Source organism: Hordeum vulgare, chromosome 3H, assembly GCF_904849725.1.
Source record: "Hordeum vulgare subsp. vulgare chromosome 3H, MorexV3_pseudomolecules_assembly, whole genome shotgun sequence".
Lineage (NCBI taxonomy): Eukaryota > Viridiplantae > Streptophyta > Magnoliopsida > Poales > Poaceae > Hordeum > Hordeum vulgare.
The window spans coordinates 339,098,870-339,170,958 of NC_058520.1; positions in this window are offsets into that span (position 1 = coordinate 339,098,870).

Sequence of the window (72,089 nt, forward strand, 5' to 3'; positions counted from 1 at the left end):
TCATGATCCACGTGAGAGAAAAATTTAGACAAGACGCCAGAATAATTGACAGACGAACGAAGAGACAACAATTGAGAAGAATTGAGGATGAAAGCTGAAAGCTGAGAACGAAGAATCTTCTGAAATGATGTCCTTCGGAGGATCGAGAAATGAACACAACACAGAAATGCACTGGATCGCAAGAAAGGTATTACTCAAGATTGGAACAATTAAGATGATGTCACCAAGCTGAAATGATGAATCTCCAAGAGAATAAACCAAGATTAAGAGAAACACTCCTTCGAATCTTCAATGGAGAAAAAGACGAGAAGAACCTCACCAAGAATAACTGAGACACTCCGGAATAATGAAGAATGCATGGTTGAGCCATGTATAGAATTAACTCAAATTGATCTTGAAGAAGGAATATGACTGATGAAATTGATAATTATGTCATAGTTGAAAAGAATTAAAGATCTCCGGAAAGATTAGAAGAGTTAAAAGATCCTGGGAAAAACCTGTGGGTTATGGGCCCACTCGAAGAAACCACCGTTGAAAAGATTGCTAGAAAGAGAGATATTGCACCGGTATAAAGAAAAACTTGATGAGGTTGAGCACCTCGAAATAATGAAAGATCTGAAAACAAGAAACTTCTGAGATAACTTCAGCGCTCCAGATAAAAAAGAGAGGAATGAATAACAAGAAGACTGATACGAATTTTCAAAATAGGAAAGAATTTAAAGGATGAAAATGATATGAGGAACAGGGACAACTAAATTGAATTCACCAGAAAAGATAACAAGATTGAACAAAGATGAACACGAAGCTCCTGAGAACCTTCACAATGAATCACCGGCTACAAAAAGGAGAAGAGATAGTGGAAGCATCACTGAATATAAAGGCTCTAGGATGATGACAGAAACATTGAAGAAAAGGTCGGGAGGGCGGCAAAAACAAAGACAACTTGGGACAGATGAGATGAACTCTGGAAAAGAAATGAGACAATGATCTTGCAAATTTGGAGATGATTGAATTCACTTGGAGAGAAACACACTGGTTGAAAAGAATTGATAAGACAATTGATTAAACCAAAGGATTAGCACTCTCATATGAATATGAGAACACTACTTAGAAAAGATTTGAAATCACCACTTGACATCGAAGCAACACAAATTACCATATTCAACAAAACAAAGGATGCGGCTTGCAATTAGCCAGAACAAACTCATGAGAAAGATTTCGTCCGATATTTTCGTGGACAGGATCACACGGGCTCGAACCTTACAGTAGCCATCAAGTCCAAGGCAGTGCACCCGACATACGAAGCGCCCCCGAGTCGTAGCAAGCTACAAGGACTCTTTAAGACACAACGAGAACCGCTGTAAGTCGACCGTCAACAAATGAATCCACTAGATGTCGAACCCCAACCTAACATCATGCAATTGTTGGAAGATTGTCCTATAAGCAAGTACTTGAATTCCCAACTAAGAATTCCCGAAATTTCTGGTCATGCAATCTAGTACACGGATACAAGGAGTAATAATCACACAACTCCTATACTAACCCGTCACCTGTATCACATCCGTCAACACACGACCAGAATCTCGTACCTTCATCTACTACAGACCCTCGTGATCACAACGATACAAAGTATGGCAGTACTCCCGAACAATCTGCACCAGTACTAGGGACATCGGGGTTATCTCGCCACTACTAGTATTGAAGCAATTACGAACATCCTTCGTCCTAAGATACTAAGAAATCTGAATGATAACGATGTGCTCGAGAATCCCCTAGAGCTCAACTCCCCGGAATAAATCAAGTCAGACAGGAGGCACCAAAGACAGAACTCTGTCACATCGGCATCATATAGATTCCAAAAATATCCGCGTGATCCTAAAAAAATTTGAGCGAGAAGAGGAATAGCATAAATTATTACGTCAAGATTCCTCACCAGAGCATAGAAGAGGAGAAAATAGAATCCTACTCTCCGGTATATAACTAGACTCAAAGCAGTTTTTCACTAGACTCGACTCGGCCAAGTTCGATCAATCAAAGGGGGCTCCTAGGTCGGTACTGCTCTGATACCAACTTGTCACGCCCAACATGCGACCCTATCCTCAATTTGGCACGAAGGCCTCGTCAGGGACAGAAGTGCATCTCGCCGTGTCGCAAGAATGGATATCGTTACAAGTACATGTACTAAAAAGAAGAGATATATAAATAGAATTGACTTACACTCGCCACAAGCTACATCAGAGTCACAGCAGTACAATACATAATCATCATGAATAAGAGCAGGGTTCGACTACGGACGAAAACAAACGAGAAAAGAAGAACGACGTCCATCCTTGCTATCCCATGCTGCTGGCCTGGAACCCATCCTAGATCGATGAAGAAGAAGAAGAAGAAGAAGAAGAAACTCCAAATGAACAATCAACGCCCTCGCATCGAGTAACCTTTACCTATACCTGCAACTGGTGTTGTAGTAATCTGTGAGCCACATGGGACTCAACAATCTCACTTCCACAGGTATCAAGACTAGCAAAGCTTAATTGGTGAGGCAAGGTTAAGTGGTGAGGTTGCAGCAGCGGCTAAGCACATATTTGGTGGCTAAACTTACGAGTACAAGAAATAATAGGGGGAAGATCTATGCATAGCGGACGTGAACTACTGATAATCAAATGAATGATCATGAACACCTACCTACGCCAGACATAACCCCACCGTGTCCTCGATCGGAGAAGGAACTCACGAAAGAGACAGTCACGGTTATGCACACAGTTGGCATATTTTAATTAAGTTAACTTCAAGTTATCTATAACCAGTGTTAAACAAAGTTTCAAAGTTGCCACATAACCGCAGGAACGGCTTTCCGAAAAGATTTAACCCTGAAGGGGTGCTCCAACTAGTCCATCTCAAATTACCACAAGCCGCATAGAAATCCTTTATCACGAAGCTCGCAATCTCGTCGGACTCCTTAGTGGAAAACCTCGAGTCTGAGATTACCCAGAGCATCATCGGAATCCCGATGCACAAGATATCACGTCAAAGGTAAAACTAATCCAGCAAGGCCGCCCGACGTGTCGACGATCCCGATAGGAGCCACGTATCTCGTTCTCAGGACACGACGGATGAGCTAGACGTCGGGATCGCTAAACCTCTGGGTGACCACAGGGGCGCCGGACATTGCTCAGGTGGGACCAACACTCATGAGGAGCACTGGCCCGGGGGTTGATTAAAGTATCCTCGGGGTCCGGAAAGTCCCTATGCAATTTTATTAGGTTATTAAGAAAATGTAGTACCAAAGTTGGGCCTTTCCAGACCAGCTTTAATCTCAAATGAATTATCAAGGGGGTCCCCATAACAACCCGATCGTGTTAGGAGCGCCCAATTATGGAACATAACACCGGTAGCCGAAACTAAGGGGGAAAAGGTGGAACAAAGCACCAGGCTAGAAAGGCCAAGCCTTCCACCTTTTACCAAGTATATAGGTGCATTAAATTAAATAGCATTTAATATGGTGATATAACAAGGACCCCATGCTTTCACATCGAAGCAACTACACCTGGAACTAGCAACGCTAACACAGGGTTAAGCAAGCAGTAACATAGCCAATCAGTGGTTTGCTAGGTTCAAGAGGTTGAAGGTTTTCATGGCATAGTTGAGAGGCTGATATTTAACATGTGGTATGCAACGAGACATAATCGGTAGAAGCGATAAAACTAGCATGGCAATGATAGTAATGGTATCTGGGGAAATGGTCATCTTGCCTGAGATCCCGCTTAGAAGAAGAATGACTCCATGAAGCAGACTAACATACGTAGTCGAACGGGTCCTCAGAATCCGACACGCTTGCGGAACTCTATCAAACGAAGCAAACCGAAAACACAAATCAACAAACGATATAAACCACATGATGCACAACACATATGATGCATGAGCAGCTGAACACATGCAAGACACGGCATGACAATTCACACAAACAGACACTACACATTAAGTGAAGTTCAATATGCAACGAGTTGCATATTGACGAAACTCCACGTTAATTATTTAGTTCTATCCCGATTAGATACACGACAATATTAAATGTGGTTAACATGGCAAGAGGTGAAGCGCAATTAAACTACCTATCTAGGCATTTTAAATGAGGTCGGAAATGACATATAGCACCTCCGAAACGACCTCACATGTTAATTTACAATTCTGTCCAGATCTGAACTAACACCTTTATTTAGTTGTTAAACAGAAAAACAAATAGGTTCACGTGATTCTACGCGTCTTTAAGAGCAATTTACACATAGAGAACATCTCCAACGGAGCTACGGTTCAAAAGATACAAACACCGCAAGATATGATGGCATGAATGCAATATGTGTGCAATGACGGTCACAAGCACTTCAAAACATACAACCAGCCAGAGAATATGAAAATACATGAGATTCTAAGCAAGTTTCATATAGGACACGAACAAATCAGAGCTACGGTTCAACAACTACGACCAAAACAAGAAAGTACTACGATCTGCAAAAATCAGCCACATAGCATTTTCTACACCCCACAACTACGAGCTACAAAATCCCAATATGATCAAGCAAGGCATGATACGATAGAGGGAAAGAATAACTACAACAAACAACTAACAACAACAAGCATGGCATCATGGATCACTAGGAAAGAAGTCACAAAAATGGCTTCTCACTCACAGTGTCAGACTTAGTGAAAATAACACTTCATGAAAGTGCAGTTTTCGATCTGAAGGCATGTTGACAGCAGCAAAACCATAAGCTATAGGACTCCAAATGGCATGAAAATTTGCAGCATGCTAGATAAGCACAAATTCTACAACTAACTCCATTGCACCAACCTCAAAAGAGTTACAAATCACAAGATAGAAGCAAAACAAATCAGCAACAAAATATAACAGATCTCAGACTTAGAATTATTTCAGCATCCCTAAAACATCACTATCCCTAGCGAGTAAAGATCAACCAAAGCACAGCTAACCATGGATTTCTATTGCAACTAAAAATACCAGGGGCTAGACTAAACATCAAAGAACAACTCCCTAGTTGACAGCTCCTTCAAACGAAGCACGGAATAATACCTAAGAAAAAGACAAGAGGGCAACATGGCAAAATATCGCGCAAACTAACTTCCTCAAAAGCTAAAACTAAATACACAGAAAAATCCCCGAAAATATATAAAATATGTGGGGTTGCAACACAAAAATATTGGCACACGTAAATGCGAGATAATAACCTATACATGGAAAAATAAACTAGCGGCAATCCCTGCACGCAAAAATACCAACGTCTACTCTAAAATACATGGAAAAGTGGTTCCTAAAACATGAACATTTCTACTACAGAGTTCGGGCAATCCGGACACGCACGAGAAAATAATACGGGACGAAATCTATTGGAACATCAAGCGTTTTTAGGCATTCGGCACGCTAAATCACGTCAAAGAATTATGCAAGTTGCAATAAGGTAATCTACGCGCAAAACTACACGAAACCATATACTACACGCCTCGTTGTGACACACGAATAAAAAGATACGACCGTTCTAATATACGGTTATTTTCTGGAATTTATATTATTCCAAAAAAATCCCTAAAAGGAAAAAACATCTACCGGGACTAAACTATGGGCGCTGGATATCTAAATCATGCTCGAGCGACAAATAGAGGGGAATCTGGTCCTCACTTTGGGACACTTGGGCCTGGCTTGGGGAGGCTAGGAGGAGGCCGACCCACAGGGGCGAGCTGGGCCTGCGGGGAGGCGCGACGAGGCACTCGAGCTAGGCCAGCTCGGGGCCCAGCCGAGCGGTAGGGAGGCTGGCCCAGGTGGCGACCTGGTGGTGGACCGAGGACGAGGCCGGTCAACACGAGAAAAAGGAACGAGGGTTCCTCGTCCTCCCGATGCCTGACGAGGAGAGGACCTGGCTGTTGGGGATGTAACTTGCGGATGACACGCCCTAGTTGGGCCGGGTTATCCATTGGGCGACTCATCTAAGTGTTTAGTTGGGCCTCATTTTGGTCGAATCAAGGTCGCATGACGAGTATGGCTCTTGACGGGTCTCCCAGCTTTGGAAGATGGCGATTTAGAGATCGCAATGGTCACGAGTTGTAAGAAGGAAGGAATCCTTGCAAACCCTAGGGAGTCGACCTGTATATAAAGGCGAGGTCCTAGGGGACAAAGGACGGGTTAGAAATCATCGAGTGCTAGGTTTAGGCGAGTTACGCCTTCCTTGTAATCGAATCCATATCAATACACACCAAAGCAGGACGTAGGCTATTACCTCCTCAGAGCGGCCGAACCTGGGTAAATCGCCGTGTCTCTCCCGCTTAACCCCTTTGAGTCGCCACCAAGGTGCGATGGCTCCAGTACTAAGTCCTTTCACGAGGACATCTGCCGTGAAAAAAGCACGACAGTTGGCGCCCACCGTGGGGCCTACGCACGGTGGTGTTGAGTTCTTGGAAGTTCCTCGACGGTGCTCATGACTCGGAGCCGCCGCGGGATAACCTAGATCGACAACCAGCGATGGGGACCTGAAGCGAATTCGATTGAATCTGGCTACAGGGTCCCCTTCGGCAAGATCAACATCTTCATCGGCATGACCGGATCATCCGTTCTTGAGCCAGACATCTCCACCGACATCGTCGAGCCGGCCAGGTACGTCTGCCCAGTCATAACATAGAATTTAACTCGCCCGGTCTTTGTGGGGTTCACGCAGGGATCGGAGGAACCAGAACACTTGGCGACTCAGGAAGTTACCCTGGTCAACTCTGACGACGAGTCATCCATGGGCGACTCAGATTCCATCCGGTCTCTCCATGGGGACGGTCTCGGGGGCTTGTCGCTGGCCATGGATCCGGAAGTCCTTGACCGAACCCGCCGCCAGATCGCCATCTACATGGCTGGGGCAACTCAACCCGCACAAAACCCTACCGGAGGCGATGGGACCGTCGGGACATCCAGAAGTGCATCCGCAGTCCTGGTGGATTTAGCGGCGGAAATCACGAGACTAATGGCGACTCCCCTCACACCAGAGAACCAAGAGGAGATAAACGCAGAGTTAGCAAAGCTCAGAGAGGCGGTGGCAAAGGCCCACCAGGATGCTGAGATGGAGTCCGCCAAGATCGAGACTTGACAAGCCCAAATTGCGGTCGAAAGGATGCGATTAAACACTGACAACTGGCGGCTCGAAAGACAGCAGCGCGCGTCCGACGCCGTCCATCAGCGGAGACACCAGGGTCGCCTGCCCCATGACCTCAACCCGACCCGTCTGTTCCACACTCCACGAACCCCCGGGATGGGAGCCGCCCCGGCAGGAGGACCGGGCCACCCACCTAACCCGCCGGTTCAGCCGATTGAGGGTCAAATTCCTCGTTTCCGGACCCCTCAAGGCCACTTCTCCAACCCGGTGGATAACGTGCTTGCCGCAACTCGCCACCTGGAGTCCCTTCCGATTCACGGCAACACCCCAGCTGAGATTGAAGCGAGGAACGCCATTGAGATGTTGAAAACAGCGGTGGTTCAAAACGCCCAGTTCTCGCATAGCCTCGAGAGGTTGCACTCCACCCCTCAGGCAAGTTATATCAGGAGCAGGCCAGAGGATCAGCCTGCCGTAAACAGTGGGCCGCGACACTTCCCTTAGGACAACCCGCCCGAGCGGAACCCGCCGGCCCGAGATCTCCCGAATATCCAAGACGCTCCGGCCCCCCTCGTAGGGGGCGGAGGGTGAGTTGGGGTACCATGCTTATCCCCGGCCCTTCGGAGCGAAAGGATGCCCAAGGACTTTAAGGGACCAAGGAAAGTGGCTAATTATACACCAGACCTCGAACCAACGTCATGGATCGAGGGTTACGAGATTGCCATGCACATGCTCGACGTGAACGAGGCGGTTTGCGCCCTATACTTCACGATGATGCTCGAGGGGTCAGCACTTGCCTGGTTGAAAAACTTGCCTCCCAATTCCATCCAGTCCTGGGCCGAGTTAAAAGAGCGTTTCATCAAAAACTTCCGGGGAACCTGCAAACGTCCAATGACGAATGTCGATCTACAACACTGTGTTCAGCGCCCGAACGAATCGGCCCACCATTGGTCGCGACGGGTGGCAGAAATTATTCATTCGTCAGATGGTATTACGGCGGCTCAAGCTGTGCTCATCCTCGAGCACAATTGTCATTACGAGCCCTTAGTACAGAAGTTGGGGCGACTCAAACGGAAGGTCCAAGACATGGGCGAACTAATGGACACCCTCACTAGGTATGCCGAGGCCGATGATACTAAGGATCCCGGCGAGGATGGCAAGGTTAACTCACCCAAAAAGGGCGAGTCGTCCAAAAATCATACCCGTTTCCATGGGCGCAACCGTCACAATCAGGGGACCAATGGCAAGCGTAGACCGCAGGAGGAGCCCTCAGACTTGGTCGCCAACACCAATGCTAATGATGGCAAAAAGAAGAACCGAGGCTTCAGTGGGAAAAGGCCGCGTAACTATGAAGAGTTACTCAAGGGCCCTTGCCCGCACCGCGCCACGGCTGACGTTCCGGCGAGTCATTCTTAGGAAAACTGTTTCGCGATGCGAGAATTTCGGGCGGAGGCAATCAAGAAGAGCCAAAACAAAGATCCAAACCGGCGCCAGGACCAACTCGCCGCGTCCAACCAAAGACAGAACCCCTTCGGCGGCTTTCCCGAACAGGGGGCTCAGGGAGGCCCGCAACCAGGCGGCGGCCAGTACCCGGTGCACCACCAGCGGCGGTACAACCTGCCGGGAGTTTTCCAGCAGCCGCCCCCACAGGGGGCTCCACAGGACCAGGATGACAATGGGGGCTTCCGCAGCAATCCCAAACAGCTAAGTAATGGGCAGTACCATGTTTTCACCACTAATGCTTGCAGGCGTGATAAAAAGGTAAGTCACCGGGCGTACAGTATAACTGAGACGGCGATTCCCAGATATCTCCACTTGTCTGAGCAGACCATAACATGGAGCAGGGAGGATCACCCGCCAAGAATAGATAACCCGGGCGACCTGGCATTGGTCGTGGCTCCCCAAGTGGGGGGTTACACCCTATCAAAGGTATTAATGGATGGTGGCAGCAGCATCAATATCCTATACTTCGACACCTTCCAGAGGATGAATCTTTAGGAGAAAGACTTGATGCCTTCGACCACGGTTTTCCACGGAATTGTCCCGGGCCAGTCGGCTTATCCCATAGGGCGGGTCAGGCTCTCAGTAGCGTTTGGAACTGCGCAGAATTACAGGTCGGAGTCTCTAATCTTCGAGGTGGTCAAGCTGAAAAGCCCATACCATGCGCTGTTCGGGCGACCGGCTTACGCCCGCTTCATGGCCCGCCCGTGCTATGTCTACCTCAAGCTCAAAATGCCTGGTCCTAAAGGACCCATCACGGTTGATGGAGATAGAAGGATCGCAAAGGAATGTGAAGAAGGGGACGCGACTTATGCGGAAGTCGCCTCTGCGGCGGAAGAGCTCAAGCACCATCGGGCCAATGTTGACCCGGCTGACATGTCACCACTCAAGAAGCCGACTACAGATTCTGAGTCGCCCCTCAAGTTCAAGCCGACGGATGACACTAAGACAATAGATTTTGTGCCTGGCGATTCATCCAAGCAGTTCACCAATGGGACGGGTCTGGACCCCAAATAGGAAAGCGCGCTCATTGAATTCATCCGTGAGAATCGGGACATCTTCGCATGGAAACCTTCTGACATGCCTGGTGTACCGAGAGAATTCGCTGAGCACCATCTTAACGTTGACCCAAAATGCAAACCTGTCCAGCAGTACCTTCGCAGATTCAACGAGGAACGACGCAAGGCGATTGGAGAAGAAGTAGCCCGCCTTTTAGCCGTCGGGTTCATCGTGGAAGTTTTTCACCCCAAGTGGCTGGCTAACCCGGTGTTGGTACTCAAGAAGAATGGCACTTTTCGAATGTGCATTGACTATACAGACCTCAACAAATCATTGACTCGGTGGCGGGATGCGAACGGTTGTGTTTTCTGGACGCCTATTCAGGATATCACCAGATCAAGATGGCCATGGAAGATCAGGAGAAGACGGCCTTCATAACCCCCTTCGGGGCCTTTTGCTACGTGTCCATGCCTTTCGGACTCAAAAGCGTGGGGGCGACTTATCAACGCTGTATCCAGAATTTTCTTCGTAACCAAATTGGTCGCAACGTCCATGCCTATGTCGACGATATTGTGATCAAGACCTTAAGGAGACACTATTGGAAGACCTTAAGGAGACTTTTGATAATTTATGGGTATATCAGATGAAGTTAAATCCTACCAAGTGCGTTTTTGGTGTACCTGCAGGAAAATTGCTGGGTTTCTTGGTATCGGAGCACGGCATCGAGGCTAACCCGGACAAGATCGAAGCGGTTGCCTCTCTCGGAAAGCCGGCGAATGTTAATCAAGTTCAACGGCTGGCAGGTCGCATTGCGGCTTTAAGTCGTTTTGTGAGTCGCCTAGGGGAAAAGGCGATTCCTCTTTACCAATTATTAAGGAAGTCCGATCGATTCGTGTGGACAAATGAGGCAGACCAGGCGCTTGAGGCCCTGAAACGCCAATTGGTTAACCCGCCGGTCCTGGCAGCCCCGACTGAAAAGGAGCCTATGCTTCTGTATATCGAGGCGAATTCCAAGGCAGTAAGTGTGGCCGTGGTCGTTGAAAGAAAGGAAGAAGGGAAGGAATACCCAGTGCAACACCCAGTATATTTTATCAGCGAGGTGTTAACTCTTTCCAAACAGCGATACCCGCATTGGCAAAAACTAGTCTATGGGGTGTTTATGGCGAGTCGAAAACTTAAGCATTACTTCCAGGAGCACCCGATCACAGTGGTTAGTTCTGCTCCCCTTGGTGACATTATCCAGAATCGGGAGGCAACAGGGCGAATCGCCAAATGGGCGATAGAGCTTGGGTCTCATCACATACAATATACTCCCCGCACAGCTATCAAATCCCAGGCACTAGTCGATTTCGTTAACGACTGGACCGAGCTACAGGCTCCGGAAGACCGGCCTGACCTTACCTACTGGTCTATTTACTTTGATGGATCTAGGCAGCTGGATGGCTCGGGGGCTGGTGTGGTGTTAGTATCCCCTCAAGGAGATAAGTTCTGTTACGTTCTCCGACTCATGTTTCCCTGCACTAATAATGCGGCGGAATATGAAGCTTTGCTTCATGGCTTGCGACTCGCAAAAGAGATGAGCCTAACACGAGTCAGGTGTTTTGGCGACTCCGATTTGGTGGCGCAACAAGTTTCGGGTACCTCGGACTCTCGGGATCCCATGATGGCGGCTTACAGACGAGCTGTGTCTGACGTGGCGGGTTATTTTCATGGCTATAAGGTGGACCATATTGACCGGCGCCTCAACGAGGCAGCTGATGCCCTCTCGCGACTCGGCTCACAGAGAAAACTGGTTCCCCCTAATGTTTTTCTGGATATCTTGCATAAACCATCCGTGGTTTTACCCTCAGAGGAGGAATTGGCGATACCAGATCCCGAGTCTCAGCTCGTGGCAGCTCTCCATGTCATTCCGGATTGGGTTCTCCCTTATCTGGCTTATCTCACTCGCGCGAGTTACCCACCGACGAAGTTTTGGCTCGCCAGATCGTTCGGCGCAGCTAATCCATGGTCATCATTAATGGCGAGTTGTATAAACGGAGCGCTTCTTGGGTTTTTCAGCGATGTGTCTCCCCCGAAGAAGGATGCGCGATCCTAAATTACATTCATTCCGGAGACTGTGGACATCACGTCGGGTCACGTTCTTTGGTATCAAAGGCTTTTCGTCATGGTTTCTTTTGGCTGATGGGTCATGCAGATGGAGAAGACATAGTTCGTCGGTGCGAAGGGTGCCAACGTTATGGGAGGCTGGCTCATGTGCCGGCTCAAGAATTGAGAATGATTCCCATTACTTGGCCTTTTGCAGTCTGGGGGCTGGACATGGTTGGTCCCTTTAAAATGTCCTCCAACAAGAAGACCCACCTATTGGTGGCGGTTGATAAATTCACCAAGTGGGTTGAGGCGGAACCTGTTGGAGCTTGCGATGCGGAGACAGCGGTCAAATTTTTGAAGAAGCTGATTTTCCGGTTTGGATATCTACACAGTATTATTACTGATAATGGTACTAACTTGTCCCAAGGGGCGATGCAGGATTTTTGTCGTCGAGAACATATCCGACTTGATATTTCTGCGGTCGCTCACCCGCAATCTAACGGGCAAGCATAATAGGCGAATCAGGAGGTCTTGCGAGGGATCAAGCCCCGACTCATGGTTCCCCTGGAAAGGACTCCAGGGTGTTGGGTTGAAGAGTTACCTTCGGTACTGTGGAGTATTCGGACCACCCCGAACTGGTCCACGGGATTCACCCCTTTCTTTTTGGTTTATGGAGCAGAGGTTGTTCTTCCTACGGACATAAGGCCTGACTCCCATAGAGTCGCCGCATATGTGGAGCAAGATAATGAGCTGGCACGTCAAGATTCTTTGGATGCCTTGGAGGAGGCGCGTGACCTGGCTGCGGCCCGTTCGGCTATCTACCAGCAAGATCTGCGGCGTTATCATAGTCGCCGGCTTAAGAGTCGGACCTTTCAGGAAGGCGACTTAGTGCTTCGTCTAATACAAGATCGAGCAGCCATGCACAAGTTGTCACCCCCTTGGGAAGGGCCGTTCGTCGTCAGCAAGAACCTCCGCAATGGCTCTTACTATTTGGTGGATCTTCGGCCTAATCGACCGACCACGGAGGCTGAGTCAACTCGCCCCTGGAATATTGCCCATTTGCGGCCTTACTACACTTAAGCTCTTAAGCTTTACACTTTGTAAGTTTTTCAGTTTCATTATGAAGTAATAAAATATTCCCCGACTTGGGGGCTTCTATATTAAAATGCAAATTGTGTCATCCTGTTGCGGCCGTATGAGTCGACAGAATCTGCATTTAGGGTGGGTGCACGAGCTTTCTGACTCGCCTCCCCCTGTCGCGACCTTATGAGCCGACGAAACCTGCAATTAGGGTGGGTGCACGAGCTTTCTGACTCGCCTCCCCCTGTCGCGACCTTATGAGCCGACGAAACCTGCATTTATGGTGGGTGCACGAGCTTTTTGACTCGCCTCCCCCTATCGCGACCTTATGAGCCGACGAAACCTGCATTTAGGGTGGGTGCACGAGCTTTCTGACTCGCCTCCCCCTATCGCGACCTTATGAGCCGACGAAACCTGCATTTAGGGTGGGTGCACGAGCTTTCTGACTCGCCTCCCCCTGTCGCGACCTTATGAGCCGACGAAACCTGCATTTAGCGTGGGTGCACGAGCTTTCTGACTCGCCTCCCCCTGTCGCGACCTTATGAGCCGACGAAACCTCATTTAGGGTGGGTGCACGAGCTTTCTGACTCGCCTCCCCCTATCGCGACCATATGAGCCGACGAAACCTGCATTTAGGGTGGGTGCACGAGCTTTCTGACTCGCCTCCCCCTGTCGCGACTTTATGAGCCGACGAAACCTGCATTTAGGGTGGGTGCACGAGCTTTCTGACTCGCCTCCCCCTGTCGCGACCTTATGAGCCGACGAAACCTGCATTTAGGGTGGGTGCACGAGCTTTCTGACTCGCCTCGCCCTGTCGCGACCTTATGAGCCGATGAAACCTGCATTTAGGGTGGGTGCACGAGCTTTCTGACTCGCCTCCCCCTGTCGCGACCTTATGAGCCGACGAAACCTCATTTAGGGTGGGTGCACGAGCTTTCTGACTCGCCTCCCCCTATCGCGACCATATGAGCCGACGAAACCTGCATTTAGGGTGGGTGCACGAGCTTTCTGACTCGCCTCCCCCTGTCGCGACCATATGAGCCGACGAAACCTGCATTTAGGGTGGGTGCACGAGCTTTCTGACTCGCCTCCCCCTGTCGCGACCTTATGAGCCGACGAAACTTGCATTTAGGGTGGGGTCACGAGCTATTTGACTCGCCTCCCCCCTGTTCTGACCTTATGAGCCGACGAAATTACTACTGCTATTTTTCGTTGTGGCATAGCCCTGAAGGTTTTAAGCCTTTTCTTTCTGATGCTTGTTGAAAATATCTATAGTTTGTTTCTTTTCACATATGCTATTCTCAAGGCTTAAGACAGGAGGGTGATAAGAATTGTTTCATCCATGGCGAATTAAGCGCTATAAAAGACTCTTATAAAAGGCGGGCCAAATATTTCAAATCGCCTTAAGGGTGATATAAAGGTTCTTGCAAGAGGTATCATCAAAAACAGTACTGACTTATGGAAAAGGGACCTATTACATGGCTCTCAGGCCAAACTCAATAAAATTTACTTTGCTGACGCCTCGGGATCATCCTGATGTGAGCTCTGGCCGACTTCGATTTGCAAGTCGCCCAATACCCAATTGCACTTTGCCAAAGCAGCAAAGTCATCTTCATCAGTCAGAATTGATGCCAGGTCTGCTTCCAAGTCGAAAGGATTCTTGGGACGCCGAGGAGTTAGACTGGTCGTCACGAAGGTTGGCGGGCTGACCTTCTTGTTTCTGCTATCATAAGCCGCCTGGTATTTTGTTAAGTCAAGGCTTGCGGCAAGTTGAGTCGCAGCGAGCCGAGAGTCCTTGACGACTCGCTGATAGTCCTCTTCAACAAATTCGGACCCATCGTCCTTGAGCTGAGGAAAGCCTGCGGCTACTTCTACGTTGATTTCTGGGGCGTATGCCAAACAACGACTCAGGGCAGTCAAAATACCTCTCCGGGCGGCTGACCGAGTTAACTCACCAATCTGAGGGGGAAGTGTGGATAAGCAGCCAAGCACCTTCTTGATGGAAGTGATAGGTTCTTTGGCACCCATCACAGCTTTAACTGTCAAGACACTGCCTGTGTATAATTGCTCTGTCAGCGTGTAAATCGCCTTCAACATCAACACACAGTCTTCTTCAAGGTTGGCGGCTCTTGGACCTGAATCATGATGATTAGCGACTTATCATAAGTAAAACAAAAAAAGAGAGGAGGAGATCAAAGGTTTAAGTAAAGGTTACCAAAGACGGCTTGCGTCATGTTGGAGATATGACGCTTTAAGCCGGACAATTCCTATTGTACAGTGGCCAGCCTAGCTTCAGCTTTCTCTGCCCTCTTCAAGGCGGCATTTTGGTCAGCCTGAGCTTCTTTCAACTCGGCCTTGAGTTTAACCAGTTCGGTCAAGGCCAATTGACATTTTTCCTCCGACTTAGCTCGGGCGTCTTGTTGTCCAGCTAAGTTTTTCCTTAAATCGCCCAGCACCGATTCGGTCTGAGCAAGGTGTTCCTATTGAAAGTTTAAAATAAGGGCAAGTCTCAGAATTACTGCAAAGCAATATCCCTGACACTTGGGGGCTAATGTATAATTTTTTCAGGTGAAATTATACAAAAATCGAGACCTGGCTCATCTTTTTACTGATGACCGGCCCTTGGGGGTTAATGGGAATAATATAAGTATAACAAAATTTACCTCATGTTTGTTGTTTAACATCTTCAGCAGGTTTTTCTCCATCTCATAGCTCGCCTCCAGACGACTTGCAAAGCCAGAGCAGAGTTCCTTAAACTCCAAATTTGCATAGTCGGAAAGTTTCGCCTTGGAGAGCCCAGACTCGGGAATGGCCTGAGGGGAGGATGATACATGTTTGGACAAAACTGTCGCCGCCGGCTTAGAAAAGTCAGAGCCATTAATAACTACAGCATCTGGGTCTTCTGTTATCATCAATGGGTTCGGCGACTTAGAGGCATCCATTGTTTCCTTCGGCGACTCAGGAAGATCCACTTGAATCGCAGGCTCAGTCTGATCCGGATTGTCTTGAGTCGGAGTTGATTCTTTCGTGGGTTCTGAAGTTGCATCAGGAGTTTATCCACTGGTTTTTCTCTTCTTGGCTTGTGCCCTAACAAAAGGGAATAAGCACGTTGAGGAATTGAAAAGATCGTTATTCTCAAAAGGCGAGGCAAGGTTATCAAAAGACTTACCCCGGAACTCGAATCATTGGTGGAAGTGTTGACATCACTGAGTCGCCAGAAGTGGGAGGAGAGTTCTGCAAGAATTATACGTCAATAATACAGGCGGGTTACAAATGTGATCCAAAGAAGCATGAATAATGGTAACTCATAAAAGTACCTCGCTTGGCTTTCTTTTGTTCGTTGCTGGTAAGCCAGATACCAGATCGCGAGAGTGACTTCGTGTTTTCTGGTTTGAGGCGTGTTGTGCTTTCTTCAGTAGAAAGTTTGGGTCCAAATAAGCATTTGGATGTGAGAAGGGAACTTCCCCACAAATTCGCCTGGCCAGCTTTAGTGGAGAAGGAGATGAATCGGAGGAAACAGAAATTACCTCAACAGAGTCCTCTTGGCTTTCGTTATCTTCATTCTATTTCAAGGGAAGGAAGAGATATAAATACAAAGGCTAACAGTAATAGGTGGCGAGTGAAAAGAGAACGATTTTTTACCTTCGAAAGTGCATCGCCAACTTGCGATTCGTCAACTTCGGATGGTTCGGTTGCAGCAGATTTGCCCTTACCCTTGGTTTTCTTTGAGGGCGGTTTGACATTTTTCACGGCTTGCTTTTTGGGCCGCCTGGACCAGAACTTATCGCCTTTCTGAAATGGCATATATTACAAAACCACAATACAAATGAAGCATAAAGAATAAAGACCAAAGGCGGGTTAGGTTTGTTTACCTTGGGCGCCGGGTTAATTTTGCAGAAAGGCTTAAGGCCGATTTGGCCGCATTTTCCCGCAGGCTCGCCAGTCAGCTTTTTGATAATGGTCACAATATCCTTTTCCGTTAAAGCTGTGCGGAAATAGCATTGAGGATGATCCAGGGTGCCATCAAAATCACACATCAGACCATCCCGGCGGCTCAGAGGGAGGATACGCCATTCAACCCAACAGCGGATTAGGTCGACCCCGGTAAGACCGTTGTTCGTCAAAGATCTTAATTCAGATAGTATTGGGATGAATTCCGATTCTTCCTCCTCGGTAAGCTTGTATGGAAGCTTGAAGTTGGTCGAAAGGCGAGTTGGCCTATAACCCAGAAGCTTGTTCTCACCAGCAGGAGACGTCTCTTGACAGTAAAACCAAGACTCGCCCCAGCCTTTGGGATGGCTAGGCATGGTGAGTGAGGGAAATGGCTGGACATTGACACCACCAAGTTCCAAGCTGGGGCCGTTATGGAATTTTGTTTGGCGATTCATATGGAAGAAGTGCCAGAATAAGGGGACAGAAGGCTCGAACCGAAGATAAGCCTCACAGAGAACTTGGAATTGGCACAAATTACTTATGGAATTGGGTCCCAGATCCTGGAGACGGACGTTCATGAAAGTTAAGGCGTCCCTAAGAAACTTTGATCCGGGCGGCTTAAAACCTCGCTCCAGGTGTTCAACAAAGACAATTATCTCCCCTTCTTTGGGGTTAGGGAGATCTTCTCCGAACCCGGTGCGCCAGCCAATAACGTCCTGAGGATCCAAACTGCCCGTTTTCACATAATCGGCTAAAATGGAGTCGTCGACCTTGGTAGGAAGCCAGTCACTCTTGAAGACGGCACCCATGCTACAAATAAGTAAAGTATAATATTACATGCCTTCGACACCTACTGTATGGGATGAAATCGGTTCATTCAAACCCGCCAAGTACTTTGATTAAGGAAGGGTTTTGACCCGCTAGATCTAAGGGCCGAGTTGGGTCACTATGGCGACTTATGGAAGTGGGGCTATTCCCAAGGGTTACGTTCTAAAGATGGTAAAGGCGTTTCATTTGAAGTACCAGGAGATGAAGACTATAAACAACTTTTTGCAAACAGTAAAACAAGGAATGGATCTACCGGACAGACGCGAAAACCTAGAGAAAATGACTGGTTGCGACAGTTTATTATCAGATGATGCCCATCGTTTGGTGAAAACATTATTTTCAAAGATTCACGAGTACAGCGGATCAGTAAAAGTATTCGGAACATTAGCTATCCTATCGACACTCGTGCTAATCGATTCAGAGCAGATAACGTTTGTGCACAAGGAGCTTCTAGAACACGGCAATGGCGGAAGTTCAAGCGGAAAGTAAAACTACTCCTAAAGATAGGTGAAAGCCTAACCTGATATTATCGGGTGAGAAGAGCCGACGGTGATGGGGTTTGCCGGAAAAGCACGGGTGTCTCGTCGAGTGAAGAGGTTTCCGGCGGCGGCGAAGTTCGTGGTGAATGGCGAGGTGTCCGACGGCGATGCAGTCGACGATGACGATGGCGGATGTGTAGGTTGCAGCACGAGAATGGATGACGGAGAAAACCCACAGGCGGTGCCGAAGCTCCTCGCATGAAGGCCGAAAACACGGTCGGCGGTGGATCCCTCGGGGCGATGCGTTTCTCTCGCTGCGCTGGTGGGGAGGAAGGTGACAGGACTGGTAGAAACGCGAGTTCTGTCCCCCCCGGCCTATTTATCAAGGCAAGTGCTGGAATCGAGGCGCCATGAGCGGGAACCGCCGGGGGATAAAAGATTCGCTATAAATGTGCGCCGAAAATTTCGGGATAACAATGTGCTAAAGATCCGTTGGAGTTGTGGCGGTATTCCCGAAAAAAAAGAGGAATAAGAAAGGGCCAGTTAGTAATGATCTGGCGACTTAAGGGATTGTCAGCACCCAAAGGCGATGGCGGGTGTGCAGTTTTTTTTGACAGATGAAGAAAAATAGGGGATGAATCGCCTTCAATGGAGCAGAGGTATTGGCGTGAAGAAGAGAGGTTCAAGTCAATTTTGGGGCCTAATGTTGGGGATGTAACTTGCGGATGACCCGCCCTAGTTGGGCCGGGTTATCCATTGGGCGACAGATCTAAGTGTTTAGTTGGGCCTCATTTTGGTCGAATCAAGGTCGCATGAAGAGTATGGCTCTTGGCGGGTCTCCCAGCTTTGGAAGATGGCGATTTAGAGATCGCAATGGTCACGAGTTGTAAGAAGGAAGGAATCCTTGCAAACCCTAGGGAGTCGACCTGTATATAAAGGCGAGGTCCTGGGGGACAGAGGACGGGTTAGAAATCATCGAGTGCTAGGTTTAGGCGAGTTACACCTTCCTTGTAATCGAATCCATATCAATACACACCAAAGCAGGACGTAGGCTATTACCTCCTCAGAGGGGCCGAACCAGGGTAAATCGCCGTGTCTCTCCCGCTTAACCCCTTTGAGTCGCCACCAAGGTGCCATGGCTCCAGTACTAAGTCCTTTCACGAGGACATCCGCCGTGAAAAAACCACGACACTGGCGGCGGGAGCAGTTCGGTCGGCATGCTGCAGGCGAGGCGGGGGAGCCGCGGTGACGGCATCCAGCGAGGAAGTTGGATCCGGCGCGGGGGCTGCGGGCGGCCGGCGACGAGGCCTCGGCAGCACGGCAAGAAGGCGAGGAAGCTGCGGGATCTGACGCGCGGGGCTGCAGCGTTGGGGTTGCCCGAGCTGACGGTGGGGGTAACTTCGACGAGGGGCTGGCCAGCTGAGGTGCTCCAACGGCGAGCAAGGCAGGGAGCAGAGAGCTCCGGCCGGCGACGGGGAAGGCATGAGGCTGCTCGGATCGAGAGCAGGGAGGAGCCAGCGCGGCGGGGCGATATAGGCAGAACGGGGCGGCGGCGGCTCGGGCCCGGACGGGCTCCAGATGGGCCTGGGCGGGCCCTGCGTGGGAGGAGAGACGAGAGAGCCTGGAGATAGCGGCTGCTGGGGTAGGTGGGGCGCGGATCCCGAGGTAGGGCTATGTTTTGCCTAAAATGGAAGGGAGAGCCTCTATTTATAGGAAGGGGCTTGGTTAGAGGGCATCTAGGGTTTTTTTGACCCTCCGATCGCGATCGTGCGGTCTGATCGGAGAGGCGGGTTAGGGTTAGCTGTGTAGAGTGGTGTTGGCTAAGATGAGAGGGAAGTGGTGCGGCGTGGCAACGATTTTTAAAACACCGATAACCCTCCGACGGTAGACCGAATACGGTGCCGTTAGGGTCGACCGTTCGGGTAGCAGACGGACTCCGATCGCGACGAAATTTGACAGGCGGCCTACCTATAACTAATTACGACCGCATGCCAAGTTTCACCCCGATCAGAGAAAGTTTTAAACACACTTTTGAAAACAAGATTTAAACGATGCCGCGGGCGTGTGCGAGTGCGGACGGGCTCAGAACGGACAACGACGAGAGCTGGCAACTAACAATGGATGCAAGTTGAAAACTGGCGGCAACAGAACGCCGTTGCAATGCTGATGATGCAAATGATGCGATGATGATGTGACCAATAAAAAAATAACCACACAACACAAACGAAATAGAAGGGGAATCTTCTGGAACGTAGGCATCGGGCTGTCACACAATGCTCCAACAAGAAACCCGATGCTCCACGCCCCAATGAGCCAAATCCAGGCCAAGGAGCACCAGGCAGGAATCAGGCTCCCCGCAATCAGCGGTATCACAGCAAGGGGCGGATTAACCATATTTCCACAGAAGAGGCACAAGAAGACCCGGACTGCATTCTGGGTACGTTCCTCGTCATCTCTACCCCAGCAACAATATTGTTTGATTGTGGTGCTTCGCATTCTTTTGTTACGCAAAAGTTTGCGGAAAAGTGTGGTTTAGAACCTACCTTGCTTCGTGGGCATATGGCAATTCAAACCCCGGGAGCAGTTTTGAGGGCCAACCTAGGATGTAGGAAGGTCGGGATAGTTATCAATGGGACGAGCTTCTCAGCGGATCTCATTGTGCTTAAGTCGCAAAGCCTAGAAGTAATTCTCGGTATGGACTGGTTGGCCAAGCATCAAAGCATCTTGGACTGTGCCAACAGGGGCATTACCATGACAAGTGACCAAGGAGTCAAAGTCAAGTATGTCTCTGAGCCAGTACCCGCTCGAGTACCACGGGTTAACGGCCTGTCAGAGGAAGGACTCGATCGAGTACCAATAGTCTGTGAATACCCGGACGTCTTTCCTGATGAGCTACCAGGGATGCCTTCCGACCGAGACATCGAGTTCATCATTGAACTCATGCCTGGATCAAGGCCTATCTATAAGAAGCCTTACAGGATGGGATCCAAAGAGCTAGCGGAGTTGAAGAAGCAATTGGATGAGCAACTCAGGAAAGGGTTTATTCGTCCGAGTGCATCACCTTGGGGATCACCTGTTCTCTTTGTGTCCAAGAAGGATGGGACAATCAGACTTTGCCTCGATTACCGTTCTCTCAATGAGGTCACGATCAAGAACAACTACCCAATCCCCAAGATTGAAGACTTGTTCGATCAGCTAAATGGAGCTAAGGTATTCTCCAAGATCGACCTCCGATCTGGATATTACCAACTAAAGATCCGACCCAAGGACATACCGAAGACAACATTTCTGATCCGGTACGGTTTGTATGAATGAAGTGTCATGTCTTTTAGGTTGACTAATGCCCCAGCTTACTTCATGTATCTCATGAATAAGGTCTTCATGGAATACCTGGACAAGTTTGTCGTCGTGTTCATTGATGACATATTAATCTTTTCCAAGTCTGAAGAAGAAGAAGAGCAACACTTGAGGTTAGTATTGGAGAACCTTCGGGGGCACCAACTGTATGCCAAGTTCAGCAAATGCCAGTTTTGGCTGAACGAAGTTGGATTCTTGGGTCATACCATGACAGCAAGTGGATTGGCAGTTGATCCCTCTAATATTACCACGGTAACCAACTGGGAATCGCCAATTGACGTGAAGGAAGTCAGGAGCTTCCTCGGACTCGCGGGATATTACTGCAAGCTCGTAGAAGGATTCTCCCGCATCATGCGACCTATGACTCAGCTCTTGAAGAAAGGAAAGAAGTTCGAATGGACGCCGGAATGTGAAGCAAGCTTCCAAGAGTTGAAGAAGAGACTAACCACCGCCACGGTATTGGCCACTCCAGATATCAGCAAGGAGTTTGTGATATATTGTGATGCGTCAAGGACCGGACTAGGTGGGGTTCTAATGTAGGATGGCAGAGTCGTGGCATACTTGTCACGGCAACTGCACCCGCATGAGGAGAACTATGCCACCCATGATCTCGAATTGGCAGCTGTAGTGCATGCTGTGAAGAAATGGCGACATTACCTTCTCGGGAAGCGATGTGAAATATGCACTGACCACAAGAGTCTGAAGTATATCTTCACCCAAAGGGAATTGACCATGAGGCAACGAAGATGGTTAGAGTAAATCAAAGACTACGACCTCAGCATTCAATATCACCCCGGTAAGGCTAATGTAGTTGCTGATGCCTTAAGCCGGAAGAGCAGCACCTTGAACGTCATGCTTAAGAAAAGGCAGCCCGCCTTATATGAAGAATTGGAGAACTTCGGGTTGGAACTAGTGGAATCTGGATTCCTAGATAACCTCGAAGTCTAACCAACACTGGTAGACGACATCAAGGAGGCCCAGAAGGGTCATAAGAGCATTGAAGGTATCAAGAAGAAGATTCAAGAAGGCAAGGCCCCAGGATTCTTGGAGGATGAACAAGGAGTGGTGTGGTTTGGGAAGCGTTTATGCGTACCCAACAAGGCTGAACTCAAGGACTTAATCCTACAGGAAGCACATGATACACCCTACTCCATTCGCCCAGGTGGTACCAAGATCTATCAAGACCTCCGAGAAAGATTCTGGTGGCATGGCATGAAGAGGGAAATAGCGTCTTATGTTGCCAAGTGCGACGTGTGCCAGCAAGTCAAGGCCGAGCATCAGCGACCCGCAGGACTGCTACAACCTCTCAAGGTGCCGGAATGGAAGTGGGACAAGGTAGGCATGGACTTTGTTACCGTCTTACCAAGGTCTAGCAGGGGCCATGACTCGATATGGGTTATTGTCGACCACTTGACCAAAGTGACCCATTTCATCCCTATCAACACCATCTATGATGGGAACAAGTTGGCTAGTCTCTATATTAAGCGTATAGTAAGCCTTCATGGAGTTCCCAAGGAGATTGTATCTGACCGAGGCACGCAGTTCACCTCAAGGTTTTGGAGAAAATTTCAAGAGGCCCTCGGAACCAAGCTCTCTTTCAGCACCGCTTTCCACCCGCAAACGGGCGGACAAATGGAAAGAGTGAATCAGATACTCGAAGATATGCTCTGCGCATGCGTCTTAGCGCACGGAGCCAAATGGGAAGACTGTCTGTCGTTCGCTGAGTTTTCATACAACAACAGCTACCAGTCCAGTCTCTAGATGGCCCCATTCGAAGTATTGTACGGATGAAAATGCCGCACCCCGCTCAACTGGTCTGAAACCGGTGACGTGCTGATTTTCGGACCGGAAGTCTTGCACAAGGCAGAAGAGAAGGTGCAACTGGTCCAAGAAAATCTGAAAGCAGTCAAGTCACGACAGAAGAGTTATGCGGACTCTCGCCGCAAGAATGTGGAGTTAGTTCCCGGAGACCTGGTGTACCTCCGCGTCCCACCTCTCAAGGGAACCAAGCGTTTCCACGTTAAAGGGAAACTCGCTCCAAGGTTCATTGGACCATTTAAGATCATGACAAGGCATGGAGAGGTTGATTATCAGTTGGAGCTACCTCCAGAACTTTCGGGTGTGCACAACGCCTTCCATGTTTCACAACTTCGGAAGTGTCTTCAAGCGCCAAGTCGTCCTGATCTTTACAAGGACATTGACCACCAGGCCGTTGACCTTCACCTTATCTCACCTACCGCGAGAGGTCGATCCGCATTCTGGACGAATCTGAGCGTTGCACCAGAAGCCGCACTATCATGTATTTCAAGGTTCAATGGAGCAACCACACCGAAGCCAAAGCTACATGGGAACGTGAAGACTATCTCCGATCTGAGTTTCCATACCTTTTTAGAACCTAGCTTAGGAATCTCGGGGATGAGATTCTTGTAAGGGGGATAGGTCTGTCACACCCTGTTTTTGCTGTCACTTATCTGTATTGTGAAATTCTGATCTTGTTAAAAAAATTTCAAGACTAATGTTGTGAGTGCCATGATTGACATTGTATGCTTGTGTGATTGATCATGTGAGGATAAAACCCTATTTTTATATCATTGATTTCCAAAAACCGTTTACTTATTTCTCGTCAGGGTAAAACCCTACCTTGAGTTGCACTACATGCCCTTGATAGCAAGTAGTGCTTCTACTCAAAGTTGGTGATCTGATTTTAAACTATCTTTTTATTTCAAAAACACAAAGATGATTATTTTTGTAATTATTTTCCTAATTAAATAATATGTCCATTTCTGAGACCATAATTGGTATTCCTACTTGGAAAAATAATTTTCTATCTTAGAAAAATCTGATTAAATTCAGAGATGATCACAAGGACATATATGTTCCATACGTAGAATTTTAAACCCTATTTTATATTATAATTATTCAATAAAACCATGAAAGCTATTTCTGTCTGTTTTGAGCTTTTGAAATATTTCCAAAGGAAATATTCTCAATAAATTCCTAGAAAATTCCAAAGAGATCCCTAAGCCATAATTGGTGTCCACATAAAGTTTCACCTTGATCAAGGCTGAATAAGGACCCCAAATAACCGAAAAACACATTATGTACAGAATCAAGCTAGAGCAAGTCTACACAGCAAAGTTTATCCAATGATGCTGGAACTTTGCAGGAGTGCCTAATACCTCAAATGAGGGTTCCACACCAAAAATGGGATTTGTGGGACTTAGTTTGCCCACACTCCCTTTGGAAGGGACATATCTGGTCATATTGGAGTGTTTTCAAGTTTACAAAGCTAAACTTGTCCATTGGAGCTCAAACTTGGTGAAACCCCATGATTTACCACCAAACCCAAACCTGTTAAGTTGCAACACTAGTGGTGGGGTGCAACCCCCTTAAACCACTGTCGAACACCTTCTGACAGATAGGAAAAAGGCACCTAAGCCACAGCTAAACCAAACCCCTTTGCTTCAAACTCATAGATTAGGTGGCCAGCATCTGTGTCTAACCCCAGTCAACTGGCCCCTCACTGGTTCATAGTGGAAAGGCAAAAAAAACCTGAAAGTTCGTTATATCGACTAGAGGGGGTGAATAGGAGATTTTTAGAATTTCATCACTGAGGAAATTCCTTTTGAGGAAATTCCTCACTGATGACTAACTTACAGCGGAAACAGTAAAGGATCAGAAGTTTAAAGTTTCACAACAGTAGTTTTTCAGAGTGAGGAATGTGAAAACAGATTGCACAGTGAGCAGGCATGGAGAAAACAGATGAGGATTAACTAGCGTGAAGAATTTGGGGTTGAGGAATTTCAGAGAAAGTCTTCAGCAAATTCTTGAAACAGTAGCAGTGAAATTCATCAACACATAATCTGAGGAAAGTAAGGAGTTGAGGAATTAGAACCAGTTTCACAGCGAAGACAGTAGTTGATGACCCAGTTCCAACTGCCGTGACAGTCGTACATCTGGTTTGGAGCGGCTTGGTATTGAACCCAAAGGACACACAATCCCGGGACACACAGTCCCTACCGTGTTCTCCTTGGGCTAAGAACACACAGTCCTTGCCCAACACTCGTGGTAAGTCTTCAGGGGAGACTTCCAGACCCTCACAAACTTGGTCACCTAGCGATCCACAATTGACTGCTGGAAAGCTCTAGACCATGACGCCTAACCGTCTGGAGGATGCACAGTCCTCAAAGGTAAAAGGCTTCAGTCCCACACAGGAACAACTTCTTTAGTGATGCTCAATCACTAGGTTCTAGGTTTGTGGTTTCGGTGTATAGGGTTTTTCCTCACTGATGAATTACTCTCGAAGACTCTGAGGAATTGGGTTGCTCTTATGACAAGTGTCAGTTCCTAACGGAGCAGCCAACCAGCTAATGGTTTTGGGGGCGGCTATTTATAGCCTGGGAGCATCCCGACATTATTTGACATTAATGCCCTTAAATAATATGACCGTTGGTGTGGATAAGACCAATGACTTGGCGTGGCTATCAAAACGGTCGGAACCCTTAACTGTGAGAGTCCTCATGTCACTCGTATTCCTCACTTGAGTCTTTTGGTAGGATTAGGCTTGGGTTGAGCATCATGAGGAAATTCATTCCAAAGTGTAACTTCGACCACCTTTGACAGTACGGTGTTCCTATTACTCAAGTGTGAAGAAAATAAAATAGAAATAGTAAATCTTCATGCTTCAAAGTCTTCAAAATGATTTTCTTCAGGACACACCGAATTCCTCAATTTCAGTATCTTCATGAGGAATATCTATTTCATCGCAGATTCTTCGCGATTCAATTCTTCAGCTTCACACCAATTTCTTCAACCGAAGATATACATTTTTAGGGGTCGATATTCATCAAATATCTCAAACTCCTCAGTGACTTATAGATCATGTGTACACTCATAAACACATTAGATACTTAACCTATAAGTCTTCAAACCACCAAAATCACTAAGGGGCACTAGATGCACTTACAATCTCCCCCTTTTTGGTGGTTGATGAAAATTAGGTTAAGTCTTCAACAGGGATAACAAAATGAAGTGTAAATACTTAATTGAGGAATTTGAAATCAAGATTCAGAGAGACTCCCCCTAAAGATGTGCATATCTTGAGGATTTTGCTTTCTACAGCAAATGCACATTGATGATTTATATCATGGAGATCTCCTCGTGAGTCTTGTAAATCATGCATAAATGAACATATAGTATGAAGAAAATGAAGATGCATGATGACAAATGGTATCTGATGAATTTCAGCATGCGTGCATTAAAAACTTGAGGAATAAGCATGCGAAGAAAAACGTTCAAAAGCGTCAGAGTACCATCGGGCTTAAGTTACAACTCATTACATAAAAACTTCAGAAGAGCCAAGAGTTTGTAACTTAAATATAGTTCATAAGCCCAAAAATATCCCGCTTGAAGAATAACTCTCAAGTTTCTCCCCCTTTGTCATCAAGTGACAAAAAGGGACAAAGTGAGGACTAACGCCCTTGAAGACTTCACTTCTGCGCGGTTGATGAAGAGGCGTGATGCTTCTTGGGAGTAGTCTTCTTCCTTGGACCAGTGGCAGTGTCGAGCTGTTCTTCATCAGTTTCAGCAGTGCGGAATGAAGAAAAGGAACTGTCTTCAAGGTCTGTAACTGGAATGGGCCTGAACTTCTTCTTGGGAGGCGACGACCAGTCAAAGTCTCGCTCAAAGTCCATTTCTTCAAGCTCTCTCTAGGTCTTCAGATGAGCAAGTGTAGCCCAGGTGCGATCAAAAACCTCATGCAGATAGTGATGGTTGAGCTACACAGAGTTCTGTGTTTCGGTGAGGGTTTTCACAATGGCGCCAACTGGCGTTTGACCCACTTGTGATTGCGATCCACCTTCTGGTGAAGACTGAGGAGAAGCTCTCTTGTATTCATCACGCGAGGAGGAATGGGGCTTGCCGGGCGAGTCTCAGTATCATCCCATGAAGAATAAGATTCTCGCTCTCTGAACTGGCCATCAAGGGGCCTACTTCCTTCATCAATCACTGACTTGCCTTCTCCTTCAACTGGCTCGAAAGTCTTCTTGTTGACCCGGATAGGCGGCATATAACCAACATGGTTTTGGAAATCAGCGTGGAAGTTGATGCCTGTGCTTGTCCTGATGAATCTCATGATCCATGGGGCATATATCTTGTGATCAAATGGACACATAGCATTGTCGGCCAAAGTCCTCAAGAAGAAATCATGTATGTTGATAGGAATACCATGGATGATGTTGAAGAGGATATTCTTCATGATGCCTACGACATCTTCTTCATCATCATGGCCTTTGATCGGCGCGAGCACACTGCAGAGGATTCTGTAGACAGACCTTGGTGTATATTTGAGCTCGTGGACGAGGAAGGTTTTTCTCGGTGATTGCCCTTCAGCCAAAGGCTTCATGAGGACTTCCATCATCCCGTTGGGAACCTCACGCTCACTGTAAAGCTTCACAACCTTCTCTGAGGGAATTGATACGGGCAGTTCACGGAGGAGCTCAGTAGCAGGAGCCTTGTAGTGAGTGTTTTGTGTCATCCAGTCAAACACCCATGTGTTAAAGTCTTCAGGGTCGCCAGATATGTGAAGAGTGGCATAGAACTGAAGAATGAGCTCACTGTTCCAATGCGAGATGTCTGAGCACATTGGTAGCAGACCAGCTTCATGGAGGACATTGAGGACTGGAGCTAGGCACGGTATTGTTTAAAGTTCAACGTGAGGAATATGCATGTGCTGGAATGTCTTGTTTCTTCCACACAGCACAGAGGCATAGTAATTCAGCTGTGTCCTCATCCAAAACTTCAGATGTCTCATTTGAGGCTTATCATAGGGATTCTCTCCAATGAAGTACATGCGCTCTTCAAAGAAGTTCTCCTTTTGAAACTGCGGTCGCTTGGAGAATGGCTGACTCTGTACTGGCTGAAGATTTTGTTGAGGAACAGGAAGGGAGACAACAATTGCAGTCTCGGGGTTGAGCACGACGAAGGCATTGTCTTGATCAGGTGCATTTTCCTCAACATTGTCCTCAGGGTGAGGAATTTCATCAGCTGGGGCTTCAGGCTGAGGAGCTTGCTCATGTTGTGCATCATGTTGAAGAATGGGATCTGGCTGGGCATCAGGCTGAGGAATAGGTTCATCTTGCTCTGGTGTAGGAGTTGGGTCAGCGTGTTCCTCATCTTGAGGATTTTTCTCAGGACTTTGAATTTCATTAGCTTGAGGAATTTCACTTTGCTCTTCCTCAGCTGGCTTGGTGACAGAGGCAGTTTCATCAGCTGGTGCAGCTAATCCTTGTGCAGTTACTTCCTGAGGAATGGAGGGCTGAGGACTGTCGTCAATACGAATTTCTTCGTCAGTGTGTTCCTCAGATGCGACATCCTTCATTTCCTAATTTGTCCCTTTCTCTTGGTTTGCAAGGATGACCATTTCATAAGACGGAGCGACGTTGAGGGGCACAGGGTCCAGTGGAGCATTATCTTCAAGCGCTTTGAGGCGCTTGGCCTCTGTTTCTTCTTCTACAGAGGAGGCCTTTCTCTTTTTGGCTTCCTTCTCAGCAGCCCTGGTTTTCTTCACGTCTGATGCAGACGGAGTCATCTTCTTCACCTTTGAAGCTTTTGGTGAAGGGGTTCTCTCGACAGATTCATCAGCTGGCTTTGAGGAACCAGCTGGAGCAGAGTCATCAGCTTGCTTGGATGAAGCAGCTGGGTCAGGGGCAGTCTCACCAGCAGCAGGTTCATCAGCTGGATTTTCCATGGTGATTTCTTCAATAGCCGGTACATCCACACAGCTTTCTTGGGGTATTTCCTCAGCTTGAGGAGTTGCATCAGCTTCAGGAGATTCATCGGCTGGCTCTTCAATCAGAGGCTTAGGAGTAGGTGCTGGAGGGGCAGCCTTCTTGTTGTAGTCATCAACAGCTCTAGTGGCAAGTTTGATGAAACTGCTCTTGAGACTCTGGCAATCAGATAGCTTGCAGTACTTATCAGTCAATGTCTTCAACTCAGCCTGTGTTGACACCAGTGCATCAGGCGTCAAGTTGAGGAGATTCTGCTTGAGGAATTTTTCCTTTTTAAGATTTGCAACCTTGGCCTGCTTGGCTTGCTGTTCTTTCCACTTGGCTTCATTGATGAATGTGGCCACCATGTGGCTGATGCCAGGGGGAAGTTTCAAATCATCAAGCGGAGTGTTTGGGTCCTCATATCGGATGTTTATGTAGTCTAGGAGGACCTTGGGGTCCATGGACAGAGGAATGGCGCTACCAGATGCTTGAGCTACCCTTTCCTGTTTGTTTCTGATTATGGCTTGCAGGGTTTGATCATCATATTCATCACTGCCCTTTGATGCAGATGGGACTGTGATGATTTTGTTGGGGCTTGGTAGTGTTGCTCTTTCAGCAGACACCTGAGTCTTCACAGGAGGTGGTGAAGACTTTGTCTCCGAGCTGGTTGCACTCGGGAGTGAGGAGCTGGAGGTAGCGGTCAGTGGCTTCATGACCGGCTTCTGTACTGGTATCTCTTGAGGATTTGGTGGTGGTGCTGAGGATTTTGGCGCTGAGGGTTTTGTAACTGATGCCTGAGCAGTTTTCTCTTGAGGCTTTGGAGCCCTTGGTTTTGATGGCATAGACTGTGGTTGAGAAATTGCTGAACCAGAGGTCTCAGCAGCAGAGGAAGTTGTTGCAGTTGAGGCAGCAGCTGAGGATTCATTGAATTTCCTCACTGCAGCATGTGCCTGCTTCTTGAGCTTAGCCAAATGCTTGTCCTTCTCATCTGGATAGTCATCAATGGTCTTGAGGCTTGAGGGATGTGCTACTTATTGAGCCTCAAGTGGGGCCCGTTTGCCAGGAGGCTTCAGGGCGAATTTCTTCGCATACTTGGCAGTTACAAATCTGTATTCCTTCCATTCCTTAGCCCACCGGTGTTCTATCTTCTGCAGCCGAATGTTTCTCTTGGCCATTGTTCCATATTCATTAGGTGTGCAATAGTCCAAGTAAATATCCTCAGGGATATCCAAAGTTGTGTTCTGCTCAATTTTCTTCCCTCCCTTCTGTTTTCTGCCATCCTCCATTTTCTTCAGCTGAGCATTTTGCTGATGAGATAGAACTCTTGAGGATTCTGATGAGACTTGAAGATTTTCTTCAAGAAACGCTGCAAATGAGTTAATGTGATGAGAACCGAGAGATTCATCAGCTGACATGTGTGTACCTGTGAACAGAGTATAGTTGCGAGGAATTTGGAGAGGTCATATGCGTTCTCAGATTTGAAGAAAATGAAAAAGTTTGAGAGTTGAGGAATTTAACCAGTGGTTGAGGAATTTGCCTAAGCATACTGTTCTTGGGTTCCAGAGTTGTACAGATCCGAAAATTCACACAATTGAGGAATCTCGTGAAAATCTTAGATGCTTAGTGAAGTTCATCAATGTTGTGGTGATAGGCAGTGTTTGAGGAATCAAGTGCATATCGATTCTAGAGGAAAAACATATTTCACATAGGAGATGTAAAATAGTAGATCTATCTTGCCGTAAAAATGGGGTTTTTATTTGCCCTTGAAGGCGCGCACGAAGAACACAGAAAAGTTGTGGAGAGAAGCTCTTCGGTTGCGTGTCCAATGCGCCCTAACCCGGCGGCAGAGGACGTCTACGGCGGCGGCGGACGAAGATGGTCCGACTCCGGCGTGGTTCCGGCGACGGAGAAGTCGAGGCAGTGAAGCTCTTCTTCACCGGCCACGAGACTTCCAGCGGTCGCGCTAGGGTTCGGTGCTTTATGCTATAGCAGGAGAGCGATGGGGCAAAGAAGTGTTTGCCGAGGGGGATAAGGACATATTTATAGCCAGACAGTTACTGTTGGCGCGAAGAATTCGGACCAAACAGCCCCTGCCTCTACGTCTCCGCAGGACACGTGTAGCTCCCGAACAAGGCGGTGGAGATAGTGGAGATCGTGGTTATCCGAACGTGGGAAGTGGGGTTCAGTTACTGTGCATTAAAGAAACATTTTTGAAGAGTTGAGGATTTTGTTACATAATCATCAGCTGACAAGGACGCAGTGAGGATTTTGAACAAAGTATCAAGTAGAACGCATATGAAGAATCGAATAGACTGGATGATAATAGCATAGAGGGGAAGTAGGGTCCGATCACATTCACTTAGATGAAATATCAACTTGAAGAAATAGCTATAAGTGAATGCTGTTGAGGACTTGAAATCACAGTCCATCTAGTCAAACGAAAGTCATCAAATGTTTTTGAAGATTGAGTATCTTGAGGATTTTGTGATAAATCTTCACAATGAAGAACAACTGTTTTGAAGAAAAACACATTTTGAGGAAATGGAATATTGAAGAAAATCAACTTGAGGACTTTCACATTGGGCGGTGGCGTGACCCACCATATAAGAATGTTGATTACAGACACCGCGTACAATTGTCGTAGGGCCCTGAGAATCAATTTCTTCGTTGATTTCTTCACATTTAGAGTGACATTCTTCATCAGTTGAATAAAATCGATTCATCATGTGTTGTACATCTAAGTCATCAATTTTGCATAAGTGTTAGGATGTGTGCATGTTTTTACAAAACATTTGAAGATTCTAAGATATTTAGCTCACACCGCAACTTGCAAAAACTTTTCTCATCTAAGGGTTTAGTGAAGATATCTGCCAGTTGATCATCAGTCTTCACATGGTCTATGAGGATATTGCCCTTGAGGACATGGTCCCAAAGAAAATGATGACGAATATGGATGTGCTTAGTCTTCGAGTGTTGTACTGGGTTGTATGCAATCTTGATTGCACTCTCATTGTCGCAGTAGAGAGGCACATTCTTCATGTTGAAGCCGTAGTCCTTGAGGGTTTGCTTCATCCATAGTAATTGAGCACAGCATGAACCAGCAGCAATGTACTCAGCTTCGGCAGTCGAGAGTGATACGCAGTTCTGCTTCTTTGAGGACCAGCAAACTAGTGATCTTCCGAGGAAATGACAAGTACCAGAAGTTGACTTGCAATCCACACGGTCACCAGCATAGTCAGAATCAGAATATCCTACTAGATGAAGATTGGAGCCCTTGGGATACCATAATCCTAGTGTAGGTGTGTGAGCTAAGTATCGAAGAATATGCTTCACAACCTTATGGTGTGATTCCTTCGGTTTTGCTTGAAAACGTGCACACATGCAAACACTAAGCATTATATCTGGCCTAGATGCACATAGATACAATAAAGAGCCTATCATAGAGCGATATACCTGTTGATCAAATTCTTTACCATTTTCATCAGTGCCGAGATGGCCGTTGGTAGGCATTGGAGTTTTGGCACCTGTGCATTCATGCATGTCGAATTTCCTCAGAACATCCTTGAGGTATTTCTCCTGTGATATGAAGATTCCATTGTGTTGTTGACGAATTTGAAGACCTAAGAAGAATTTCAGCTCCCCCATCATAGACATCTGATATTCTTCACTCATCATGTAAGCAAATTCATCACTGTATCGTTTGTCAGTATAGCCAAATATGATATCATCGACATATATTTGGCACACAAATAGCTCATTATCATAGGATTTAGTGAAAAGAGTTGGATCGAGTGAACCTGGTTTGAAGCCTTTCTTCATGAGGAATTCCTTCAATGTATCATACCATGCCCCAGGGGCTTGCTTGAGACCATAGAGAGCCTTTTTGAGTCTAAAGACTTTGTCTGGATTCTTTGGATCCTCAAAACCTGGGGGCTGAGCAACATATACTTCTTCCTCAAGCTTACCATTGAGGAATGCACTTTTCACATCCATTTGATATAAGATGATGTTATGATGATTAGCATAAGCAAGTAGTATTCGAATAGCTTCAAGTCTAGCAACAGGTGCAAAAGTTTCATCGAAATATATTCCTTCAACCTGGGTGTAGCCTTGGGCTACAAGTCGTGCCTTGTTTCTCACCACTTGACCATCCTCATCTTGCTTGTTTTGGAAATTCCACTTGGTACCAATGATGTTTTGCTTGCGAGGATCTGGTCGTTTGAAGAGCTCCCATATGCCATTCAGCATGAATTGAAGAAGTTCGTCTTGCATAGCTTGGATCCACTCCGGTTCCAGGAAAGCCTCAGCAACTTTTGAGGGTTCTGTGATAGATACAAAAGAAAAGTGCCCACAAAAGTTAAGTAAGTGTGAGGCTTTTGAGCGAGTGAGAGGACCTGGCACGTTGATGTCGTTGAGGATTTTGTCAAGTTCTACTTCATTTGCAATCCTGGGATGAGCTGGTTGAGGATTTCGTCTGGGCTGAGGAAGTGGTTCCGGTGCAATTTCCTCAGGAGCATCTTCTTGATTTTCATCAGTGATGGGGATCGTTTCTTCATCAACTTCCTCAGTGGGAACAATGTCTTTATTAGGTTTGAGCTTTATTGCTTCCTCAGGAGACAGCTTATCTGGATCAGAAGGCAATTGCTCTCTTTGCGAGCCATTAGTTTCATCAAATGCACATCTACAGTCTCAACAACTTTGTTGTGATAGTTGTTGAAGACTCTGTAGCTGTGCGAGTCCTTTCCATAACCGAGCATAAAACCCTCATGTGCCTTAGGTGCAAATTTTGAGCTATGGTGAGGATCTCTAATCCAACATTTTGCACCGAAGACTTTGAAATAACTTACATTGGGTTTCTTATGAGTGAGGAGTTCATATGAGGTTTTCTTGAGGAATATGTGAAGATATACCCTATTGATGATATGGCATGCAGTGTTGATTGCTTCAGGCCAAAAGCGACGAGGAGTCTAATATTCTTCAAGCATCGTTCTTGCCATTTCAACCAGAGTCCTGTTCTTCCTTTCGACGACACCGTTCTGCTCAGGAGTATAAGGAGCAGATAATTCGTGAGTAATACCAAGTTCATCAAGATAATCATCAAGACCAGTGTTTTTGAACTCTGTTCCATTATCACTCCTGATGTGTTTGATCTTGATCCAAAGTTCGTCAAGGCCCTTGAAGAAAATCATTTGAAGATTTCCTGCACTTCAGTTTTATATACTATGATATGCACCCATGTATATCTGGAATAATCATCAACTATGACGAAGCCATATAAAGATGTTGCATTGGTTAGTGTGGCATAGTGAGTAGGTCCAAATAGATCCATATGAAGCAATTCGAATGGACGTGTAGTGGTCATGATAGTCTTCGAGGGATGCTTGGATCTGGTCATTTTCCCAGATTCACATGCACCGCAGAGATGATCCTTGAGGAATTTGACTGATTCACTGCCGATGACATGCTTCTTCTTCGCAAGCGTGTGCAAATTCCTCATGCCTGCATGACCTAGTCTTCGGTGCCACAGCCATCCTTCTGAAGTTTTTGCTAGTAAGCAAGTGGCTGGTTGACGACCTGTAGAGAAATCAACAATGTACAAATCCCCTCTTCTTACACCTTCGAAGACTTTGGATCTGTCAGATTCCATGATGACTACACATCTGTATCTACCAAAGATAACAATCATATGAAGATCACAAAGCATCGAGACTGACATGAGGTTAAAACCAAGGGATGCAACAAGCATCACTTTGTCCATATGCCTATCCTTGGAAATAGCCACTTTGCCAAGTCCCAATACCTTGCTTTTACCTTTGTCAGCATATGTGATTTGCTTCAGAGGTGATGGAGTTAGTGGCATATTCATCAGCAAGCTTTTATCACCAGTCATGTGATGTGTGCAGCCACTATCAAGAACCCACTCAGTATTCTTGGGTTTATCATCCTGCAGATGAATTAGTACAGCTTACCATCTCATATGCTTCAGGTTTGAAGAATATGATATCAATTTCATCAGATAAGAATTTCATCACAACAGAATTATAAGGACGCGTGAAATATTTCTATTTCACCAATATTAGCTTGCATCCTATCAAGCATTTCCTCAGGTCTCCAGCAAATTCTTCACATGATGATTTTCATCTGGAGACCTGACCTACAGAAGTGATTAGTTCGATTTCTTCACCACCCACATCTGAAGGGGTGGTAAAGCATTCATCATCCTGCAAGCACCATATGAGAAAGGTGGCATTGAAGCTAATGCACTTCTCTTAACAGTAGGGGGGTTAAAGTACTCATATGAATATGCAGAGAACTGTTTTGAGGATTTATGAACATAATGATTTGAAGAGTAACGCTCATATTCATATTCCTTGTAGTTTCCCTGTAGGTTAGACGCATTAGCACGGGTACGAGCATAATTTTGACCAGTTGAGGATTTTGATCCTCTTGAAGACTTTGGTCCTCCTGAGGAATTTGATCTGGGGTTCAGATTCTTCATCGGTGGTGTGATGAGGATATTCACCTGAAGATTTTCAAGACAGCTTTTGGGAACCCAGATTTTCCTCAAGGGAGGACCATTCCTGTAGTTAGTTCCAACATATCGAGCAAATAGTTCACCAGACTGAGTTTTGAACAGTTTATAGTTGGACTCAAATGACTCATCCGATGAATAGGATAATTCACATGAAAATCCAGTTAGATTGGATGGATCAAAAGGAGGCCCAGTAGCAGCAACCCATGAGGTTTTGGGATACTGCTCAGGTTTCCAATAAGATCCATCAGCATTTAATTTCCTCTCAAAGGCAATTCTTTCTTTCCTCGGATTCCTGTTCAAGATTTGCTTTTTGAGCACATCACAAAGGGTTTGATGTCCTTTGATACTTTTGTATATGCATGTCACATACAATTCCTTCAACCCTGCATTTTCATCAGTAACATTTGTGTTTTCCTCCAGTGAGGAAATAGACACTACAGGTGGAGTTGAAGAATTTGTAGCAATAGAACCATTTGATGATTCTGGTGAAGAATTAGCAGTTTCGCATTCAATGCATTTAAGAAATGGAGGAATGAATTCAACTTGAGCAACGCTGATCTATTGAGCTAGTAATGAATCGTTTTCCATACGTAGATCATCATGAGACATCCTCAGCTTCTCTAGATCAAGCTTCCTTTGAAGAAATTCATAGGAAAGCTTCTCATGATCAGCGAGGAGTGTATCATAACGATCTTGAAGATTATCAAATCTAGACTGAAGAATTTTCACATCTTCATTGAGGATTTGGGTAAGGTTCATTTCATCATTCAACAGATCATCACTTCTATCTAGCAGTTTCTGAAGCTTTTCTAGGGCAGTTTGTTGTTTAGTGGCAATGATAGCATGTTTACTGTAACTAGGTTTTTTATAATCATCAGGTTCACAGTCACTTCAATCAGAGGAGGAAGCATCATTTGGTACCTTTGAACCTTTTGCCATGAAGCAATAGGTTGGAGCGAAGTCATCAGCATAGTGATCAGTGTGGATGGTGTTATCATCTACTTCAAGATTGAAGATTGACTTGTTGACGAAAGTGGTTGCCAGTGGAAGACTAGTATGTCCGAATTCTGAGTCTTCATCAGAACCCTCTTCTTCATCACATTCCTCTGATTCTCCCTCGGAGTCCATTTCCTTGCCAATAAGTGCCCGAGCCTTTCTGAAACTAGTCTTCTTGTGCGATGAGGGCTTTGAAGATGAGGATTTTGAAGATTTCTTCTTCTTCTTCGAGTCATCAGAAATGTCATCCTTGTATTTCTTCTTATTTAATTCCTTTCCCCAACTAGGACAATCAGCAATGTAATGACCTGATTTCTGGCATTTGTGGCAGGTTCTTTTCTTGTAGTCCGCAGATGAAGATTTTGATTTCCTCATGTCTCTTCTTGAAGATTTACCGAACTGGCCACGTCTTGTAAACCTGTGGAATTTCCTCACGAGCATTGCAAGCTCCTGTCCAAATTCTTCAGGGTCACCAATGTTGTCATCTGAGTCTTCTTCTTCAGATGAGGAAATTGCTCTAGCCTTCAGTGCACGTGGTCTGGAATAGCTTGGTCCATATAGATCTTTCTTTTCTTCTAGCTGGAATTCATGAGTATTGAGTCTTTCGAGTATATCATCTAGGTCAAGCATCTTGTAGTCTGGTCTTTCTTGAATCATGAGAACTAAAGTATCAAATGAAGAATCCAAAGATCTCAGCAGTTTCTTCACAACTTCGTGATCAGTAATGTCTCGAGCTCCCAGTGCTTGCAGTTCATTTGATATGTCAGTGAGGCGATCAAAGGTGTCTTGGCAGCTTTCATTGTCATGCCTCTTGAAGCGATTGAAGAGATTGTGAAGAATATCAACACGAGAGTCACGCTGGGTTGATACTCCTTCATTTACTTTGCACAGTCTCTCCCAGGTCAGTGTTGCGGAGCCCAAAGCACTCACTCTTCCAAACTGGCCTAGGCTCAGATGGCCACAGATGATATTCTTCGCTTGAGAATCGAGTTGCTTGAATTTCTTCACATCAGCAGCAGAGACACTAGCAGAGATGATGGGGACGCCATGTTCCACAATATACCAGAGATCATTATCAATAGCTTGTAGATGCATTTGCATCTTGTTCTTCCAGAAGGTAAAGTTCTTTCCTTCGAAGGTAGGACATGTTGCAGTCACCTTCAACATGCGTGCAGTCGACATAACTAAAACTCCAGGTGGTTAAACCAAAATCACACAGAACAAGGGAGTACCTTGCTCTGATACCAATTGAAAGTGCGTTATATCGACTAGAGGGGGGTGAATAGGAGATTTTTAGAATTTCATCACTGAGGAAATTCCTTTTGAGGAAATTCCTCACTGTTGACTAACTTACAGCGGAAACAGTAAAGGATCAGAAGTGCAAAGTTTCACAACAGTAGTTTTTCAGAGTGAGGAATGTGAAAACAGATTGCACAGTGAACAGGCACGCAGAAAATAGATGAGGATTAACTAGTGTGAAGAATTTGGGGTTGAGGAATTTCAGAGAAAGTCTTCAGCAAATTCTTGAAACAGTAGCAGTGAAAGTCATCAACACATAATCTGAGGAAAGTAAGGAGTTGAGGAATTAGAACCCGTTTCACACTGAAGACAGTAGTTGATGACCTAGTTCCAACTGCTGTGACACTCGTACATCTGGTTTGGAGCGGCTTGGTATTGAAACCAAAGGACACACAGTCCCGGGACACACGGTCCCTACCGTGTTCTCCTTGGGCTAAGAACACACAGTCCTCGCCCAACACTTGTGGTAATTCTTCAGGGGAGACTTCCAGACCCTCACAAACTTGGTCACCGGGCGATCCACATATGACTAATCGAAAGCTCTAAACCATGACGCCTAACCGTCTGGAGGATGCACAGTCCTCAAAGGTAAAAGGCTTCAGTCCCACACAAGAACAACTTCTTCAGTAATGCTCAATCACTAGGTTCTAGGTTTGTGGTTTCGGTGTATAGGGTTTTTCCTCACTGATGAATTACTCTCGAAAACTCTAAGGAATTGGGTTGCTCTTATGACAAGTGTCAGTTCCTAACGAAGCAGCGAACCAACTAATGGTTGTGGGGGCGGCTATTTATAGCCTGGGAGCATCCCGACATGATTTGACACTTATGCCCTTAAATAATATGACCGTTGGTGTGGATAAGACCAATGACTTGGCGTGGCTATCGAAATGGTCGGAACCCTCAACTGTGAGAGTCCTCATGTCACTCGTATTTCTCACTTGAGGCTTTTGGTAGGATTAGGCTTGGGTTGAGCATCATGAGGAAATTCGTTCCAAAGTGTAACTTCGACCCCCTTTAACAGTATGGTGTTCCTATTACTCAAGTGTGAAGAAAATAAAACAGATAGAGTAAATCTTCATGCTTCAAAGTCTTCAAAATGATTTTCTTCAGGACACACCGAATTCCTCAATTTCAATATCTTCATGAGGAATATCAATTTCATCGCAGATTCTTCGCGATTCAATTCTTCAGCTTCGGACCAATTTCTTCAACCGAAGATATACATTTTTAGGGGTCGATATTCAACAAATATCTCAAACTCCTCAGTGACTTATAGATCATGTGTACACTCATAAACACATTAGATACTTAACCTATAAATCTTCAAACCACCAAAATCACTAAGGGGCACTAGATGCACTTACAACCCCAATTTAGATTTCATTTCAAGGCTGACACCACTAGTATTTCTTGTCTCCCTTGACCAGCCGAAGCTCCCACAAGACCCAAACAGCTAGCCACACTCCCAGCCAGTGCCAGGACATGCTACACACGTCCAAAGTGCCTCAGAGTGCACCAGCATGCCGTGGCATGCGAAAACTGCGCTCTAGGCGCGCTACAGGAAGCCATCGAGGTGGGGGCGACATTCTCGGCCAGTTCCAGCCTCCCCCGAGGTGTCCAACCTCTTCTCCGACAACCCCTCTGCATCGAGCAAGCCTCAGGGCCCCTCCTCTCCCGCGCTAGAGCTCGTGCGACGTGTGCCCGTGCGCACCAGAACCGGCCAAGGTTGCGCGGCCACGGATGCTCGACTCCACTCTCTCTCCCTCTGTTGAAGATGGTTCTGGCAGTCCAAAACCATGTCCCGAGACCGTGGTTTCGACCCCAGCTCCTCCCTACACCCCCATGCGCGCCACGAATCTGTCACTCCCGAATCGTCTCACCGTCGCGGGCCTATAAATAGCCCCCCCTCGCTCCAGCACCCCTCAGATAGCTTCACCATGATCACTAGTACCTCCCTAGCCACCCCAGCAACCCAACAGAGCCCCGGTGCACGATATCGACCAAGGCCCCTCCGCCTCGGAGCTCAGTTCAATCTCCGGCTACACGAAGGCTCATGCGCCCCTCGACCCACCAAACCAATCCTCTCAACCCCAGAATCTTTCCCAAATTCGCCCGAGCATTTCCATGTCTCTAGCCACCTCCTCGGCCACCTCCCGAAACTCCTCCGCCACGGCCTCCTCGTCGTCGGCGAACCCCTGCCTCCCTGTCGTTGTTCCGACCACCAGGAGGTAGGCGACAGCAAGGCGAGCTCATTCCAGTCCTTGTTGGGGCTTGAGAGCGTCGGCAACCTCGCCGGCGTCCTCCTCCTCCTCTCTGGCCAGAGGTAGGAGACGACCCCGACATATGTGCCCCACCTGTCGGTGGCCCAGCCTCCTCCCCCGCACTGTTCTCGGCCACTGACATCAGGGCCCCGAACGTCAGGTTCAAACCTGACGGCGCGCACGCCTAGGCAGGGTGTCGGCTGGCCATGGGCCAGCCCAGCTCCGAGCCGAGTCAGCCCAGGAGTAGCTAATTTTTCTTTTTATTTTAAACCCTGGTTTCTAAGATTTTTATAAAAACATTTAACCAGTGTAAAAATATAATTTTTCCACTGTTATTCTTCTAAAAATATGTAGTATTTAATAATATGTTTGGATGAATTTTTCTACAACTATTCAGTTTTACAATAATAAAAAGGACAAAATTGAAAAAGTTTTGCTTGTGTTTGGTTGATTTCAAAAATGTTCCTTCAAGGGAAATTAAGGCAAATATTTTCAAAATGATACCTTAGATTTATCAGTAATAAAGAACATTTTTAAATGACTTTGTGATCTGTTTCAGTGTGAGCTATTTCTTATTTATTGTTTTATCGATGATAGAAAATCCGTGTGACGAGGGAATCGGAGCGGAAGACCTTGAAGACCCCGGATACTTAGTTGACCAAGGCAAGCAGCCCTTTAACCATGACTGAGCATATGTTACTTTGCATGTTAAAATAGCAAGTATTCCTGTTGCATATGATCATAAGTGCCGGTAATCATTTGATATGATTTTACCGAAGGCTCCCCCGGAGCACATGCATTGAGCTTGACCCTACCCCTTGAGGGTCCTGCTAATATCATGTTGACAAGTAAAGATAGAAGTAGTATTATCATGAGCATGTTGTTGACATAAAGCAAGAGTTTACTAAAACCCCGTCGGGTGCCACTATTGCCCGAGGGTGATGATGAGTTAGGTGGTCACTTTCGGTGAAGTGATGCACCCAGTATTTGTGTGAGTATGGTTTCGGAAATGGGATTAGATTTATGATGTGTCGACCGTCCCAACCTTACCAGTATGACCACGTTACCCCTTGTGGGATGGGTCTATGTTAGTTACCCTGGTCGGTGCTAGCAAAGAGCCACATTACTAGTGGCGGGGGTGATGTGTGGTTACTCTCGTGATGGGGTCGTGCCAGGTAGGACGACTATGCCATTTTTATGAGTTCCAGTCACACCGTTGGTCCCTGCATGGTTGGTATTGTCCAGAGTTGGTGCTCGTAAGACATACAACATGTGGGCTGGGTACCAATCGAGTGGACCTCTTTGTCTAGTATTGTCAGGGGAAAGGCATTGATCGGGTACTTACCTCGGGTATGTTATATACCGCGAGTCGTGGATGACACGGAAGTTTCCCGGATCTCGTGGGTCCAGTGTACTACCTCTGCAGAGTGTAAACTATTCGAATAGCCGTGTCCATGGTCAAGGACAGTTGGGTAATCCTGCTTAAACTACGTCTAGTTATTTCCGCATAAACCAAGTGTGAGTGTGTGTGTTGTGGAAAAAGGTGGTGTTATGAAATTAATGATATGACCAAGTTCGGTGACTTGGCATATAGGGTGAACCCGGATGGTTCGACCCTCGACAGTTATATTGATATCTGTAACCTGTTCTTCAAAAGTAATTCTTTAACTTGATGCATATTCATGATCATTCCACCAAGATGAGTTACACCAAAGATGCATGATATTATTATCCTTCACTTTTGTTGTTCATATCATGTGCTGTTTGCGAGTACATTCAAAGTACTCATTGGCTTGCCACTGGTTATGTTATTGACCACACATGGAGGAACCGGAGTTTGGAGATGAGTACGTCTTCGGAGACGCCCCTGCAAACTAGGGCGCTTCCGAGTCAGAATGCCTGTCGGTGTAGGCTTGATGGCATGGGCACCCGCTTAGCCCCTATGTTTTCCGCTATTAGTGTATCAGTGTGATTTGGCCTTAGGCCCTGCCTTGTCAACTTGACCATTCGGTCATGTGTTGTAATAATCGGTACCTAGATGTAAGACTCTTTTATTTGGTATCTGTGTTGGGTGAGCATTGATCTCTGGGATCACTGAGCACGGCGATCTCGACTCGTAAGTCGGGGTCCCCACATCCCCATAGGGCGCTTCGAGCCAAAAATAAGACGACATCCCTAGCCTTGGAGGTACTGGACGAAACCCTGGCCGCAGAAGAACTAACAGCCCACTGGACCGTGGTGGATAAAGATGACGTAGTCCTCGGCAAGTGACCCAAATCCACGTCTTTCAAGCCAGCCGACGAAACTATAAAATTCCAGGTACATCCAACGGACGCTAATAAAACCGCATCCATTGGATCCCACCTGGAGCCTGTAGTAGATGAAGCACTAGGCACCTTCCTATGCAAGAACTGGGATATAGTTGCCTAGCATCCCTCAGATATGCCAGGGGTCCCCAGGGTGCTGGCCGAACACATCCTGAACATAATAGCAGGTTCCAAGACGGTTAAAGAAACCCTATGATGATTTTCTGAACCTAAGGGTCAAGCCATGGGGGAAGAACTAGCGAAGTTATTGAAGGCCGGGTTCCTCGGGGACATCAAACACCGTTACTGGCTTGCAAATTTGGTCATGGTACCAAAGAAGGATAAATCATCGCGGTTGTGCATCGATTTTCAAGACCAAGCATGCCCAAAGGACCCTTTTCCCTTCCCCGAATAGACAAGGTCATCGATGCAACAGCCCGACACGACTCCCTGTGTTTCCTCGATGCCTACTCCGGATAGCATCAGATCAAAATGAAGGAATACGATCAGGCAGCGACTGCCTTCATAACCTCCTACTTGCCGTTCTGCTTCAACACAATGCCTTTCGGGTTAAAAAATCCAGGCGCCACTTACCAGCGCATGATCTAGACATGCCTAGAAAAACAAATTGGCAAAACCATAGAGGCATATGTGGATGATGTAGTCGTCAAGCCGTGGCACATCAGCCAACTGGTGGACGATCTCATAGAAACGTTTGCCAGCGAACGAGCATATGACATACGGCTTAATCCGAACAAATGCGTCTTCAGAGCCCCAGTTGGAAAAGTCATTGGGTTTATAGTGTCACAGCATGGAATCGAGGCCAATCCGGCCAAAATCCGAGCTCTGTCCAAACTCGATATCCCAATAGAGCTACCACACGTCAAAAATTGGCAGGCTGCATGGCGGCTTTAAGCTGGTTCATCTCTCACCTCGGCGAGAAGGCGCTCCCGCTCTACAGGTTGCTGAAGTAGACTAAGAACATCAAATAGACCTAGGAGGCCACAATGGCCATAGAGGAAATCAAAATGCTACTGGCCAGCAACACTATACTTGTTCCACCTTACTGAGGGGAACCGATGGTGCTATACATCGCAGCAAATAATCAAGTGGTTAGCGTTGTCCTCGTCATAGAACGAGAAGCTGAGGGTCACCAGTTATGGATACAAAGACCTGTCTACTACGTATCCGAGGTACTTACCCCATGCAAGACTAGATACCCACACTACCAGAAAATCGCTTACACAGTGTTCATGGCGTCACGCATACTCAAACACTATTTTTAGGAGTGCGCAGTCACGGTGACGTCGGAAGTACCCTTGAACGATATAATTAACAACAAGGTTTCTACCGGCTGGATTGCCAAGTGGGCCATTAAGCTGCTGTCGTTTGAGATCACCTACAAGTCACGAAGATCTATCAAATCTCAAGTGTTGGCCGACTTCATTGCGGAATGGACGGAGGCTGAACACCCCAAAGAGTATAGCACTTACGCTCATTGAATCATGTACTTTGACGCATACAAAACCCTTGCCACTCTAGGATCCAGGGTAATCCTCACATCTCCTACCTGGGACAATGTCAGGTACATGCTACAGATCATTTACGCCGACTCCAACAATGCAGCTGAATACGAAACATTGTTGCATGGTATTCGTATGGCAGTCTCAATGGGTATACAACCGCTTGAGGTACCGGGAGACTCCAACCTCACCATATCACAAATTAACGACGAATTCGATGCCAAGCATCCGAAGATGGCAGCGTACAGAGACTCCATACTCAAGATATCGACACGATTCGAGGGGTTGGAATTCCACCACGTTGATACGTCCATTTTGCATCATGCTTTTATGTTGATATTTATCGCTTTATGGGCTGTTATTACACTTCACGGTACAATACTTATGCCTTTTCTCTCTTATTATATAAGGTTTACATGAAGAGGGAGAATGCCAGCAGCTGGAATTTTGGTCTGAAAAAGGAGAAAGTTTGAGATACCTATTATGCGCAACTCCAAAAGCGGTCAAAATCAACGAGGAATTATTTTGGAATTTATAAAAATACTAGGCGGAAGAAGTACCAAAGGGGAGCCACCAGGAGGCCACAAGCGTGCCAGGCACGGCCTACCCCCCTGGTCGCGCCTAGGTGGCTTGTGGGCCCCTCTGTGGCCCCTGTGGCTCCCATATTTTTCTATAAGGAGGGTTTCGTTCCAGAAAAAATCAGGAGGAGGCTTTTGGGAGGAATTGCTGCCGCCACGAGGCGGAACTTGAGCAGAACCAATCTAGAGCTCCGGCAGGGCCGTCCTGCCGGGGAAATTTCCCTCCCGGAGGGGGAAATCGTCGCCATCGTCATCACCAACACTCCTCTCATCGGAGGGGACACATCACCATCAACATCTTCATCCAAACCATCTCATCTCCAAACCCTAGTTCATCTCTTGTAACCAATCTTCGCGACTCCGATTGATACTTGTAAGGTTGCTAGTAGTGTTAATTACTCTTTGTAGTTGATGCTAGTTGGATTACTCGGTGGAAGATCATATGTTCAGATCTCCAATGCTATTCAATACCTCTCTGGTCATGAACATAATAATGCTTTGTGAGTAGTCACTTTTGTTCCTGAAGACATGGGATAAATCTTGCTATAAGTAGTCATGTGAATTTGGTATTCTTTCGATATTTTGATGCGTTGTATGTTGTCTTTCCTCTAGTGGTGTTATGTGAACGTCGACTACATAACACTTCACCATTATTTGGGCCTAGAGGAAGGCATTGGGAAGTAATAAGTAGATGATGGGTTGCTAGAGTGACAGAAGCTTAAACCCTGGTTTATGCCTTGCTTCGTAAGGGGCTGATTTGGATCCACTAGTTTAATGCTATGGTTAGACTTTGTCTTAATTATTCTTTCGTAGTTGTGGATGCTTGCGAGAGGGCTTAATCATAATTGGGATGTTTTTCCATGTAAGGGTAGTACCCAAGCACCGGTCCACCCACATTTCAAACTATTAAAGTAGCAAACGCAAATCATATGAACATGATGAAAACTAGCTTGACAAAAATTCCCATGTTTCCTCGGGAGCGTGTCTCATCTTATAAGAGTTTGTCCAGGCTTGTCCCTTTCTACAAAAGGGAGTGGGACACTTTTGTGCACCTTTGTTACTATTGTTACTTGCTACTTGCTACGAATCATCTTACCACACAACTATCTGTTATCGATGAATTCAGTGCTTGCAGACAATACCTTGCTGAAAACCACTTGTCAGTTCCTTCTGCTCCTCGTTGGGTTCGACACTCTTACTTATTGAAAGGACTACGATAGATCCCCTACACTTGTGGGTCATCAAGACTCTTTTCTGGCGCCGTTGCCGGGGAGTGAAGCGACTTTGGTAAGTGGAATTTGGTAAGGAAACATTTATATAGTGTGCTGAAATTTATTGTCACTTGTCACTATGGAAACTAATTCTTTGAGGAGCTTGTTCGGTGTATCTTCACCTCGAACGGAAGCACAAGGAGTTTCTCCTCAACCTGCTGCACTTACTGAAAATATTTTTTATGAAATTCCTTCGGGATGCTTGAGAAACTGTTGGGTAATCCTTTTACAGGAGATGGAACATCACATCCCGACTTGCATCTAATCTATATAGATGAAGTTTTTAGTTTATTTAAGCTTGCAGGTTTGCCCGGGGATGAGGTCAAGAAGAAGGTCTTTCCCTTATCTTTGAGGTATAAAGCATTGACAGGGTATAGACTATGTGATGATACTAGATCATGGAACTACAACCGATTGAAATTGGAATTGCATCAAAAGTTTTATCCTATGCATTTGGTACATCGTGATCGGAAATATATCTATAATTTTTTGCCTCGTGATAGAGAAAGTATCTCTCAAGCTTGGGGGAGGCTTAAATCAATGTTATATTCATGCCCCAACCATGAGCTCTCGAGAGAAATTATTATTCAGAACTTTTATGCTCGGCTTTATCATGATAATCTCACCATGCTTGACACTTCTTGTACCGGTTCTTTTATGAAGAGAGATATTGACTTCAAATGGAATTTATTGGAAAGAATTAAACGCAAAACTGAAGATTGGGAGTTTGATGAAGGCAAGGAGTCAGGTATGGATCTTAAGTTCTATTGCGTTAAATCCTTCGTTGAAACAAATACTTTTTGTGATTTTAGCGCTAAACATGGACTTGACTCTGAGATAGTAGCTTCATTATGTGAATCATTTGCTGCTCATATTAATATCCCTAAAGAGAAGTGGTTTAAATATCATCCTCCCTTAGAAGTCAATGTAGTTAAACCCAATCCAGTTGAAGAGAAAGTCATTGCTTATAATGATCCTATTATTCCTAGTGCTTACATTGAGAGACCACCCTTCCCTGTTAGAATAAAGGATCATTCTAAAGCTTCAACTGTGATACGTAGGGGCTACATTAGAACACCTACACCCCCTGAGCAAATTAGAGTTGAACCTAGCATTGCTATTATCAAAGATCTCCTGTCCGACAATGTTGATGGCCATGATATTCACTTCTGTGAAGATGCTACTAGAATTGCTAAACCTCATGCTAGAGACAAACATAGGCCTATTGTTGGCACGCCTATTGTTTCTGTTGAGATAGGAGATCAATGTTATCATGGTTTATGTGACGTGGGTGCTAGTGTTAGTGCAATACCTCAATCTTTATATGATGAAATTAAAGACGAGATTGCACCTGTCGAGATGGAACCTATTGATGTCAATATTCAGCTTGCCAATAGAGATACTATCTGCCCTTTGGGAATTGTTAGAGATGTTGAAGTCTTGTGTGGTAAAACTAAGTATCCTGCTGATTTTCTCATTCTCGCTACCACACAAGATAGCTTTTGTCCCATCATATTTGACAGACCTTTCCTCAATACTGTCAATGCTCATATTGACTGTGAGAAGCAAACTGTCACAATTGGCTTTGAAGGTGTGTCACATGAGTACAATTTCTCCAAGTTTGGTAGACAACCTAATGAAAAAGAATTGTCTAGTAAGGATGAAATTATTGCCCTAGCTTCTATTGTTGTGCCTCCTACTGATCCTTTAGAGCAATACTTGCTTGAGCATGAAAATGATATGCATATGGATGAAAGGAATGAGATAGATAGAGTTATCTTTGAACAACATCCTATCCTTAAGAATAATTTGCCTGTTGAACTGCTTGGAGATCCACCCCCACCAAAGGGTGATCCTGTGTTCGAGCTTAAACAACTCCCTGATAATCTTAAGTTTGCTTATCTTGATGAAAAAGAGATATATCCTCTTATTATTAGTGCTAGCCTTTGAGAGCATGAAGAAAACAAATTATTCAAAACTCTGAGGAAGCACCGTGCTGCTATTGGATATACTCTTGATGATCTTAAGGGCATTAGTCCCACTCTATGCCAACACAAAATTAAAACCGACCATGATTCCAAACTAGTTGCTGATCATCCATGGAGATTAAATCCTAAGATGAAAGAGGTAGTAAGAAAAGAAATACTAAATGTCGTGGTTTTGTCACGGCAGATGTCCTCGTGAGAGAACTTTTAGGTGTGAGGCCATCGCAACTATTTGGCGGCTTGAAGGGGTTAGTCGGAATCGAGAGACGCGAGATTGCCTAGGTTCGTCCCTCAGATTGAGGTAAAAGCCTACGTCCTACTTGTGTTTCATTGATGAAGATGATGATCTCGATTACAAAGGTGCAGACTCGGCACCTTTAATCTCATGGGTGTCTAATCTGTCTATCTTATGATTTGTCTTGTCTAGACCTAAGTTGTGAATATTGTCCCTCTTGGGGCGCCTTACCCCTCCTTATATAGGTCGAAGGGGTAGGTTTACATGTAGAGTCCTACTAGGAGTAGGAATAGTACTAGTCTCTCTTGAATCCTAATCCGGGTCTTGTTTCCTTCTTGTGGGAGTCTTTCCTGTTCTTGGGCCTTCTGTGTGAGTCGGCCCTCCTGGCCTCTCAATGAGTCGCCTTATGCCAGGGTGCACGCTGGGCCTTGGGCTTTTGTCGTTTGTGTGAGTCGCCTGCCGGGTCATGTATGGCCCGCCCGCTAGGTCACTGTTGAGACGCCCTTGATTTGCCATGTCTTGGCGGGTCATACTTCAAGTCGGGTCACACCGTGGGGTATATCCCCAGCATTAGCCCCCAGGTTAGGTTGAATTTATTCAAGGTAAGCTCCTGAAATCAGAATAATAAATATATCAAGGGACCAGCTTGCTCCACTGGCCGGCTTGATTTATTGAAGTGGCTCTTTGAAAAATCCGGGTTTCTTCGAGCCGCCTTCAATCATCTCGTAGGTACGTGTCCTCCATAATAAAATACATATGCCACTGAGTCGGCCTCCAATGCTTTGTCTTGAAGAAAATTTGGGGAATAAGAAATCCACACAATGTTGAACCAGCTTCTCTTGCTTCGGCGGGTTATGATTGGCAATGGCGGGTCATGATTGATAATGACGGGTCATGATTATTCGTGGTGCCCCGTCAAACAACTGAACTCCAATTGACTATATCGAATTATTGGGTATAAAGAAATCCGTGTGATGTTGAGCCGGTCTTTCAATGCTTCAACTAGATAAAAATATGCTGAATCGGTCTCCCAATACTTCACCTCCATGACGAAATGAAATGTGCTCTTCAATTTTTTGATATATCCATATTACCTATAACCCCCAAGGGCCGGGTCATCAGTGTGTGATGGGTCGGGTCTTCAGTTTGAACCTCATGATCTGTGAAACAACTTAGTGTTGTAGCCCCCAAGGGCCGGTTTGTCTTGCCTGCGGCAACCTGGGACTTTAGAAATTATGATCTGAATAATGTAGCCCCCAAGTGACGGGTCGATTGCTTGCGGCGACTCGGGACTTCCATGTTCTTCTCCTTTCAAAATAAAACATCATATGATGTAGCCCCCAAGGGCCGGGTCATTATGCAATAGTGAACAGGGACTTTGTAAATCTGATGATGTAACCTTGAGCATCAATGTGTAGCCCCCAAGGGCCGGGTCATTATAAAAATGATGAGCCGGTTCTTCCTTGAATCCATATTTGAAATAAAGAGTGACCTGTAACCCCCAGGGCCGGCTTATCTCCATGGGGTAGCCGGGTCTGTTGATGATGTGATGATTTGAAAAGCGGATTGCATTAGCCCCCAAGTGTCATGGTGCATGCTTGTAGTGACATGGGACTTGCATACTTTGATGTAATCTTGATTTGAATAATATAGCCCCCAAGTGCCAGGTTGTGTGCCTGCAGCGACTCGGGGCTATTCCTTCCATTGTAAAATAAAATCATATCCACTCTATGGGCTGATGATGCCTTTGTGATAAAAGAAATCCTTGACCGTGGTTACAATGCAACCTGTCAAATATATGGTCGAGAAATCCATAAGTGTTGTAGTTTACTACAGAGCACAAGTTGAAGAAATCCAAGAGTCGGTCAATTAGATGACCCGACATTATATGTGATAGGGCGGCTCTTCAACAATAGTCAATTCTTATGAGTTGGCTTAAAAACCCCAATCATTTAACACTGGTTATGATAAACCATGATGAAAATCCAGCCATATCGGCTGTCAAAGATTTATTTGCTCCTGTAAAAGTTTATGCTTTGACCCGGTTTGAAGACCGACATGATATGTATGTATGATGCATGATGCAATGCAAGATGATGAATGTATATGATAGAATAATGCTGGCAACACCAAAGTATGGCATCAAGTTATTATAAATAAGCCGACTCAGTGAGTCATGGCAAACGGCTCAGTGAGTCGGGGCGGGTTATAAAACTTTTTATGAAACCTAGTGGCAATGCCACAAAGATAGTCATAAAATTCGTCGTCTCGATGAGTTGCGACAGGATAGGACGAATTTGCAAAACTCTAGTGCTACCTCAAGAAGACTTTTGTAACAGCCCAAGTTATTTAGACCGGTTGATCAGGCGCGAGTCAAGCTTCAGTGAAGCAGGTTCAGTGAACCAATGGTTTCTCTATTTTCCATGTGTGGCTCTGGCCGATACCTTTCATGTTTTAACCAAGGCGAGTTCAGGGTCCAAAAAGCGGATTGAGTCGCCAAGAGTACATGGGTCCATAGGGGGACTCGTCCAACACATAGTCCAGTATAACCATTTATAATGCGGTAATTTTCCGCTAGCCAAGAGGGTATCCAGGCTGAACTCAGTGAGTGGAAGCCCCCAAGTGACCTATGATTAGGGGAAAAACCAGACATAGGATTACAGAAGCGTATCCGCTCTTATTGCAAAACGACTTGGGGGCTAGTAGCCCCCAAGTAAGACGGCTTAGTTCTCAAAACCATATAAGGCGCCCATGTTTGAACCATGCAACGTGGCAACTTTGGTCCTCTTTGGCTTACCAGTATCCAGTTTTGAAATAAGTAGAGCATGGCGACTTATGCTCTTTGATACTGATAGCGTTCATGCTTGGACAACTTATGAATCATCCGCCAATAAGGTCGGGCACCCATGTTTCGGCGGTCGCATCATGGTGACTTGTCTTCTTAGGCGATCTTTAAATCTTCTCGTCAATGAGGCATCAGCCCCCGAGACCGGCTTAATTTTTCTGTAACGACCCGGAGTTCTTGAATTTATTCAACCCAGTTGAGTCTGCCGAACCATGTATGTGTAGCCCCCGAGTCTTAAGTCGACTGAAGGAGGCAGCTTGAGATTCTCCATACTTGATTAGGACATAAGTCGGCATAGGATTGGTGGTGAATAATGGACTTTTGACCCATGCTTAATCCTCACGTAGTCCGGCTCTCGTGGTTCCTTCAAGGCCACTTTCCTATTCCTTTGTTGCTTGCTTTGAATTGCTGGTTCAATGATGGCCGGCTCAAATTGTAGCTTCGTCAGGGATGTTTGCATCATGACAAACTCTCCTGTTACTTTTGATATGTTGAAGTAAATAGTATTGGCCAATGTGTCATGGGGATGGCGGCTTGCACGCGTCTGTTGGGCGGCTTGTATAAGCGAGCACTGCACCGATATGTTGATATGGATTGGATCGTGGAGACGATGGCTTGCACGCGTCTGCTGGGAAGCTCGTATAAGTGAGCACTACATCGGTGGGTTGATGTCGTCCGGGCCGCGAGGGTGGTGTCTTGCATCCGTCTGTTGGGCGGCTCGTACAGGCGAGGACTGCACCAACAGCTTGATGTAAACGGGACCATGGGGGTGGTGTCTTGCATCCGTCTGTTGGGCGGCTCGTACACGCGAGCACTACACTGGCAGCTTGATGTAAACCGGACCATGGGGGTAGCGACTTGCGTTCGCCTGTTGGGCGGCTCGTACAGGCGAGCACTGCACCGGTGGGTTGAGTTGAATGCGAGAGTTGTCTGGCGATTTGGCACGGACTCGAGAATCGGTTGCGGCATTGTAAGCCGCCTTGGTTGCGCGGGAGTGAGAGTTTGACCGCGTCATTGTGAGTTGTCTTGGTCGTGCGGACGTGAGAGTTGGCCGCGTCATTGTAAGCCGTCTTGATCGTGCGGTCATGAGAGTTGGTCGCGTCATTGTAAGCCGGCACCGTGCGACATGGACGAATGCCGGTTCGGACTGATGTTGGCACGCCTCCATCTTAGCGGTATCGTGCCGCTTTGGCAATGAAAAAATGTCGTGTGTAAATATAACACAGTCCAAAGTAATTGTTCTCATGAATAAAAAATATACTAATAAAATAAATAAGGTGGATAGCACCTGGTATTTTTCGCGGATGATTGCCCGAAAGCTTCTGACATATTAATATAGCCCAGGTCCTCGGGTAGCGGCTAGCACACATCCATCGCGTGGCTCGAGCGAGTAGGCGCAACACCGGCGTGATGATGTAGATCGGTCAACAAGGAAAGCATGGGCGTTTATCATATTGCCCAACGCATTCGGACGCTCGTGAGATCTTCCGTTTCTTAATTATCCTCATGATAATCTTGCCCGATGTTGAACGCGCCTGGTGTTGTGCGTACGCCTTGTGATAGACAGCCAAAAGCAGGGCCATTGAAGACACGTGTAGCAATATGAAGAACCACTGCGGTGTACGACGGCTCAGACGATCGGTGGATGTCGTGTATCGAACGCTGGCAAATTCCGTAAGCTTGAAAAGGAGCTTCCTTGTGGTGATCCCCTTGTGCCCATAAGAATTTGAGAGAGGGAGCTTTGGTATGTGCCCCACATGCACGAGCACTATGAGTAAACCTTCATATGGAGCAATATCTTCTTCTTTTTCTAGCAAGTCTCGGCTCTTGTGCTAGTACTAATAGCAACTTTCCTTGTTTCTTGTACGTACTGATAGTCAGCAATGAAGCTCCTCATACCAGCACGGATTCAGAACTTAAGATGGATCGACTTAGTTGACTAGCCACCGTCTCTGTTGTCATCTGCTGTCGTTGCCAATTCTGCTAAAGGCTCATCATATGACTGGCTGACTCACCGACATGCCCGTCCGCACCTGTGGGCAAATAATGTCGGGGAAAAGTGAGGCGGTCGTCCAACGGCGGCTAGGCTGGCCCAGATGCGAGGTGGGGTGAGTCCGTCTCGGACGCGCGGCGACGGAGGCAGGCGAGGCAAAGCGAGGCCAGCTCGGACGCACGGCGACGCAGGCAGACGAGGTAGGGCGAGGCCGACTGGAACGCGCGGCAGTCGAGGCAGTCAGCCAGGCAGGGTGGAGCGGGGCGAGACGAGGAGAACCCCGAGTGAAACTAAGGTAAGCGAGGCACAATGGGGCCAGCCGGCTGGAAAGGGCACCTTCCGCGGCGGGCAGAGCCGGCAGGTCGAGGGCGAGGTGCACGGACCGACCGTGGGCGGCTCTTGCGTGGAGTAGGTGCCGGCAAGGTGGCGCAGCAGAAGTAAACGCGGATCAGACCATGGCATGCAGCGGCGAGATCAACGAGGCCACCACGGCACAGCAGCAACAGAGGCGAAATCATTTTTTTATGTAACTCCTCAGGACTTGAAGTGTCCCTGTACCATGGCTGTTGTGAACGAAAAACGCGTGTCGGGCTTCGAATCTTTTTCTCCATGCAATGGGAATCCAAACAGTCTCAACGACGTACGACAGTGCCGCGAGAAAACGATCCGGCTTTGGTTTGAACCACTTGTTGGTCTCGTCAACTCGACTAATTTTCTGGTTTCTTCATTGGAACTAGGTCCTCCTTGGTTTTGGCATCTTTGCGGCAAATCACCGAAGTCGGTATGGTTTGGACGGGTCAACACATGTATGTCCAATCAATGAAACAAGTTGTGGCGGAAAATCAGCCATCTCAATCGCCGAGGTGGACAAGGGGAGAGCCGCGCTCATGGAGCAAAACACATCAGCCGCCGGCCAAATCTCTAGTGGCTAGTCAAACCTCAAAAATTTCTACGTTGTTAACCTCTTGCATGTAGAACGATGGATGTCAATTGTTGTCCAAGATCTTGCCGCGTACACTGCGGTCGGTTCTTTGTTGTGGACGGAAATAACAGGAGCAGATCCCCTGTCGTCCTTTAATTAATTGAAGTAATTGAAATCTGAATCCACATGCATGATGCCTCACTGTTGTCCCATGGTGGGTTATAGTACGTGATTCGATATGCGCCGACTTTTCTTCCTACAACTAATCGTGAGCTTCTTCATCCTTGAAAGAAATCACTCCAAAACACAATTTCACCGTGCGATCAGCCCCACGATGGGCGCCAACTGTCGTGGTTTTGTCACGGCAGATGTCCTCGTGAGAGAACTTTTAGGCGTGAGGCCATCGCAACTATGTGGCGGCTTGAAGGGGTTGGTCGGAATCGAGAGACGCGAGGTTACCCAGGTCTGGCCCCTCAGATTGAGGTAAAAGCCTACGTTCTGCTTGTGTTTCATTGATGAAGATGATGATCTCGATTACAAAGGTGCAGACTCGGCACCTTTAATCTCATTACCCTTTGCCTTTTATTGACCAAATGCTAGAAAGATTGTCTAAACACACACACACTTCTTCTTTCTAGATGGTTATTCTGGTTTCTCCCAAATACATGTTGCACAATTTGATCAGGAGAAAACCACTTTTACCTTCCCTTTCGGTACCTTTGCTTATAGACATATGCCTTTTGGCTTATGTAATGCAGCTACTACCTTTCAAACATGTATGATGGCTATATTCTCTGACTTTTGTGAAAAGATTGTTGAGGTTTTCATGGATGACCTCTCCATTTACGGGTCTTCTTTTGATGATTGCCTCAGCAACCTTGATCGAGTTTTGCAGAGATGTAAAGATACCAACCTTGTCTTGAATTTGGAGAAGTGCCACTTTATGGTTAATGAAGGCATCGTCTTAGGACATAAAATTTCTGAAAGAGGTATTGAAGTCGATAAGGCTAAGGTTGATGCGATCGAGAAAATGCCATGCCCTACAGATATCAAAGGTATACGAAGTTTCCTTGGTCATGCTCGTTTCTATAGAAGTTTCATTAAAGACTTCTCTAGGATTTCTAGGCCTCTCACCAATCTCTTGCAAAAGGATATTCCTTTTGTTTTTGACGATGATTGTGTGGAAGCATTTGAAATACTTAAGAAGGCCTTGATAACTGCACCTATTGTTCAACCACCTGATTGGAACTTACCTTTTGAAATTATGTGTGATACTAGTGATTATGTTGTTGGTGCTGTTCTAGGACAAAGAGTTGACAAGAAATTGAATATTATTCATTATGCTAGTAAAACTCTAGACGGTGCCCAAAGAAACTATGCTACTACTGAAAAGGAATTTTTAGCAGTCGTGTTTGCATATGAAAAGTTCTGATCTTATATTGTTGATTCAAAGGTTACTATTCACACTGATCATGTTGCTATTAAGTATCTCATGTAAAATAAAGATGTTAAACCTAGACTTATCAGATGGGTTCTCTTGCTACAAGAATTTGATTTGCATGTTGTTGATAGGAAGGGTGCTGAGAACCCCGTAGCAGATAACTTGTCTAGGTTGGAGAATGTTCTTGATGACCCACAACCTATTGATGATAGCTTTCCCGATGAGCAATTGAGTGTCATCAATGCTTCACGTAGTACACCGTGGTATGCTGATTATGCAAATTATATCGTTGCAAAATATATACCACCTAGTTTCACGTACCAGCAAAAGAAGAAATTCTTCTTTGATTTGAGACATTACTTTTGGGATGATCCTCACCTTTATAAGGAAGGAGTAGATGGTGTTATTAGATGTTGTGTACCTGAGCATGAACAGGGACAGATCCTACAGAAGTGTCACTCCGAGGCTTACGGAGGACACCATGCGGGAGATAGAACTGCACACAAGGTATTGCAATCAGGTTTCTATTGGCCTGCTCTCTTCAAGGATGCCCGTAAGTTTGTCTTGTCTTGTGATGAATGTCAAAGAATAGGTAATATTAGTAAACGTCAGGAAATGCCTATGAATTATTCACTTGTCATTGAACCATTTGATGTTTGGGGTTTTGATTATATGGGACCTTTTCCAAAGTCCAACGGGTATACTCATATCCTAGTTGCTGCTGATTACGTTACTAAGTGGGTAGAGGCTATCCCAACTAGTAGTGCTGATCACAACACCTCTATTAGGATGCTTAAAGAAGTTATTTTCCCTAGATTTGGAGTCCCTAGATATCTAATGACTGATGGTGGTTCACATTTCATTCATGGTGCTTTCCGTAAAATGCTTGCTAAGTATGATGTCAACCATAGAATTGCATCTCCCGATCATCCTCAGTCCAGTGGTCAAGTAGAGCTAAGTAATAGAGAGATTAAACTAATTCTGCAAAAGACTAATAATAGGTCTAGAAAGAATTGGTCTAAGAAGCTTGATTATGCACTGTCGGCTTATAGAACTGCTTATCAGAATCCCATGGGCATGTCTCCGTACAAAATGGTTTACGGTAAAGCATCTCATTTACCTCTTGAGCTAGAGCATAAGGCTTATTGGGCAATCAAAGAGCTCAACTTTGATTTCAAACTTGCTGGTGAGAAGAGGTTATTTGCTATTATCTCACTTAATGAATGGAGAGCTCAGGCATATGAAAATGCCAAGTTGTTCAAAGAAAAAGTTAAGAGGTGGCATGATAAAAGGATACAAAAACGTGAGTTCAATGTAGATGATTAGGTCTTGCTATACAATTCTCCTTTAAGATTTTTTGCGGGCAAGCTTCTCTCTAAATGGGAAGGTCCTTACATTGTTGAGGAAGTATATCGTTCTGGTGCCATCAAGATCAACAACACGGAAGGTAATTTTCGAAGAGTGGTAAATGGGCAAAGAATCAATCATTATATCTCAGGTACTCCCATAAATGTTGAAAGCAATATTATTAATACCATAATTCTGGAGGAGTACATAAGGTATATTTATTAGCCTGTTTCAGACTCCAAAAACGAAGAAGTATGTGATTCGGTAAGTGAACCGACTCCAAAAAATTTCCAGTAGCAATTTTTCTCCGTTTTGGAATTTTTAGAAAAATAGAAAAATTTAAAGTAGTCCGGAAAGCGCACGATGAGGCGACAAGCCTACCAGGCGCGGCCTACCCCCTGGCCGCGCGTGGGTGTCTTGTGGGCACCTCGTGTGCCTCCCGGACTCCGTTTTCTTGCGGAGTACTCCTTTTGGTCGGGAAAAATTCATTATATATTCTCCTGGAAGGTCTGACCCTCGTATCATGCAAATATCCTCTGTTTTTGTTTCGAGCTACTGTGCACACAGATCTAGATCGCTATGGCGTCCCCAAAAGTTTCCAAGGACAAGTTCTTCGAGAAGGTCATCAACCCTACCTCGCGGGAGTGCTACAACACCCTCAATCTATCGAGATGCATGAGGGGATGCTGCACATCTTTGATGTTGAGGGGGCCAAGAAGACCGGAAGCATGGAGGCGAGGCTCGAAGCAATGGAGCAGCAAGTCTTCAAGTGCCAAGGGATGGTGGAACGCAGACTCAACGCCAACCACATGATGATCATGGAGTTCACTAACAAGCACAAGATCGATACCAACGACATCAGGAAGCACCTCTCCAGGCTCTATGACCGAATTGATCACCTCCAAGCCCAGATCTATGACCTGCAGAACGCAAACTGTGAGTATGAGTATAGATTTAAATCAATACGGTTGGATGCAGATTTGAGGATTCCGGAGACTCGATCATCTTTCCATGATGGAGGACCTATGCCTTGGAAGACGGAGGATCAAACCCAGGTTGCAACAACTCCACCACCATCACCTTCGAAGGAAGACAATTAAGCACGGGTATGGTCAATCCCCTTGGCTTGTGCCAAACTTGGGGGAGTTGCCCCGGTATCGTATCACCATCACATCTTTTGCCTTTACCTTTTTCTTAGTTTGTTCCTTTTTGGTTTTATCTTTTTCTAGTAGAATAAAGTTTTTAGTTTGTTCTAGGTTTGAGTTTTGCTTTGTGTCACCCCCAATGTATTCGAGTTCGTGAGCCATATAATAAAGAGTGTTCTAGTTAAGGGCCTTGCCTCATGCCATGATCTAAAGAAAAGAATAATAAAAGAACAAAAGCATGAAAGATCATGTAATGATCTTATGGGAAGTGATGGCTTCACATATAAAAAGAATGTTTATTGAGACCTGTTGTGGGTGGACAAACGTAGACCTTGGTCATTGTTGCAATTAATAGGAAGTAATAAAGAAGGAGAGGTTCACATATAAATATATCATCTTTGACACCATCTATGAGTGTGAACACACATTAAACTATTACATGCTTAGAAGTAGATGTTTGACAAGGAAGACAACATAATGAATTACGTTTGCTTGGTTCCAAACAATGTTGAATGACTAGAGATCCCTTAGCATGTGACGCTTGCTTCCACCTCATATCAGTCAAAACTTCCGCACTAAGTACAGATACTACTTGTGCATCCATAAACCTTCAACCCAGTTTTGCCATGAGAGTCCACCATACCTACCTATCGATTGAATAAGATCCCTCAAGTAAGTTGTCATCGGTGCAAGCAATAAAAATTGCTCCCTAAATATGTATGATCTATTAGTGTGTCGAAAATAAGCTTTGTACGAACCTGTGATGAGGAAGACGTAAAAGCGACGGACTGCATAATAAAGTTCGTTATCACAAGAGGCAATATAAAGTGATGTTCCTTCACACTAAGAGGTCACACATCCAAACCTCAAAAGCGCATGACAACCTCTGCTTCCCTCTGCGAAGGGCCTATCTTGTACCTTTACTTTTAATACTTGAAAGAGTCATGGTGATTGATGACCCACAAGTATAGGGGATCAATCGTAGTCCTTTCAATAAGTAAGAGTGTCGAACCCAACGAGGAGCAGAAGGATCTGACAAGTGGTTTTCAACAAGGTAAAATCTGCAGGCACTGAAATTGTCGGTAACAAATGATTGTGTGGTGAGATGATTCGTAGCAAGCAACAAGTAACAAAAGTAGCAACGGTGCAGCAAAGTGGCCCAATCCCTTTTGTAGCAAGGTACAAGCCTAGACAAAGTCTTATAGGAGGAAAAACGCTCCCGAGGACACACGGGAATTTCTGTCATGCTAGTTTTCATCATGTTCATATGATTCCCGTTCGTTACTTTGATAGTTTGATATGTGGGTGGACCGGCGCTTGGGTACTGCCCTTACTTGGACAAGCATCCCACTTATGATGCCTGCATGACCTAGTCTTCGGTGCCACATCCATCCTTCTGAGGTTTTTGCTAGTAAGCAAGTGGCTGGTTGAGGACCTATAGAGAAATCAACAATTTACAAATCCCCTCTTCTTACACCTTCGAAGACTTTGGATCTGTCAGATTCCATGATGACTACACATCTATATCTACCAAAGATAACAATCATATCAAGATCACAAAGCATCGAGACTGACATGAGGTTAAAACCAAGGGATTCAACAAGCATCACTTTGTCCATATGCCTATCCTTGGAAATAGCCACTTTGCCAAGTCCCAATACCTTGTTTTTACCTTTGTCAGCATATGTGATTTGCTTCAGAGGTGATGGAGTTAGTGGCATATTCATCAGCAAGCTTTTATCACCAGTCATGTGATGTGTGCAGCCACTATCAAGAACCCACTCAGTATTCTTGGGTTTATCATCCTGCAGATGAATTAGTACAGCTTACCATCTCATATGCTTCAGGTTTGAAGAATATGATATCAATTTCATCAGATAAGAATTTCATCACAACAGAATTATAAGGACGCGTGAAATATTTCTATTTCATCAATATTAGCTTGCGTCCTATCAAGCATTTCCTCAGGTCTCCAGCAAATTCTTCACATGATGATTTTCATCTGGAGACCTAACCTGCAGAAGTGATTAGTTCGATTTCTTCAAAACCCACATCTGAAGGGGTGGTAAAGCATTCATCATCCTGCGAGCACCATATGAGAAAGGTGGCATTGAAGCTAATGCACTTCTCTTAACAGTAGGGGGGTTAAAGTACTCATATGAATATGCAGAGAACTGGTTTGAGGATTTATGAACATAATGATTTGAAGAGTAACGCTCATATTCACATTCCTTGTAGTTTCCCTACATGTTAGACGCATTAGCACGGGTACGAGCATAATTTTGACCAGTTGAGGATTTTGATCCTCTTGAAGACTTTGGTCCTCCTAAGGAATTTGATCTGGGGTTCAGATTCTTCATCGGTGGTGTGATGAGGACATTCACCTGAAGATTTTCAAAACAGCTTTTGGGAACCCAGATTTTCCTCAAGGGAGGACCATTCCTGCAGTTAGTTCCAACATATCATGCAAATACTTCACCAGACTGAGTTTTGAACAGTTTATAGTTGGACTCAAATGACTCATCCGAGGAATAGGATAATTCACATGAAAAGCCAGTTAGATTGGATGGATCAAAAGGAGGCCCAGTAGCAGCAACCCATGAGGTTTTGGGATACTACTCAGGTTTCCAATAAGATCCATCATCATTTAATTTCCTCTCAAAGGCAATTCCTTCTTTCCTCGGGTTCCTATTCAAGATCTGCTTTTTGAGCACATCACAAAGGGTTTGATGTCCTTTGATACTTTTGTATATGCATGTCACATACAATTCCTTCAACCCTGCATTTTCATCAGTAACATTTGTGTTTTCCTCAAGTGAGGAAATAGACACTACAGGTGCAGTTGAAGAATTTGTAGCAATAGAAGCATTTGATGATTCTGGTGAAGAATTAGCAGTTTCGCGTTCAATGCATTTAAGAAATGGAGGAATGAATTCAACTTGAGCAACGCTGATCTATTGAGCTAGTAATGAATCATTTTCCATACGAATATCATCATGAGACATCCTCAGCTTCTCTAGATCAAGCTTCCTTTGAAGAAATTCATAGTAAAGCTTCTCATGATCAGCGAGGAGTGTATCATAACGATCTTGAAGATTATAAAATCTAGACTGAAGAATTTTCACATCTTCAGTGAGGATTTGGGTAAGGTTCATTTCATCATTCAATAGATCATCACTTCTATCTAGCAGTTTCTGAAGCTTTTCCAGGGCAGTTTGTTGTTTAGTGGCAATGATAGCATGTTTACTGTAACTAGGTTTTTTATAATCATCAGGTTCATAGTCACTTGAATTAGAGGAGGAAGCATCATTTGGTACCTTTGAACCTTTTGCCATGAAGCAATAGGTTGGAGAGAAGTCATCAGCATAGTCATAAGTGTGGATGGTGTTATCATCTACTTCAAGATTGAAGATTGACTTGTTGACGAAAGTGGTTGCCAGTGCAAGACTAGTATGTCCGGATTCTGAGTCTTCATCAGAACCCTCTTCTTCATCACATTCCTCTGATTCTCCCTCGGAGTCCATTTCCTTGCCAATAAGTGTCCGAGCCTTTCTGAAACTAGTCTTCTTGTGCGATGAGGGCTTTGAAGATGAGGATTTTGAAGATTTCTTCTTCTTCTTCGAGTCATCAGAACTGTCATCCTTGTATTTCTTCTTCTTTAATTCCTTTCCCGAACGGGGACAATCAGCAATGTAATGACCTGATTTCTGGCATTTGTGGCAGGTTCTTTTCTTGTAGTCCGCAGATGAAGATTTTGATTTCCTCATGTCTCTTCTTGAAGATTTACCGAACTGGCCACGTCTTGTAAACCTGTGGAATTTCCTCACAAGCATTGCAAGCTCCTGTCCAAATTCTTCAGGGTAACCAATGCTGTCATCTGAGTCTTCTTCTTCAGATGAGGAAATTGCTCTAGCCTTCAGTGCACGTGGTCTGGAATAGCTTGGTCCATATAGATCTTTCTTTTCTTCTAGCTGGAATTCATGAGTATTGAGTCTTTCAAGTATATCAGCTGGGTCAAGCATCTTGTAGTCTGGTCTTTCTTGAATCATCAGAACTAAAGTATCAAATGAAGAATCCAAAGATCTCAGCAGTTTCTTCACAACTTCGTGATCAGTAATGTCTCGAGCGCCAAGTGCTTGCAGTTCATTTGATATGTCAGTGAGGCGATCAGAGGTGTCTTGGCAGCTTTCATTGTCATGCCTCTTGAAGCGATTGAAGAGATTGTGAAGAATATCAACACGAGAGTCACGCTGGGTTGATACTCCTTCATTTACTTTGCACAGTCTCTCCCAGGTCAGTGTTGCGGAGCCCAAAGCACTCACTCTTCCAAACTGGCCTAGGCTCAGATGGTCACAGATGATATTCTTCGCTTGAGAATCGAGTTGCTTGAATTCCTTCACATCAGCAGCAGAGACACTAGCAGAGATGATGGGGACGCCATGTTCCACAATATACCAGAGATCATTATCAATAGCTTGTAGATGCATTTGCATCTTGTTCTTCCAGAAGGGAAAGTTCTTTCCTTCGAAGGTAGGACATGTTGCAGTCACCTTAAACATGCGTGCAGTCGACATAACTAAAACTCCAGGTGGTTAAACCAAAATCACACAGAACAAGGGAGTACCTTGCTCTGATACCAATTGAAAGTGCGTTATATCGACTAGAGGGGGGTGAATAGGAGATTTTTAGAATTTCATCACTGAGGAAATTCCTTTTGATGAAATTCCTTACTGATGACTAACTTACAGCGGAAATAGTAAAGGATCAGAAGTGCAAAGTTTCACAACAGCAGTTTTTCAGAGTGAGGAATGTGAAAACAGATTGCACAGTGAGCAGGCACGCAGAAAACAGAAGAGGATTAACTAGCGTGAAGAATTTGGGGTTGAGGAATTTGAGAGAAAGTCTTCAGCAAATTCTTCAAACAGTAGCAGTGAAAGTCATCAACACATAATCTGAGGAAAGTAAGGAGTTGAGGAATTAGAACCCGTTTCACAGCGAAGACAGTAGTTGATGACCTAGTTCCAATTGCTGTGACACTCGTACATCTGGTTTGGAGCGGCTTGGTATTGAAACCAAAGGACACACAGTCCCGGGACACACAGTCCCTACCGTGTTCTCCTTGGGCTAAGAACACACAGTCCTCGCCCAACACTCGTGGTAATTCTTCACGGGAGACTTCCAGACCCTCACAAACTTGGTCACCGGGTGATCCACATATGACTGCTGGAAAGCTCTAGACCATGACGCCTAACCGTCTGGAGGATGCACAGTCCTCAAAGGTAAAAGGCTTCAGTCCCACACAAGAACAACTTCTTCAGTAATGCTCAATCACTAGGTTCTAGGTTTGTGGTTTCGGTGTATAGGGTTTTTCCTCACTGATGAATTACTCTCGAAGACTCTGAGGAATTGGGTTGCTCTTATGACAAGTGTCAGTTCCTAACGGAGCAGCGAACCAACTAATGGTTGTGGGGGCGGCTATTTATAGCCTGGGAGCATCCCGACATGATTTGACACTTATGCCCTTAAATAATATGACCGTTGGTGTGGATAAGACCAATGACTTGGCGTGGCTATCGAACGGTCGGAACCCTCAACTGTGGGAGTCCTCATGTCACTCGTATTCCTCACTTGAGGCTTTTGGTAGGATTAGGCTTGGGTTGAGCATCATGAGGAAATTCGTTCCAAAGTGTAACTTCGACCCCCTTTAACAGTATGGTGTTCCTATTACTCAAGTGTGAAGAAAATAAAACAGAAAGAGTAAATCTTCATGCTTCAAAGTCTTCAAAATGATTTTCTTCAGGACACACCGAATTCCTCAATTTCAATATCTTCATGAGGAATATCAATTTCATCGCACATTCTTCGCGATTCAATTCTTCAGCTTGAGACCAATTTCTTCAACCGAAGATATACATTTTTAGGGGTCGATATTCATCAAATATCTCAAACTCCTCAGTGACTTATAGATCCTTTGTACACTCATAAACACATTAGATACTTAACCTATAAGTCTTCAAACCACCAAAATCACTAAGGGGCACTAGATGCACTTACAACCCCAATTTAGATTTCATTTCAAGGCTGACAGCACTAGTATTTCTTGTCTCCCTTGACCAGCCGAAGCTCCCACAAGACCCAAAAGCTAGCCACACTCCCAGCCAGTGCTAGGACATGCTACACACGTACAATGTGCCTCAGAGTGCACCAGCATGCCGTGGCATGCCAAAACTGCGCTCTAGGCGCGCTACAGGAAGCCATCGAGGTGGGGGCGACATTCTCGGCCAGTTCCAGCCTCCCCCGAGGTGTCCAACCTCTTCTCCGACAACCCCTCTGCATCGAGCAAGCCTCAGGGCTCCTCCTCTCCCATGCTAGAGCTCGTGCGACGCGTGCCCGTGCGCACCAGAACCGGCCAAGGTTGCGCGGCCACGGATGCTCGACTCTGCTCTCTCTCCCTCTGTTGAAGATGGTTCTGGCAGTCCAAAACCATGTCCCGAGACCGTGGTTTCGACCCCAGCTCCTCCCTACACCCCCATGCGCGCCACGAATCCGTCGCTCCCGAATCGGCTCACCGTCGCGGGCCTATAAATAGCCCCCCCTCGCTCCAGCACCCCTCAGATAGCTTCACCATGATCACTAGTACCTCTCTAGCCACCCCAGCAACCCAGCAGAGCCCCGGTGCTCGATATCGACCAAGGCCCCTCCGCCTCGGAGCTCCGTTCGATCTCCGGCTACACGATGGCTCATGCGCCCCTCGACCCACCAAACCAATCCTCTCAACCCCAGGAATCTTTCCCCAATTCGCCCGAGCATTTCCGTGTCTCTAGCCACCTCCTCGGCCACCTCTCGAAACTCCTCCGCCACGGCCTGCTCGTCGCCGGCGAACCCCTGCCTCCCTGTCGTTGTTCCGACCACCAGGAGGTAGGCGACAGCAAGGCGAGCTCATTCCAGTCCTTGTTGGGGCTTGAGAGCGTCGGCAACCTCGCCAGCGTCCTCCTCCTCCTCTCTGGCCAGAGGTAGGAGACGACCCCGACAGGTGTGCCCCACCTGTCGGTGGCCCAGCCTCCTCCCCCGCGCTGTTCTCCGCCACTGACCGCAGGGCCCCGAACGTCAGGTTCTAACCTGACGGCGCGCGCGCCTGGGTAGGGTGTCGGCTGGCCATGGGCCAGCCCAGCTCCGAGCCGAGTCACGCCAGGAGTAGCCGATTTTTCTTTTTATTTTAAACCCTGGTTTCTAAGATTTTTATAAAAACATTTAACCAGTGTAAAAATATAATTTTTCCACTGTTATTCTTCTAAAAATATGTAGTATTTAATAATATGTTTGGATGAATTTTTCTACAACTATTCAGTTTTACAATAATAAAAAGGACAAAATTGAAAAAGTTTTGCTTCTGTTTGGTTGATTTCAAAAATGTTCCTTCAAGGGAAATTAAGGCAAATATTTTCAAAACGATACCTTAGATTTATCAGTAATAAAGAACATTTTTAAAATGACTTTGTGATCTGTTTCTGCGTGAGCTATTTCTTATTTATTGTTTTATCGATGATAGAAAATCCGTGTGACGAGGGAATCGGAGCGGAAGACCTCGAAGACCCCGGATACTTAGTTGACCAAGGCAAGCAGCCCTTTAACCATGACTGAGCATACGTTACTTTGCATGTTAAAATAGCAAGTATTCCCGTTGCATATGATCATAAGTGCCGGTAATCATTTGATATGATTTTATCGAAGGCTCCCCCGGAGCACATGCATTGAGTTTGACCCTACCCCTTGAGGGTCCTGCTAATATCATGTTGACAAGTAAAGATAGAAGTAGTATTATCATGAGCATGTTTTTAACATAAAGCAAGAGTTTACTAAAACCCCGTCGGGTGCCACTATTGCCCGAGGGTGATGATGAGTTAGGTGGTCACTTTCGGTGAAGTGATGCACCCAGTATTTGTGTGAGTATTGTTTCGGAAATGGGATTAGATTTATGATGTGTCGCCGTCCCAACCTTACCAGTATGACCACGTTACCCCTTGTGGGATGGGGCTATGATAGTTACCCTGGTCGGTGCTAGCAAAGAGCCACATTACTAGTGGTGGGGGTGATGTGTGGTCACTCTCGTGATGGGATCATGCCAGGTAGGACGACTATGCCATTTTTATGAGTTCCAGTCACACCTTTGGTCCCTGCATGGTTGGTATTGTCCAGAGTTGGTGCTCGTAAGACATACAACATGTGGGCTGGGTACCAATCGAGTGGACCTCTTTGTCTAGTATTGTCAGGGGAAAGGCATTGATCGGGTACTTACCTCGGGTATGTTATATACCGCGAGTCGTGGATGACACGGAAGTTTCCCGGATCTCGTGGGTCCAGCGTACTACCTCTGCAGAGTGTAAACTATTCGAATAGCCGTGTCCACGGTCAACGGACAGTTGGGTAATCCTGCTTAAACTACGTCCAGTTATTTCCGCATAAACCAAGTGTGAGTGTGTGTGGTGTGGAAAAAGGTGTTGTTATGAAAGTAATGATATGACCAAGTTCGGTGACTTGGCATATAGGGTGAACCCGGATGGTTCGACCCTCGGTAGATATATTGATATCTGTAACCTGTTCTTCAAAAGTAATTCTTTAACTTGATGCATATTCATGATCATTCCACCAAGATGAGTTACACCAAAGATGCATGATATTGTTATCCTTCACTTTTGTTGTTCATATCATGTGCTGTTTGCGAGTACATTCAGAGTACTCATTGTCTTGCCACTGGTTATGTTATTGACCAGACATGGAAGAACCGGAGTTTGGAGATGAGTACGTCTTCGGAGACGCCCCTGCAAACTAGGGCGCTTCCGAGTCAGAATGCCTGTCGGTGTAGGCTTGATGGCATGGGCACCCGCTTAGCCCCTATGTTTTCCGCTATTAGTGTATCAGAGTGATTTGGCCTTAGGCCCTGCCTTGTGAAATTGACCATTCGGTCATGTGTTGTAATAATCGGTACCTAGATGTAAGACTCTTTTATTTGGTATCTGTGTTGGGTGAGCATTGATCTCTGGGATCACTGAGCATGGCGATCTCGACTCGTAAGTCGGGGTCCCCACATCCCCATAGGGCGCTTCGAGCCAAAAATAAGACGACATCCCTAGCCTTGGAGGTACTAGACGAAACCCTGGCCGCAGAAGAACTAACAGCCCACTGGACCATGGTGGATAAAGATGACGTAGTCCTCGGCAAGTGCTCCAAATCCACGTCTTTCAAGCCAGCCGACGAAACTATAAAATTCCAGGTACATCCAACGGACGCTAATAAAACCGCATCCATTGGATCCCACCTGGAGCCTATAGTAGACGAAGCACTAGGCACCTTCCTATGCCAGAACTGGGATATAGTTGCCTAGCATCCCTCAGATATGCCAGGGGTCCCCAGGGTGTTGGTCGAGCACATCTTGAACATAATAGCAGGTTCCAAGCCGGTTAAAGAAACCCTATGATGATTTTCTGAACCTAAGCGTCAAGCCATGGGGAAAGAACTAGCGAAGTTATTGAAGGTCGGGTTCCTCGGGGACATCAAACACCGTGACTGGCTTGCAAATTTGGTCATGGTACCAAAGAAGGATAAATCCTCGCGGTTGTGCATCGATTTTAAAGACCTCAACAAAGCATGCCCAAAGGACCCTTTTCCCTTCCCCAAATAGACAAGGTCATCGATGCAACAGCCCGACACGACTCCCTGTGTTTCCTCGATGCCTACTCCGGATAGCATCAGATCAAAATGAAGGAATACGATCAGGCAGCGACTGCCTTCATAACCTCCTACTTGCCGTTCTGCTTCAACACAATGCCTTTCGGGTTAAAAAATCCAGGCGCCACTTACCAGCGCATGATCTAGACATGCCTAGAAAAACAAATTGGCAAAACCATAGAGGCATATGTGGATGATGTAGTCGTCAAGACGTGGCACATCAGCCAACTGGTGGACGGTCTCATAGAAACGTTTGCCAGCGAACGAGCATATGACATACGGCTTAATCCAGACAAATGCGTCTTCAGAGCCCCAGTTGGAAAAGTCATTGGGTTTATAGTGTCACAACATGGAATCGAGGCCAATCCGGCCAAAATCCGAGCTCTGTCCAAACTCGCTATCCCAATAGAGCTACCACATGTCAAAAATTGGCAGGCTGCATGGCGGCTTTAAGCCGGTTCATCTCTCACCTCGGTGAGAAGGCGCTCCTGCTCTACAGGTTGCTGAAGTAGACTAAGAACTTCAAATAGACCTAGGAGGCCACAATGGCCCTAGAGGAAATCAAAATGCTACTGGCCAGCAACACTATACTCGTTGCACCTTACTGAGGGGAACCGATGGTGCTATACATCGCACCAAATAATCAAGTGGTTAGCGTTGTCCTTGTCATAGAACGAGAAGCTGAGGGTCACCAGTTATGGATACAAAGACCTGTCTACTACGTATCCGAGGTACTTACCCCATGCAAGACTAGATACCCACACTACCAGAAAATCGCTTACACAGTGTTCATGGCGTCACGCATACTCAAACACTATTTTCAGGAGTGCGCACTCACGGTGACGTCGGAAGTACCCTTGAACGATATAATTAACAACATGGTTTCTACCGGCTGGATTGCCAAGTGGGCCATTGAGCTGCTGTCGTTTGAGATCACCTACAAGTCACGAAGATCTATCAAATCTCAAGTGTTGGCCGACTTCATTGCGGAATGGACGGAGGCCGGACACCCCAAAGAGTATAGCACTTACGCTCATTGAATCATGTACTTTGACGCATACAAAACCCTTGCCACTCTAGGATCCGGGGTAATCCTCACATCTCCTATCGGGGACAATGTCCGGTACGTGCTACAGATCATTTACGCCTACTCCAACAATGCAGCTGAATACGAAACATTGTTGCACGGTATTCGTATGGCAGTCTCAATGGGTATACAATCGCTTGAGGTACGGGGAGACTCCAACCTCGCCATATCACAAATTAACGACGAATTCGATGCCAAACATCCGAAGATGGCAGCGTACAGAGACGCCATACTCAAGATATCGACACGATTCGAGGGGTTGGAATTCCACCACGTTGATACGTCCATTTTGCATCATGCTTTTATGTTGATATTTATCGCTTTATGGGCTGTTATTACTCTTCATGGTACAATACTTTTGCCTTTTCTCTCTTATTATATAAAGTTTACATGAAGAGGGAGAATGCCAGCAGTTGGACTTTTGGTCTGAAAAAGGAGAAAGTTTGAGATACCTATTATGCGCAACTCCAAAAGACATGAAAATCAACGAGGAATTATTTTGGAATTTATAAAAGATACTAGGCGGAAGAAGTACCAAAGGGGAGCCACCAGGAGGCCACAAGCGTGCCAGGCACGGCCTACCCCCCTGGTCGCGCCTAGGTGGCTTGTGGGCCCCTCTGCGGCCCCCGTGGCTCCCATATTTTTCTATAAGGAGGGTTTCGTTCTAGAAAAAATCAGGAGGAGGCTTTCAGGAGGAATCGCTGCCGCCACGAGGCGGAACTTGAGCAGAACCAATCTAGAGCTCCGGCAGGGCCGTCCTGCCGGGGAAAATTCCCTCACAGAGGGGGAAATTGTCGCCATCGTCATCACCAACACTCCTCTCATCGGAGGGGACACATCACCATCAACATCTTCATCAACACCATCTCATCTCCAAACCCTAGTTCATCTCTTGTAACCAATCTTCGCGACTCCGATTGATACTTGTAAGGTTGCTAGTGGTGTTAATTACTCTTTGTAGTTGATGCTAGTTGGATTACTTGGTGGAAGATCATATGTTCAGATCTCCAATGCTATTCAATACCTCTCTGGTCATGAACATAATTATGCTTTGTGAGTAGTCACTTTTGTTCCTGAAGACATGGGATAAATCTTGCTATAAGTAGTCATGTGAATTTGGTATTCTTTCGATATTTTGATGCGTTGTATGTTGTCTTTCCTCTAGTGGTGTTATGTGAACGTCGACTACATAACACTTCACCATTATTTGGGCCTAGAGGAAGGCATTGGGAATTAATAAGTAGATGATGGGTTGCTAGAGTGCAGAAGCTTAAACCCTGGTTTATGCCTTGCTTCGTAAGGGGCTGATTTGGATCCACTAGTTTAATGCTATGGTTAGACTTTGTCTTAATTCTTCTTTCGTAGTTGCGGATGCTTGCGAGAGGGCTTAATCATAAGTGGGATGTTTTTCCAAGTAAGGGTCGTACCCAAGCACCGGTCCACCCACATTTCAAACTATTAAAGTAGCAAACGCAAATCACATGAACATGATGAAAACTAGCTTGACAGAAATTCCCATGTGTCCTCGGGAGCGTGTCTCATCTTATAAGAGTTTGTACAGGCTTGTCCCTTTCTACAAAAGGGAGTGGGACACTTTTCTGCACCTTTGTTACTATTGTTACTTGCTACTTGCTACGAATCATCTTACCACACACCTATCTGTTATCGATGAATTCAGTGCTTGCAGACAATACCTTGCTGAAAACCACTTGTCAGTTCCTTCTGCTCCTCGTTGGGTTCGACACTCTTACTTATCGAAAGGACTACGATAGATCCCCTACACTTGTGTGTCATCAAGACTCTTTTCTGGCGCCGTTGCCGGGGAGTGAAGCGACTTTGGTAAGTGGAATTTGGTAAAGAAACATTTATATAGTGTGCTGAAATTTATTGTCACTTGTCACCATGGAAACTAATTCTTTGAGGAGCTTGTTCGGTGTATCTTCACCTAGAACAGAAGCACAAGGAGTTTCTCCTCAACCTGCTGCACTTACTGAAAATATTTTTTATGAAATTCCTTCGGGATGCTTGAGAAACTGTTGGGTAATCCTTTTACAGGAGATGGAACATCACATCCCGACTTGCATCTAATCTATATAGATGAAGTTTTTGGTTTATTTAAGCTTGCAGGTTTGCCCGGGGATGAGGTCAAGAAGAAGGTCTTTCCCTTATCTTTGAGGGATAAAGCATTGACATGGTATAGACTATGTGGTGATACTAGATCATGGAACTACAACCGATTGAAATTGGAATTACATCAAAAGTTTTATCCTATGCATTTGGTACATCGTGATCGGAAATATATCTATAATTTTTTGCCTCGTGATAGAGAAAGTATCTCTCAAGCTTGGGGGAGGCTTAAATCAATGTTATATTCATGCCCCAACCACGAGCTCTCGAGAGAAATTATTATTCAGAACTTCTATGCTCGGCTTTATCATGATAATCGCACCATGCTTGACACTTCTTGTACCGGTTCTTTTATGAAGAGAGATATTGACTTCAAATGGAATTTATTGGAAAGAATTAAACGCAACTCTGAAGATTGGGAGTTTGATGAAGGCAAGGAGTCAGGTATGGATCTTAAGTTCTATTGCGTTAAATCCTTCGTTGAAACAAATACTTTTTGTGATTTTAGCGCTAAACATGGACTTGACTCTGAGATAGTAGCTTCATTATGTGAATCATTTGCTGCTCATATTAATATCCCTAAAGAGAAGTGGTTTAAATATCATCCTCCCTTAGAAGTCAATGTAGTTAAACCCAATCCAGTTGAAGAGAAAGGCATTGCTTATAATGATCCTATTATTCCTAGTGCTTACATTGAGAGACCACCCTTCCCTGTTAGAATAAAGGATCATTCTAAAGCTTCAACTGTGATACGTAGGGGCTACATTAGAACACCTACACCCCCTGAGAAAATTAGAGTTGAACCTAGCATTGCTATTATCAAGATCTCCTGTCCGACAATGTTGATGGCCATGATATTCACTTCTGTGAAGATGCTACTAGAATTGCTAAACCTCATGCTAGAGACAAACATAGGCCTATTGTTGGCACGCCTATTGTTTCTGTTAAGATAGGAGATCAATGTTATCATGGTTTATGTGACGTGGGTGCTAGTGTTAGTGCAATACCTCAATCTTTATATGATGAAATTAAAGACGAGATTGCACCTGTCGAGATGGAACCTATTGATGTCAATATTCAGCTTGCCAATAGAGATACTATATGCCCTTTGCGAATTGTTAGAGATGTTGAAGTCTTGTGTGGTAAAACTAAGTATCCTGCTGATTTTCTCATTCTCGCTACCACACAAGATAGCTTTTGTCCCATCATATTTGACATACCTTTCCTCAATACTCTCAATGCTCATATTGACTGTGAGAAGCAAACTGTCACTAATGGCTTTGAAGGTGTGT